The 72,089-nt window shown below is 36.8% G+C and overlaps 3 protein-coding genes across 3 annotated transcripts in view; all 3 read left to right on the top strand.

The window, feature by feature from the left end:
* The first annotated feature begins 2,849 nt into the window (after window positions 1–2,849).
* Window positions 2,850–16,778, top strand: LOC106001611 (vomeronasal type-2 receptor 116-like). Its single transcript, XM_013036658.1, has 6 exons — window positions 2,850–2,965; window positions 8,841–9,129; window positions 10,221–11,027; window positions 12,169–12,396; window positions 13,343–13,466; window positions 15,859–16,778. Exons 1-6 carry the CDS (start codon window positions 2,850–2,852, stop codon window positions 16,776–16,778), a joined length of 2,484 nt encoding a protein of 827 aa, XP_012892112.1.
* Window positions 16,779–27,638: 10,860 nt separating this feature from the next.
* Window positions 27,639–52,357, top strand: LOC106001610 (vomeronasal type-2 receptor 116-like). The gene is given in 7 exon segments (XM_013036657.1): window positions 27,639–27,754; window positions 45,687–45,981; window positions 47,041–47,847; window positions 49,220–49,307; window positions 49,310–49,446; window positions 50,376–50,499; window positions 51,396–52,357. Coding segments are annotated over 7 exon segments (2,529 nt in total).
* Window positions 52,358–64,840: 12,483 nt separating this feature from the next.
* Window positions 64,841–72,089, top strand: part of LOC106001609 (vomeronasal type-2 receptor 116-like) — a 60,479-nt gene continuing 53,230 nt past the window's right edge. The window contains exon 1 of the mRNA XM_013036656.1: window positions 64,841–65,040. Within this exon, the coding sequence (XP_012892110.1) occupies window positions 64,841–65,040 (200 nt within the window). The remainder of the gene's footprint in view (window positions 65,041–72,089) is intronic.

Raw genomic sequence — 72,089 nt, 5'->3', positions numbered from 1 at the left:
ATGGAAAGACATCCTGTGTTCATTGTCTGGAAAAATTAAGTTGAGAAAGTGGCTATATATCCAAAGTACTGTTCATTAAATATTATTTCACTGAAAATTACAGTGCATTTTTATAGAAATATAAAAATCAATTCTAAGCCAAAAAGGAATGGGAAACTCTGATAACCCAGTCTGGGAAAAAAAAAGTTTCTGGAATGTCTTGCCTGGGTGGGGTGGCAGATATCTGTGATCCCAGCTCTGTCAGAGGTAGAGATTGAGGAAATGAGAGTTCCAGGGCAATGCTATGTGGGTGATATTCACAACAGTGGTGAATGACTATAACCACAGATTTGATGGCAATGTACAAATAGGATTAAAATCCATTTTTATGCACAGCTATGAAGAGAAAGCATCACAAAAATACACAGAGGGAGCTGGATGTTGGTGACTCATGTCTGTAATACTTGGTATTTACCAAGCTGAGATCTGAGCAATGCAGTTCAAAGCCAGCCTGGACAGGAAAGATGCTGAGAAATTTAACTGTAATGAATTACTAAAAAAGATGGAAGTTGTGGGGATCCTATAGTAAAGTAGCTAGTCTCCCATATAACTAAAAGCAGAAAGGCTCAGGAAATGAGAATGGGAAGCAAAGTATCTTAGATTCAATTGACAGTTCTGGAGTGGATTTCAGGTAGGGTAAATACAACAACCATCACAAGTGTTGCATCTTCTGAATTCCTAGATTTGAACAAGCTTCAGCACAAACCCATGAAAGACTTGACCTTAGCAGAGAAGCAACGAACACACCTTCATAAAATTTGTTAGTCACTCAAGGGTGGGTGGCCTCCAGTCGCAGGGTATTGGGGTCAGCTACTTCTCTAAGCTTTCCTTTTAGCTGTGTGTGGAAACCACAGCTCAGCAGCTTCCAAGGAGGGAAGCAATGGGCAAGAGCAGTATACACTGTGAATTGATGGTTGAGTTTGGCAAAGGAGAAGACACTGGTTTGGTAAAACTATGTGAGGCTGGGGTGCTAAGGACTCACACCCCTAATACTTTCATTGAAGATTACATTAAGCTCTTATGCTGGAAGATGGGTGCTTAATAGACTCAATTTTAGAGCGCCACCTCCCAATAGCCTCCTACTAGCTTAAATATATCACTACCAAGAAATGGATGGACTAGTCGAAAACTGTGACAAATAATCACAAACATATGTTAAACCCATTCAGCAAAGTAGATAATACACCAGCAATCAACAGGCTGAAAAGTCAAGGAATCCAACAAATTCCAAATAGCATCTAATACAACTAATACAAAGTATCATAAATATCAATTAATAAATATAACCAAGGAGGTGAAAGAGATCTATAAAAAAACATTGGTTTTTCAAAATAGTATAAATCATAAGAGGAAAAATTATCCATTGGGTATATATTGGGAAAAGTACTATTGTGAAAATATATAAAACTCGAAAAATTATGTATGTATGTAGATAGAAAGACATATAGATAGGCAGACAGACAGATAGAGATAGATAGATAGATAGATAGATAGATAGATAGATAGATAGATAGATAGATATACCACATCTGGAATCTTCCCAGATGTGCTTCAATGGATAAAGGGACCAAGAATGTGGTCTACATATACAATTGTTTTTTGTTCATTCATAAGAGCTTATGATATACCATTTGTAATGAGATGTAATATTCTGGAAAAATGTATACGTTAGGCCTCAAGAAACAAAGGATGAATGTTTTCCTTTAGGTATGGAAGCTAGAATTAGTTTATATAGTAAAAGCTTATGTGATATCAAAGTGTATTCAGATGTATTAACTGAAATACCATAGATACTTGGGAGAATTCAAATAATGCAATTCCCTAGAAATTCAAAATCAACTTTCTGCAAAATAAAACACCAGGAAAGGGTGGGGGAATCAAATCAGAAGAAAGAAGAGCAGAAGAGGAGTATGCAGTTACACATCCAATATATATCATTCAAAATGAAAAGATGGAAGAGGTGGATAGGGGAGGGATGAATGAAACATTGACAGGGGTGACATTGATCAAGTAATAGATGGTATTCATAAACTGCTTTATTAAAGAGCAACTTCCCTGTGCAATGCCTTAAAAACTATTTAAATTTAAAAACTAAAAAAGTGCGGCTGGGAAGGTGGCTCAGTGGTAGAGCGCTTGCCTTGCATGCCTGAGGCCCTGGGTTCAAATCCTCAGCACCACATAAGCAAAAAGAAAAAAACCGGAACTGGTGCCTTGGCTCAAGTGGTAGAGAGTTAGCCTAGAGCTGAAGAGCTGAGGGACAGCGCCCAGGCCCAGAGTTCAGGCCCCACCATGTGGCCATTTCACCATCCACATAACATGATATCACCTCATGCAAGCCAGTTGCATCATCCCAAATGACTTTCTTGCAAGTAGTTTCTAGACAGACTTTGGACAAACTACAACCAAGATAATTCCATCTCTGGGGCCTCACTATCTGTGGTCTTGGATAAAATCACAGCACCTGCTGTGAAGAAGGCAAATTTCCAAACATGTTTTCTAACCCATGTTTTTCTTCCTGACGCAAGGCTACAAATGCAGAGCTCCTGGGAATAGTATTGCACGTTACTTCTGGGGACTCATATGAGGCTTTCATTAGAGGTGTGCTTTAGTATAGATCTCTCTCAATAAAAAGACATATGCACATATAAAAAGATATACCAATACATATAACTGAAATTGTGGGCCTTACTTCCCACCAGCATTTCTGCTTGGCAGAGGCTTCAGGAATGTGCCCTTTGACTTTCACACTCTTTCTTCTCCATCTTCCCCTCCCTGTCAGGTCCTTGGCTGGCACTAGTTGCTTTTCTACCATGAAGCACCGAGCACACATGGATGGAGATGTGATGATCACTGGGTTTTTCCCTCTGAAAACTTTGGGAATAGATCACAGTAACAGCCATGCTTCCAGGCAAGAAGAGAACAAGATGTGAGTTGTTTCATATTATATTTTCATTTACAGTTCTGAGGATGTTTGACTGGTGAGGGAACTGTGGGTGCACACATCAATGATCTCTGTCTCCTCTACACTGACCTCCATTACTATTGCATCTGTAGCAGCTCAGTTTCATTCTTTTGTCTTACATCTTCTGTTGATTGATTTTCTGTCTGTTAGCAGGAGAGGATTCTATTTCCCTCCATGTAACTTCTCTTTGTGGCATACCTGTATATCCTCAATTTCAGCTGTGGAAAATGAGGTGATGTTACTACAATAAAATGGAGTCACTGGCCTGAGTTCTGTATTAAAAGGCTGCCACTGCATTGCCTACACCAGACATCTGAGAACTTTTCTTTAGTAACACCTATATATTGAGAATATTGATAAAATTTCTTATGGTGGCTCCTGCCTGTAATCCTTACAACTCATGGAGCTGATATCTGAGGATGGACGTTTTAGGAAACCCAGAAAAGAAAATCTGTGAGACTTTTTTCTCCAATTAACCAGCCAAATGCTGAAAATGAAGTTGTGGCTCAAGTGGCAGTATGTTAGCCTTGAACCAAAAAGCTCAAGAACAGAGCTCAGGCACTGATTTCATGATATAGAACTGGTGTGCACACAGGCATGTGCACACACACAGATACACACACACACACATACACACAGAGTCACATACATACACATTGCTAGTGTACACAAGCAGTTACTGTTCCAAATTTAGCCTTGTGGCGTTGTTTTCTCTTAGAAAGGTTACCAGGCAGCTCAGTGTTATGAAAGATTCCTCACTGGGGAATTTACCCAACCAAGATGATTCTTCTTTCCTTGTGCACATCCATATTCTTATAATTCTGACTGTAATAGTCTCTCCCTAGTAAGTGGCAATACTAAAAGGAAAAAGAAAAGAAAATTGACTGCACAGAACTTCAAGGAATTGTAGCAAATCATCTAATTCCTATTGCAAAATAAAAATGTCATTGTCTCCATCATTGGCACTGCTTTTTAAGTGCTGGTATGACAACTACAGCCAGATGCAGCTGCCCACAATTGAGAGCAAAGATAGGAATTACTCTCTTCTGTGCTATAGAAGATTCATGGCTTCATTTTATATGTCCCTGATATGTTTATCTTTCTCACTTTCATACTGGTCCTGGAATATTAGGGCCTGTGGGCTGTTCCATTTTTGCTGAAGGCTAGTGCTCTAGCCCTTGAGCCACAGCTTCACTTCTGGCATTTGCTGGTGATTAAATGGAGATAAGAGACTCAGCCCTCCCTTCCCAGGCTGCCTTGAAACCATGATCCTTAGGTCTCAGCCTTATGAGTAGTTCAGAATGAAGGTGTGAGGCGCTACTGTCTAACTTCCCTTATTCTTTATATTCCACACTATATACCCATGTTTAGGTGATTTTTATTCTTTTAACTTCCCAATATATATGTGAATATTTTTGATAAGCTCTTAATAGAGACATGTTGAGAAGCATGTTTTCAGAAGTTGAATGTTTCTTTTCTATTCCCAAGTACAAAGTAAAATCTGATTTGGGTTAGTAAAATTTTATGCATGCTATTGACTACAGATAGAAATATTTATTGGCTAACTCTCCTCATAGATAAATAGAGCACTGTAGTTAGACATCAGTAGGTGTGAGATTTGACTCCTCTATGTCCACTGATGTTAGCACATGTTTGCCAATTTTGATACAATATTTTTCTTATGCCAAGTACCTAGTTCATTTTGTATTTCCATACTTTGCTTTTATTCATTCACTGTATTAGAACCATTTCTTTCATTTGTTGTTTTGTTATGTTTTTGGTTTTGGTTTTGGTTTTGGTCATGGGATTTGAACACTGGGCCTGGGTGCTGTCCCTCAACTCATCAGCTCAGGCTAGCGTCCCTACCACTTGAGCCACAACCCCACATCCGGTTGTATGAGTTGTTTATTGGAGATAAAGTCTTTCCTGCCTGGGCTGGCTTTGAACCATGATGCTCAGATCTCGCCTCCTAAGAAGCTATGATTACAGGAGTGACTCACCACACAGGCTTTTTATAACCATTTCTATATCGTGTCACACATCAGTTCTTTCTCTTTTATCTCTAATTTCTTCTACTCATTTTCACTTTTTTGACTTAGCTAGGAATAAGCCATTGATAATTAGCTTACTTTGGAATTTTGCATACATTTTTATCTCAAAGCTGGTACTTTACCACTATATCCTTACTTCAGGCTTTCTGCTGATTGACTGGAAATAAATGTGCCATGGTCTTTTCTGTGACAGCTCCTTTTGAATCAGGATCCTTTCCTTTTGATTTCTTGTTTAGCTAGGATTGCAGGTCTAAGCCACCAGTAGAGATACATTTAATTTCTTGAAGAATCTCTAAACTTCAATTTTTATGTATCATCACACAAACTTTAATTTTTCTCTGGGCTAATAAATAACTAATGGGTGCCCTGAAAAACCAAATTATTGAGTATCATTTTTCTGTTATGATTTTCTATTTCTAACTTTTAAGTGTTTTTCCTGTATACTCACGATTTTTCTAATCTAATATTTAATTTTAGAACTGGTTTCCACTACATTAGTCATCCTCTGTGAGATAAATAGGTGGCAAGATTTTTCACTGTTCATTTGCCTGTCCTGCCATTTCTTTCACTGTACTGAAGATTTAAAATTGGAGACAAGCACAGTTAATTTACATTTCCAGTGCTTGGGGTACAAGTTTTGGCCTTTTAAATGAGACAAAGGATTCTGCCATTTAATCAAACCCAGGGAATAATTATGCCACTTCTTTTATGAGCTATTGAAATTTGTTTAAGTTATCTGTGTATTTGTATTTCCCTTTATTTTCACTATTACTTACAAAGTTCATGTCTCTATAAAGAAATAATCGATTTTGAGATTAAAATACATATGGTCTAGATTGAGTGTTTCACACATGCATGCCCAGTTTCACAATGCCACTGCTTGCTAAGTCATGTTTGGACCATGTGTTATCTGACACCTTCTCCAAGAATCAGATATCTATTGTTTGCAAGTACTTTATGGTCTTATATTTCTTTGACACATGTTTCTGATTTTTTCTTTTTTGTCATTTTTCATTTGTGAAAATATCGTACAGAGGTGTTACAATTATATGGGTAATGTAATGTGTTCTTTTCTTATCAAGCAATGTTGTCTCTTCCTTTGTTTTCCCTTCCCATCCCTTCCCATCTCCCACCCCTTACCCCCACCCCCATTTGTGCAAGATGAATAAAGAACAGGCATGAGATGCTTTTGTGTTGTTCTTGTGTCTTAAAATATCTCTGGCTCATGGAAGATTTCCTTGTTCATAAAATTCAGATTTCGTTTTCTATTTCTGTAAAGGAAGTGATAGGAGTTTTGATGTAGACTGTACTGAAGGTTCTATAGTTAGTTTTTTAGTAGTACAGCTATTTTCACAATACTGCCTCTGGCATACTAAATAATGAGAGGTGTGGTTTCACATGTGTAATTTTGTTGCTTTTCCCTATTATGGTTCATGATTTTATTGCCCTATTATGGTTCATGTTTCTTGAAAATCCTCCTTATCCTTTATTGATTATTGCTAATTTTGGTAGTCTCTAATTCTTTTTCTTTTACTTGATTATTTCATTCTTTCTAGTAATTTTGGGTTTGTTTTTCTAGTTGCTTGAGATGTAGCACAGGTTCTTTAGTACAACATTTGAACTCCAGATTTCAGCAAAGGTTGTGATAGTATCATTTCATTGCTGAATTTCTATATGTACAGATTCTGATATTCTGTTTTCATTTTTATTTGTTCCAAAGATTGTTAAACTTCTTGAAATTTGCCTTGAAAGTCAAGTCATTTAATCCTGTATTAATCATTTAATTCAACTGAATAAGTAAATTAAATTTTAAAAAAATTAATTGCTTTCTTTCTGGTTTAAAAAGAACTCATTTCATTTCAATATAATGGGAATATTTTTGGTGTTTTCCTTGTTAATTTCTAGCCTTACCACAGTGGTGTTTGCACATGTGCTCAATGTATTTTAAATAATATTTTGTGTGGTTTTATTGGAAAAGTGTTGTACAAAGGTGTTACAGTTTGAGCAATGTAATGAGTACATTTCATATTGAGTATTGTTGCTTCCTCCTTTGTTTTCCCACTACCATCCCTTCCTTCCCACTCCACAAGTATGCCCCCCAAAAGTTCGTTTTCAACAGTGTTTTGTACATCTCATTGTTTCAATGGGTCAGCCTGTATACTTATGTAAGCATTTTGTTTTTTCCCTTCCCCTCCCCAAATTAGAGAATTGTATATACAAGATGCAGGGCACCAACATTAAATACAGTGACAATAGTAGTTATAAGAATACGAGTCTCATTTTTGTTATACTTTAGAGAATTATCCCTGTATATGTATTTCAGTTGTGGGAACTTCATGCTAAGACAGCTTGCTGTAGATGTCATGAACAAAATTTAGTAATCATTTCATCTTTAGGAATGTTACTTTGAGAAAATACTCTCATAAACTTTTGACAACTTTTTCCCACATCTTCATTCCTATATTTTATTCTTCCATATGTGTATGTTCAATTAAATTTTCCAAAAGCTTACTATTTTCTTCTGTTTAGAACATTTTGAATATGACAGATTTTGATTCTGATCATTTCACATATACCTATAGTATAGATTGAACAATTGATCCTTTCCCTTAGTATAGTATATCCAATATGCCTTCATTGTTTCCTTTTAAACAACACCAGTTGATTTCATTATATTAGATTCTTTAGAATATGAGAATAAGCCATGCAATCTCAGCTTGCCTGTAAATACACACAAACACAAACACAAACAGATATTCACACAAATCCTTGTTGCACATAGACAAAAAATGAAAGAAGGAAAAGTACTTTGATCCTTTCTATTTTGCTCTATTGCTTCCTTTACAAATATCTCAATCTATATATATATGGAGGAGAGTAGTGATCAACGCATTTTACCATGGATGCTTTGGAACTGGGGTATCTATACAAAGCTTACCTATAATTCTCTTCTCCATCCTCACGTCATGATTTCCAGTCTCCAAAATGAGTTCCTTGAAATTGTATGCATCCTTTTCATTGTGTTAGATAAATAAAAATAAAATCCTTGCCCCCAATAGTTCAGTTCTTTTTCTGGTTGTTATTAGTAAGAGCTATTCAGTATGTTGGTCTGTGAGCAGACCATTCATCATACAATCATTCATAAATAACATTTTGCTTCTGCATATTGCAGTTAAATTAAATATTCCTTAGTTATCCTGACATGCCTCTAAACACATAACAAACTGGGTGACTGAAAATACAAAAATTATTTTCCATACAGGTATGTCCAGTTGCCCTAATGTAAATGCAACACAACAAACATATGCTGTCTGATATAAACCAAATCCAAGACAACAGCCTTTCCTTGTAGTGCATGTCGTAAAGGAGAAAACAAGCTCTTCCTCAATTTAAATAAGTATCTGAATCTCATTCATGAGAAATGCCCTTCATGTCATTATCTAGATCTTTTTTTTTCCGGTCATGGATCTTGAACTCTGGCCATGAGTACTGTCCCTGAGCTCTTCAGCTCAATGCTAGCACTCTACCACTTGAGCCACAGTGTCACATCCAGCTTTTTCTGTTTATGTGGTGGTGAGGAATTGAACCCAAGGCAAGCACTCTAGCACTGGCCAGATTCCTAGCCCACTTTACCTAGATCTTTTTACAAGCATAAGCCACTACATTCACATTCCATTATAATTGAGGTAATATTTTAACATATTCTTTGACAACGAAGCAAGCATTTAATGTATCATAGTTCTTAAGTTTTGGAATATTCGTCCTCAAATTATTTGCTCATTATGCAGGTTTATCTTCAAGAACTATCAGAGTGTTTTGGCCTTGGCTTTTGCTATTGAGGAAATCAACAAAAATCCTGATCTTTTACATAACATGACTTTGGGATTTGATATTTATGATGTTGAATTCAGAACTTGGACAATGTTTAAGAATCCCTTCACTTGTCTCTTTGGGAATTACAAGATTCCAAACTACTCTTGCATGAGAGAAAGCAGGTCTATAGCAGTACTTACAGGACCATCAGGAATAACATCTGACCAGATTGGGACATTATTAGGACTCTACAGATTTCCACAGGTGAGGGTGTAAAGTGTGGAAGGATATAATAATGTCTAATTTTGTGGCATTTCAGATGTTAGAAGAGAATGATAGGAAGATATTCTATTTATGAACCCATCAAGTTTTGTGGTATCAAAGAGTATTTACTCAAAGATATTTGGAAATATATATTTTCACACTTTGGAAAAAGAGAGAAGATTTGAGCTGAGAAATGGATAATTTATTATTTTGAGACTTATCAATAATTTTCTTTAATACATCAGGAAATGGAAAATGGTATAGCAGTGTGAAGATATATTGGGAGGGTACTGATTGCTCACAGCAGTAATCCTAACTAATAAGGAAACATGTATCTCAATTTAAATATCAAAGGGTACATGTGAATGCATGAGTCCATTGGTCAACACAAGTCTTGAGGTAAATTGCCAAGGAAGTGCAAAAAGGCATGAGTTTGTGCCTCTGGCATTCATACACACACACACATACACACATGCATGCAGGCACACAAAACATATTATATTGAGTAAAGTAAATCATGTTCAGAATGAGAAAAGGTACATATATGAAAATTAGGTCTAAAATATGAATATGTAATATGAAATAAGTATGGAACACACATTTAGCCACTTACATATATACATGATTAATCTGACTAAATTAAGATATACACAATGGTGAATTATATGGTGTAACATTTCTGACCTATTGATAATATAAAAATGAACACCAAAAAGGTGAAGCAAATATAAAAATGAACAACAAAAAGGTGAATGGGATAGATGTTAAGGGAAAAATGCAAAGAAATATGGATTGGATGGGTGGTAAAAAGCAATATGATATACAATGGGTATATAAGAAAATGGAATTAAGAATGGGTAAGGTTAATATAGATGGGAAGAGTTGATGGAAATAGTGACAAATATCAAGACAATTACAAGTCAGTTGATATGTTGTGCAACATTTCAAAAACAGTTAAATTATTTTTTCAAAAACTAAAACAAAACCTACCCTCCACCTACTTCAATTGGTTCGTAAAAGAATTCAAGACTGAGATTATAATGCATGGAAATCTTCTCATTCATAGAGTGTCCAATTTTCTTTTACTTTAGCTTACCTTTGGGCCTTTTGATCATGCCCTGAGTGACCATAACAAGTTTCCTGCTCTCTATCAGATGGCACCAAAGGACTCATCAATAGCCACTGCCATGGTCTCCTTACTGCTTCACTTCAGCTGGAACTGGGTGGGAATATTGACTTCACAAGATGAGAATAGTGCCTGGATTCTTGCTGAATTGAAAGAAGAGATGGCCAAAAACAGAATTTGTGTAGCCTATGAGTTAATGCTCTCAACCCAAGACTTGTCATATATATTCAAACTCATGGCAGTTCATAATGAGATAAATCTATCTTCAGCAAGTGTCCTCATCATATATGGTGATAATGATTCACTGATAGCTTTAATGATATTTATCGAGCAAATTTTTATACATGGCAAAGTTTGTATTGTGAACTGTCAGTGGGATTTCACCATGAAAAGGAAATATTTCATGCTAGGCTCATTGCATGTACCTCTTATTTTTACACACCATCATGTCGAAGTTTCTGGATTCACAGATTTTGTCAAGGCAGTTAAACCTTCCAAGTACCCAGAAGACATTTTTCTTGCAAGGCTGTGGTTTCTCTCTTTTAATTGCTCAGATTCTGAGTCTGACTGTATAACATGGGAGAACTGTGTTCATGATGCCTCATTGGATTGGTTGCCTGTGCATATTTTTGAAATGACTATGTCTGGAGACAGTTACAATATATACAATGCTGTGTATGCTGTGGCCCTGGCTCTGCATGAGATGTTTCTTCATCAAAGAGAAGTTCAAACAATGGGAAATAGAAAACAAAGAGTGCCTTCCCCAGAAGAGGTAATTCTTCTATGGAGGAGTATCTATGGAAGAGAATACATTATGAGCAAGGGCACTTTCTAGAAGGGATCCTTACTGTATGAAATTAAATATTTCTGTATGTATGTCTGCTTGTTTCTTTACTTGTATATATATGACTTGTGTTTATATACACAAATATAAATATATGTTGGTATTCATATGTCATACTAATTTGCTTGTTGAAATTAATATTGCTGTATTTAAAGCAATTTTCTCAACAGTTTTGCTTTTCCGTTCTCTTATCAGAAAAATAATAGGAGTACAAATTTGAACAGATATAGACTCACATTTAAAAATTAAACATTTCATTTGCTTATCAAAACCTTATGTGATTCTTCATGTGTCCATGTAATTAAGGTAACATGTGTGGATATGCTGGTAAGAAAACAACAGGCCAATAACAAGATAAATCATATTCCACATTTCTGTAAGTTAATTTTGGCCAGTGCAGGGAGGTGAACACACTATCTGGGCTATGTCCCTGAGTGTCTATGTACTCAAGGCTAGTGCTCACCTACTTGAACACAGCATTTCTTCTTTTTTTCTGAATTGTTATTTGGAGACATGGTTCTCTCTAATTTTTCTACACAGGCTGGCCTCCATGCCTGATCCTCTTATCTGAGCCACCTGCATAGCTCAGTTTACAACCATCAGCCAACTCCTATTGGCTGAGGAATTCCTTTAGTTACTAATAACTCATCATGTTAATACCTAGTATTTTGAAAACTGCAAATTGAGCTTCTCCCTTCAGTCAAAGCAAAGGATGAACAGAATTATCCGTATTTTTCATGAGAGACCAATTTTTCTTCAACTTTTGGAATTAAACATTTAGCAACCTTAAATTATAAACATTCATAAAATAATGGTTAGGGCAAGATGGAGTAAAATGATATCTGTGGAAGAAGTCTTTCTACTCCTATTCTAAGTGACCAGTAAAGATTATTTTTCAGAGTGATTATTTTATTCTTCCCCAGATTTTTCTTCTGAGATAATTCATTGTATATCATTACTCTTTTTGAATTCAGAATCAGAGATTAAAGGCAATCAGGAGTGTTTCTTACTTCAGGTTTTTTGTCTTAACTCTGGGATGTACTTCACTATAAGATAATGTCTCTTTTAGCTGCATACTTTCCTGAGGAGCATCCAGTTTTATAATCGTACTAGAGATCAAGTGATTTGGAATGACAAAAGACAACTGGAGACAGAATATGACATTCTGAACATTTGGAACTTTCCAGAAGGTCTTGCATTTGAGGTGAAAGTAGGAAAGTTTTCTCCATATGCTCCACATGGCAATCAAATGTCTTTATCTGAAGATATGGTAGAGTGGGCCATTGGAACTACAGGGGTGAGTAGGATCTAATTCTAATAATTTTAAGGACACACATCAGTAAGAGTCACCATTAAATTTATACCTGTCTCAGTGACAGCAAATTTTTCTTATAATCCTAGCAGCTAATAGTGCTGAGATTGGAATAGCATAGATTAGAGACAGCTCACACTGGAAACTCTGTGAGACGCTTATCTCCAATTAACTAACCAAAACCTGGAAGTAGAGCTGTGACTCAGGTAGGAGAATGCTATCCTTGAGTGAAAATAGCTGAAGTCCAGTGTCAAGGCCTGAGTTCAAGTCCCAGGATCAGATACAAAAGAGTTAAATGTGTTTCTACATGTTGATTTTGAATATTATCATAGGATGTGAATTTGATTTATGTCAGTAGGTATCTAACACTGTGATAAAGTACCTGAGGATGTAATTCATGTGGTTGAAAGCTTTCTTTTGCTGCTTTCTGCGAAGGTTTATTTAATGGTTAATTGATTTGCTATTTATTCACCTTTGGTTAAGATGAATCATTGAAGGCATCTGTGATGAAAGACCCATGTCATGCCCACTGGGGAAAAAAGAGAAAGATCAGATGAACTTGGGGTTCACATAACCCTATAAAGTGGTTTCCTACTTGCTCTTTCCCATGTCACGCATTAGTAGGTTACAAAATATAATGGCATGAATTCAAGAAAGATCCATAGGTCTGTACACTTAAATTACTTTCTCAGAACAACCTTCAGTCTTTTAAAGATTCCATACCTTTCAGTGATTCAACAGGCTAGATCAAAGTTGTAGCACATAGCCTTTGGAAATCATGGAATATGAAATATAAAACAGAATTCAATTAATTGGCTGCAATTACCTGCCTAAATTATTATCCTCAAAATCACATTCCTTAAAACAATGGATTTTTGCAATGTTCTATATGAATCTGAACAGTCACTGGCACACTCCTGCCTTTCCTCAGACTCCTCAGTCTGTCTGCAGTGAGAGTTGTGGTCCTGGATTCAGAAAATCTCCTCAGGAAGAAAAAGCTGCCTGTTGCTTTGATTGTACACCTTGTTCAGAAAATGAGATTGCTAATGGGACAGGTGAGTCTGTGACTTATGAAGAAATTCTTTACCTCTCCATAGTTTTCCTCAATCCAAACAAGTCAATGCAAAAGTTGTGTATTAGGATTACAGACCTCATGCTCCTCTCCCTGTTAATAACTCAATTCTGATAAGTTGTGGTATTAATATTTGTAATATAAAGATCACAGCTTTGAATTATATATTTAATTATAGTTTCCAGGCTATTGCATGGAAAGTTATCTTCAGGAATCCTTCTTTTTTTAATTTTTTATTGCAAAAATACTGTACAGAGGGGTTACAATTAGATGGATGGGATAATGAGTACATTTCTTATCAAGCATTGTAACCTCCTCCTTTATTTCCCCTTCCCATCCCTTCCCAGGCTCCCCCTGCCCCCCTCACAATCCTTCTCCTCCCAACACCAAAATTGTAAAGTTCTTTTTCAACATGTAAAATTGTACTTCTCATTGTTGCAATGGATCGACCTGTGTTCTTATTTAAACGACTTGTTTATCCCCTCCCCTCCACAAATTATACCAACATCAAATACCGTGAAAGCAGGGGTTATACTGTGATGGAGAGACATACAAAGCAACAAAGAAATAATCTTATAAATACGTTAAAAACAAATACATGAAAGAAAAGCATTTGAATACATATGTTAGGGTTCATTTTCCTAACATCATCTTATGGGACATTTTCTGCTTGACTCAGACATAGACTAGATATTGCAAATAAGGGAAACCATGGGACCTATGTTTCTTTGGGCTTGGCTTGCTTCACTTAATATAATTTTTACCAAGCTTTCCATTTCCTTACAAATGGGACAAGGCATTCTTTCTGATGGAGACATACAATTCCATTGTGTATATATACCACATTTTCTTGATGCATTCATCTACTGAGGGGCATTTGGTTGGTTCCATATCTTAGCTATAATAAATAACGCTGCAATAAACTGGGAACCTTACTGCATTGTTGGTGTGAGTGTAAACTTGTTCAACCACTTTGGAAAGTAGTATGGAGGTTCTTGAAAAGACTCCACATAGAGCTCCCCTATGACCCAGCAATCCCACTTTTGGGCATTTACCCAAATGTTTACAAACAAGACCACACTAAAGCTACCAGGAATCTTTCTTAAAACTAATCATTAGGAAAAGTCTAAACTCTAACAGGAAGTTAAACCTAAGTCTTATTAAGGAGAGTGTTCATCTTAGAAGTAATATTTTATGCACACAGGAATCATGGATCTCACATATGTTTATTTCTCAGTGCCCAGAACTCTTCTTGGCATAGGACAAGGGCCCAGTAAGCTAAATTCAGTGTAAGAAGTGAGGATGACTATACAATATCCAAGAGAAATTAATCTGTGCCCATAGCTTCAAAGGTGAGCAGGCAAATCAAATCTAGTGAGATGAAATGAAGGATAATGTAACATAGGGTAAAATTAATGTTTTCCAGAGACATGTGAGGACACTTAAGCTGTTTAATTACAATGTAAATATGATTGAAGAACTGTTAATGAGAGTGAGCAGTGTAGAAAAATTTAATAACATGTTATAGTAGCCCAACTGTTACATTATCAATACATGTGATAGTCATTGAGTGAAAACACACTTAAGTAAAAAAGACCGATGGAAGCATAAACATCAGCCCATTTGTAAGGAAATGGAAAAACTTGGAAAAAGTATTAAGTGAAGGAAGCCAGACTCAAAGAAACATAGGCTCCATAGTATCCCTTATTTGCAATAATTAGTATATGTCTAGGATAATCATAGCAGATAAACAGAATAGCTCAATCGCTTTGATCATATGACCATATAAGGTGATGCTAAGTAAAAGGTACTTCAAGAAACAGGTAGAAGAGGTCTTTCTTTATTGTGGTCTTTTAATGTACTATGTGATTTCATGCATCTTTTGTATATTTCCCCCCTTTTAGTATACTCCTGTTGTCACTGTATTTGATTTTTGTAACCTAGAAATGTTTATCTGAATTAGGGAAGAGAAGAGAAAAACAGAATGGTGAGACAAAGGACAAAGTCGGAGCCAATACAACAGTGACATGCATGAGACAGTATGTTGGAAATGATCTGGACAAGTTGTGGGGGAAATTTTCTGGGGAAGGGAAGTAGGAGAAAAATGAGGGAAGGGGTAACATGTTTGACAAGAAAAGTACTTATTACCTTATTTATGTAACTGTAACCCCTCTGTACATTACCTTGCAATGACAAAAGTCTGAATAAAGAAGATAAAAACAGGAGGTGGTTATGGCCTGGGAAAAATACTAAAAAAGCTTTTATGATACTAATGCTGACATCTCAGTATTTCACTTAAATGAAAAATTTCCTAAAATCCTTGAAGAAAATTAGGTTCATAAAAAGAAGTAATGGTAATGTACATGTCTCAGCAGATATGGAGCAATGTGTGAAGTGTCCAGATCATCAGTATGCCAACACACAGAAGAACCAGTGCTTCTTGAGAGCTGCAAGTTTCCTGGCATTTGAAGATCCCTTGGGCATAGCTCTGGCTTGTATGGCTCTTTGCTTCTCCATGCTAACTGCTGCTGTTCTTGGGGTGTTTGTGAAATACCAAGACACTGCCATTGTCAAGGCCAATAACAGGGCTCTCAGCTACATCTTGCTCATCTCCCTCATCTTCTGTTTCCTCTGTTCCTTGCTGTTTCTTGGTCGTCCCAATGCAGTCACATGCATCCTGCAGCAGGTTACATTTGGGGTTGTGTTCACTGTGGCTGTTTCCACAGTGTTGGCCAAAACAGTGACTGTGGTTCTGGCCTTCAAGGCCACTTCCCCAGGAAGAAGGATGAGGTGGCTGCTGGTGTCAGGGGTTCCTAACTTCATCATCCCCATCTGCACCCTCATCCAGGTGACTCTCTTTGGAATCTGGTTGGGAACCTCTCCTCCCTTTGTGGACACTGATTCACACTCTGAACATGGCCATATCATCATCCTGTGCAACAAGGGCTCTCTCACTGCTTTCTACTGTGTCCTGGGATACTTGGGCTCCCTGGCCCTGGCCAGCTTCACTGTGGCTTTTCTGGCCAGGAACCTGCCTGACACCTTCAATGAGGCCAAGTTCCTGACCTTCAGCATGCTGGTTTTCTGCAGTGTGTGGCTCACCTTCCTGCCTGTCTATCACAGTGCCAAGGGGAAGGTCATGGTGGCTGTGGAGGTCTTCTCCATCTTGGCCTCCAGTGCTGGCCTACTGGGATGCATTTTTGCTCCAAAGTGTTACACCATCTTGTTAGTGCCAAATAGAAATCCTTTATATGGCTTCAGGGTGAAAGACAGTAGGAGAACCAAACATTCTTAACATTAAGCACATAGGTTTGATTCATATAGACAAGGTCTGATGTAAGTCTACAGAAATTATGCCTTTTGTTTTAGTTTATATCATGGAATTTATATTTCAAAGACTAAGGATCTAGTGTTTATTTTCCTAGCAGTGGTAGTCAACAAGTGATGGTGATCACAATTTAAACTGAAGTTTTTCTTCCGTATTTTTGGTTCCTCCTTTTTAATGTGCACTTAATTCTATTATCTCCTCTTTATAATGTCTTTTCACTCTTGTTTTTCTCAATAACTCTTCTAAATTTTTCAGCTTATTAACTTTCTGTCTGCACACCACCATGTTGCAGAGCCCTCCAAACTATTTCATTAATATTTTCTTCTTCACAAATTTACATCCTTTAATGTTGTACTTAGAGTTTGTTTTATTCAATACTTGTATATTTCCATTCACACATTCACCTTTTGAAATTATCCTGAGTCTCAATTATGGGACCTTTCTCTCTGTCCCAGCCTTTCTTTTTGATTCACTCCATCTCCTTCTTCGTCTTCCTCTTCCTTTGTACACTATTTTCGTTATATAACTTAGGAATGAAATGTATATATTGCAAAACTTAAGCCTCTTTTGAAGATTAAAATGTGTAAGATGTTTTGCATTTTCTCCTAATATTAAAGTCCATTATTCCTAATAGTAATGCCCTTCTTGCCTGGAATATCATTTATATTTTATGGTTGATCCATCACTATGCATTAGTTTGATACAAAGAATTTTGAATATTAATTATATAAGATTATCTCTTAACATCTTTCTTACAATCTCTTCAACATGAAAAATTTTATTTGTCATATTTCAAAACTCCTAATTCGATAAGAAAAGCATCACTTATTGGTTCAAATGGGTTGACCTAGTCCATTCCATATAATTTTTACAAAATCACATGTTTAAGTGAAATAGACACAATTGCACTCATTTCTTGTCTCTCCTAGTGTTAGTTACATGTTTCTTTTCATATTAATTCAATTCATTTATGCATATGTGTAGTCAGGGCCTATATTGTCCTTTAACTCTTTCATTCAATCCTTCTTTACCATTTGACTCACAACTCCACTTTTAGCTGTTTGTCTCTTATTGGAAATCAGAGTCTGAAACATATTCTTCCCCAGTTTGACTTCAAACGAATTTTTATTTTTACATTTCTAATACGTAAATGTATATGTAGTGTACTATAACTTTGTATAATTTAAAATTTTAGTTTACAATATAACAATATTTGACAAAATATTGTGTGTATTTTTTTGTTCAGGGCATAATGTTTAACAAATGAAAATGTAATTAATTTTCAAGTTCCTCAGTATGGTAATCAAGATATCAAAATATTCAAGTTTTCACTGATACATTTTTTACTATATCACTTGTTAATTTAAGGCATTTCATTAATAGAATTGAGTTTATATTATTGAGTAAAATACTGAATACTCATTGTATGATGTGCAATTATTGCGAGAATATGTGGTTTCATTGAATTTGCATAACATTTTGTAGCCTTTGCTAATTTTTTCATAGGATTTCTGTAATCTTACACAACATTTTTCTATTAAATGGAGAAATGAAAGAATATACACATGGATGGGTTGATGTGTTGAAGTAAGATTGGATGACTGGGAGATAAGGAGAAAGTAAATGCATGTAAAGGAAAAATTCATAGATAAATAGGTAGAAGAACATAGGTAAAAAGGGAACAAGGAAAATGTAGCCATATGTGCTATGTTTATTTGTGTTACAATAAAACTTTATTCATAAGAAACGGGCTGGATTTGGTCCTTGAGTCATGGTTTACCTATCTTCAGTGTTGTGTGTGTTTGTGTCTGTGTCTCTGTCTGTGTGTGTGGTATTGAGAAACAAATTTCATATCTTTTTATCTGATTTTTGTTGCTTTAAAACAGGTTACATATATTATATCACACATTGGAAATTTCATATGAATGGAGCAGAATATAACAATGAAGGCCATTAGGATGATTTAAAATTTTTAGAGGAAATAAAATGTAATACATATAGGACATTTAGAAGAAAAGACTTTATATGCTCACATAAAACTAACATAATGAAATTAATTTTATCTATACACCCTAGTAAAACCTCAAAGTAATACAAAAAATAATACTTAAAGACAATCTACTTAGAGTTGGAAAAATAACATCTCCTTTTGTCAATTAGGACTAAACTTCATGTATACCCTTAAATGGTGACTTCCCAAAACAATTTCCAAGGACTCTCCAACTAAGAAAAGATCTGTAATGACTCCTACAATGTAAAGGAAAGCTATGATATAAGAATGAATAAGAAAATGAAAAGACGATCTTAATCCTTCCAATCCAGGAGCACGGGAGGTTTTGCCACTTTCTAAGTTCTATTTGATTACCTTATTCAGGTTTTTAAAGTTTTCATCACAAACGACCTTCACTTCTTTGGTTAAGTTAATGCTTAGGTATTTTATTTTTTGTGAGGCTATTATGAATGGAGTTGCTCTCCTGATGACAGCCATGCTATTCTCATTGTTGGCATACAGAAAAGCCATTTATTTTTTTATTGTGAAAATACTGTACAGAGGAGTTGCAATTACATGCGCAAGATAATGAGTACATTTCTTATCAAGTATTGTACCCTCTTCCTTTGTTTCCCCTTCCCATGCCTTCCCATCCACCCCTGTCCTGCACCCAATCTGCCACATCCTTCCAACCCCCCGCACGAAAGTTATAAAGTTAATTTTTTACTTAATGACTTGTACATCTCATCGTTGCAATGGGTCCACCTGTATCCCTATTTAAAAGATTTGTTCTTCTCTTTCCCTTCTACAAATTATAACCAAATCAAATACAGTGAAAGCAGGAGTTATACTGTGGGGGAGGGACATACAAAGTAACAAAGAAAAAATCTTATAAATGCATTACAAACAATCTCATGACAGAAAAAAAGAACATTTGAATACATATCTTAGGGTTCATTTCCCTAACATCACCTTATGTGACATTTTCTGCTTGACTCAGACATGTACTAGATATTGCAAATAAGGGAAACCATGGGACCTATGTTCCTTTGGGCCTAGCTTACTTCACTTAATATAATTTTTTCTAAGTCTTTCCAATTCCTAACAAATGGGGCAATGCCATTCTTTCTGATGGAGGCATAGAATTCCATTGTGTATAAATACAACATTTTCTTGATCCATTCATCTACTGAGGGGCATCTGGGTTGGTTCCATACCTAACCTATAGTAAATAATGCTGCAATAAATGAAGTGGTACTGGTAGCTTTAGTGTGGTCTTGTTTGTAAATGTTTGGATAAAGGCCCAAAAGTGGGATTGCTGGGTCATAGGGGAGCTCTATGTGGATTCTTTTGAGGAACCTCCATACTGCTTTCCAAAGTGCTTGAACAAGTTTACACTTCCACCAACAATGCAGTGAGGTTCCCTCTGTCCACATCCTCTCCAGCATCTGTTGTTAATAGAGTTCTAGCCAGTCTAACTGGAGTGAGGTGGTTATCTCAATGTTGGTTTCATGGCTAGGGAGGTTGAGCATTTCTTCATGTGTCTATTAGCCATCCTTCTTTCCTCTTCAGAGAAGTTTCTCTTTAAGTCTTTAGACCACTTATTTATTGGGCAGTTGTTTCTAAGTAGGAGGGTATAAAATTAACCCTCAAAAATCAATGGCTTTTCTGTATACCAACAATGAGAAAAGTGTGGCTGAAATTAAGAAAGCAACTCCATTTGAAATAGTCCACGAAAAATAAAATACATAGGAATTAACATAAACAAATAAGTGAAGGTCCTCTATGATGAAAACTTTAAAAACTTGAGAAAGGAAATCAAAAGAGAACTTAGAAAGTGGCAAAACCTCCCATGCTCCTGGATTGGAAAGATCAACATCCTGAAAATGGCAATACTTCCCAAGGCTATCTACAAATTCAATGTGATACCTACCAAAATTTCAACCTTATTCTTCAAGGAAATAGAAGAGGCAATCCAAAAATTCATATGGAACAATAAAAGACCCCGAATAGTAAAAACGATCCTCAATAGAAAGAACACTGCTAGAGGAATATCAATACCATATTTCAAACTGTATTATAAAGCCATACTAATCAAAACAGCTTGGTAGTGACACTAGAACAGACCTCAGGACCGATGGAATAGGAATGAAAACCCAGAAATGAACCTACCGACCTAATCTTCGATAAGGGAACTAAAAAAATAGAATGGAATAAAGACAGCCTCTTCAGTAAATGGTGCTGGCAAAATTGGTTAACTACTTGTAGAAAACTAAAGCTAGATCCTTATATATTACCCTGCACCAGAATTAACTCCAAATGGATCAAAGACCTTGGAGTCAAAGCAGACACTCTGAAAACATTACAGGATCAAATAGGAGAAAACCCTAGGTCTCCTTGGCGCAGGCCGAAATTTCCTTAATAGAGACCCAGAAACACAACCAATGAAAGAAATGTTGCACAAACGGGATTGCATGAAATTGCAGAGCTTCTGCATGGCAAAGGACATAGCTAGCAAGATCAATAGAAAGCCCAAGGACTGTTAGAAGATCTTCACTAGCCATACGATGGACAAGGGTCTCATATCTAAAATATACTTGGAACTCAAAAAATTAAATCCCCCAACAACAAAAACCACTGATTTTTGAGGGTTAATCTTATACCCTGCTACTTTGCAAAAGTTTTGAATCAGCTTGAGTAATTTGGGAGTGGAGTCTGTGGGATTCCTTAAATACAAGATCATGTCATCTGCAAAGAGGGAGAGTTTTACTTCATCTTTCCCTATTTGGATCCCTTTTATGTTTGCATCTTGTCTTATTGCTGTAGCTAGGCATTCTAATCCTAGATTGATGTGAAGTGGAGAGAATGAGCATCCTTTTCTCCTTCCTGAGTTAAAAGGAAAAGGCTTTAGTTTTTCACCATTAAGTATAATGCTGACTTTAGGTTTGTCATATACAGCCTTTATTGTATTGAGGAATGTTCCATGGATTCCTAATTTTTCCAGAACCTTCATCATAAAGGTGTGTTGGATCTTGTCAAATGCCTTTTCTGCATCTATTCAGATAACCATGTGGTTCTTATCCTTGCTCTTGTTGATGTGATGGATTATATTGATTTGTGTATATTGAACCAGCTTTGCATCTCTGAAGTGAATCCTGTTTGATCTTGGTGTATGATTGTTTGGAGGAATTATTGAAGTCAATTGGCCAAAATTTTGTTGATAAGTTTTGCAACAACAGATACTGCAGGGGTATGGGCAGAAGGGAACTTTACTGCATTGTTGGTGGGAGTGTCAACTTGTTCAAACACTTTGGAAAGTACTATGCAGGTTCCTCAAAAGACTCCACATAGAGCTCCTCTGTACCCCAGAAATCCCGCTTTTGAGGTATTTATCCAAATGATCACATACAAGACCATAGTAAAGCTACCAGCACAACTATGTTTATTGCAGCATTATTTACCATAGCTAAGATATGGAACCAACCCAGATGCCCCTCAGTAGATGAATGGATCAAGAAAATGTGCTATATATAATCAATGGAATTCTATGCCTCCATCAGAAAGAATATCATTGCCCTATTTGTTAGGAAACGGAAAAACTTGTCAAAAATTATATTAAGTGAAAAAAGCCAGGGCCAAAAAACGTAAGTCCCATGGTTTCCCTTATTTTAAATCACTAGTATATGTCTGAGACAAGCAGAAACTGTCAGAAAAGTTGATGTTAGGCGACATGAACCCCAAGATAAGGACTCAAATATTTTTTCTTTCTTGCGATTGTTTCTAACACATGTATAAGATGATTTCTTTGTTGCCTTGTATGTCCCTCTCCCATGATATATTCCCTGTTTTCACTGTATTTAATGTTGGTGTACTTTGTAGAGGTGAAGAAATTGTTTAAATAGGGATACAGGTGGACCCATTACAACAATGAGATGTACAAGTCGTTATGTTGAAAAACGACTTTTCAACTTTGGCCGGGGCAAAGATGGAAAGAGATGGGAAGGGTAAACAAAGGAGGAGGCAACAATCCTTGATACATACTTATTATCTTGCCCATGTAATTGTAATTCCTTTATACTGCATTTTCACAATAAAAAAAGAAAATGAAAAGACATCCTGCATTCAGAGTTTGGCTGAATTAAAATTGTGAAAGTGACTATATTCCCCAAAGCTACCATTCTTTTATTGATCCACTGAAAATTCCCGTGCATTTTGCAGGGATATAAAAATCAATACTAAGCAAAAACAACCAGTCGGAAAATCTGATAACCCTAGTTGAGAGTAAGAAGATTCTTCTCTGAATCCGGGCTGGGAAAAAAGGTTGTGGGCTGTCTTACCTGGGTGGTGAGGGAGATATCTGTGATCCCAACTCTGTCAGAGGTGAAGATTGAGGAAATGAGAGTTCCAGGGCAGTCCTATGTTGATGTTAGTCACAACAGCGGTGCATGCCTATAATCACAGCTGTGATGGAAGTGTTAAAATTATTGAAGATAATTTGTGTGTACAACTATGAAGAGAAAACATCACAAAAATACACAGAGTGAACTGGGTATTGGTGACTCATGTCTGTAATACTTGGTATTCACCAAGATGAGATCTGAGCAATGCAGTTCAATGCAGAAAAGACATTGAGCAGCTTATCTATAATTAAAAACCAAAAAAGCTGGAAATTGTGGGAATCCTGTAGTAAAATACCCGGTCTCACACATGACTTAAAGCAGAAGGGCTACAAAAAGGGGGGCTAGAATCAAAGTATCTTGTATTTAATCAGTATTCCCGGAATGGATTTCACCAACCATTACAGTTGTTGCATCCTCTGAAATCCCAGATATGAACAAGCATCAGCACAAATCCTTAGCAGAAAAACAATGAACACATCTACAAAAAATGTTAATCAAATGGGAGTGAGAGGCCTCAGGAGGGCATGACATTGGGGCCAGCTACAATTCTAAGCTTTCCTTTTAGCTGTGGGTGGAACCACAGTTCAGCAGCTTCCAATGGACAAGAGCAGAATAACAGTTAATTGATGGTTGATTTGGGCAAAGGAAAAGACACAGGCTTGGTAAGAACTATGTGAGACTGGAGGTCCTAGGGCTCAGACCCATAATGCTTTAATTGAATATTATATTGAGCTCCCATGCTGGAAAAGAGGGGTTTAATAGACTCAATTCTAGACTGACACTCTCAAGTAATGGACTGAGAACAGTGACAAAGAATCACAAATATACATTGACCCCTTTCAGCAAAGTAGTCAATAGTCAATACACCAGCCATCACCAGACTGAGAAGTGAAGGAACCCATCAAATTCCAAATAGTACCTAATACAACTAATACAATGTATCTTAAATATCAAGGAATAAGGGGCTGGGGGTTTAGCCCAGCGGAAGGGTGCCCGCCTGGAGCGCACAAGGCCCTGGGTTCGATTCTCAGCCCTGGTAAAAAAAAAATATCAAGGAATAAATATAACCAAGAAAGTGAAAGAGATCTACAAAGAAAAACACTGGTTTTTCAAAAAAGTAGAAGACATAAGAAGAAAAATTATTTATTGTGTATAGTTTGGGGAAATGACTATTGTGATAATATCTGCATCACTCAAAATTATATATATATATATATATATATATTCATCTACATCTGTATCTATCAATCAATCAATCTATCTGTCTATATATATTTGAATTCCAGAATCTTTCCAAGTGCACTTCAATGGATAAAGGGACCAAGAATGTGTTCTACACACACAATAGGTTTTTGTCATTCATAAGAATATATGTTGTACCATTTGTAATGGGATGAAATAACTGGAAATATGTATACTAGGTGACATAACTCAAGCCTAGAGAAACAAAAGATGAATGTTTTCTTTATGTGTGGAAGCTAGAATTAGTTTATAAAGCAAAAGCTTAGGTGATATGTAAGTGTATTCATATGTGTTAACTGAAATACATTAGATTCATGGGAGAATTCAAACAATGCAATTCCCTACAAAGTCAAAGTCAACTTTCTGCAAAATAAAACATCAGGAAACAGGTACTCCAAAGGTGTGGGATCAAATCACGGTAAAGTGGTGGAAAAATGAAGACTAGAAGAGGAGAATACTGTCATATTTCCAATATACATCCTACAAAATGAAAAGATGGAAGAGGTGGATAGGGAGGGATGAGTGAAATGTTGAAAGGGTGACATTGATCAAGTTATGTACAGTATTCGTAAACTGCTTTATTAAAAGGCAACTCTATTATACAATGACTTTAAGATAATTTAAATTTCAAAACTAAAACTAAAAAGTAAAGATTTTTAAAAATTATTTTGATATTCCCATGTGTTTATATAATGTACTCTTTTTGGAAACATAACAAATAGTATCTATCAGTACCATCCCTTTAAAAAGATTTCTACAGAGCTCATTATCCCATATTCATAAATGTATATAAAGTACGTTGATCATGTGAAAGCTATTACAACTCCATTGACCTTCTGCCTCCACCACAAGCCATGACCTTTATTTCATTCCCAACATTCATTTTTGTTGATCATATTTGGCCAGTATTATGGCTTAAACTCAGAGCCTGAGTAATTTCCCTTAGCTTTTTTGTGGACTGTACAGATACTTTCATTCTGACACACACCCACTTGTTAATGCTTTCTTAAGGACCATGATAGGCAAGTATTGTAGAATGAGCCATATTTCCAGCCCTTCGTTGCACTGAGTATTTTTTGATAGCATCTTGCTTTTGGTATATGCCCATGCCTGGTCTCTAGTCTTTCTAGTGATAGGTGCTGCCACAGCTGCAATGACAGGCATATGCCTCAATATCTAGCTTCTTCTATTTACGCAGAATCTCAGTGCAATTTTTTAGCCTGGGCTGGCTTGGAATCAATCCTCCTGATTTCAGCCCTCCTTTTCAGCATACACACAAAAATAGCTTGAATACCAAGCATGTAGCATCACACCCAGCTCTTCATTCAGAGGGTCTAATGAAAGTTGTGCCTAGGCTGTCTGAGAACTGTGATACCATTCTCAGCCATGTGAGCATGTTGCACTACAGTCAGGAGCTCATTTCTTTAATATGCTGGATATGAACCCCGGATCTAAAATTGAGCCACAGACCAGGCAGTATTCATTGTTTTCCTCTCCTTTCTTAAGCTATTGCAGTACTACTTAGAAAATCATTACCTCTGTCTGTTGCTTCAAGTGTTTCCCTTATATATCTGGTAGTTTCATATTTCAAGCTCTTAAGTTGAAGATTGTAATGAAATGCCACGGAACTATTTCCAGTCTTCTACAAGTAGAAATGCAGTTTTACAAACAAAATTTGTTACAGAAGCAATCTTGTATCCACTATATATAACTCACAATGTGGTAACAATCAGTTGACTAGCTCTATTTGATTGTTCTGGATCATCTATTGTGTTAACTAGTTTCCATATGTTTTTGCACCAGTGTCAATGGGACTTTGTTTCAGTGGTTTTGGAGTATAGTTTGAAATCATTGCCATGTTTCCAGCAGTGTGCATTTTCCTTGTGGTTTTAGTCTTTCATGGTGTGAATCCAAACAAATTTGAAGAGATTTTTTTTGTCAAGGACGACATTGGAATTTTTAAAATTTTTATTATGAAAATACCGTGCAGAGAGGTTACAATTACATGGGCAAGGTAATGAGTACATTTCTTATCAAGCATTGTTTCCTCCTCCTTTGTTTCCCCTTCCCATCCCTTCCCGTTCCCCCTCTTTCCCCTGCCAAAGTTGTAAAGTTTGTTTTTCAACATATCGACTTACTACTTGTACATCTCATTGTTGCAATGGATCCACTTGTATCCATATTTATATGGTTTGTTTTTGCCCTTCCCCTCCACAAATTATACTAACATCAAATACAATGATGTCCCTCCCCAACATTGGAATTTTGAAGGAAAATTAATCCTAGAGTTTTTTTTGTAAATTGGACATTTCAACAATATCCATGTTCATTCATAGAAATGGGAGGTGCTTCCTGTTCTATTCTCTTCTCTGATTCTTTCTTTGTGCTTCTCTGGTATTCAAGATTGCTAGAGGACTTTGATGCCTTAGGATGAATTTCCCTATGGCATCTTTAGGGGCTGTGGCAGACAGGTGGGTACAGAGGTGTATATTTTTATCAGTGAGTTTGGTTTGTTTTAAAGCCTTCTGCTGGCAGCTTTATGTCCTTGAAACTATGAGATATGATTTGAAAAGAGAGGATGTTTGCCTGGATATAGTGTATGTGAATTGATCCTCTAAGTACAATGCCCTCATAACTTCAGTTGACCACTCAGAAGCATAAACATTTTCTAGCCATTTCACCATTCACATGACCTGCCATAGTCTTATGCAATCCAGTTGCATCATTTCAAATGACTTTCATGCACATAGTTTCTAGACACAGAGTTTGGAAAAACTTTAACCAAGATAACTCCACCTCTAGGAACTCACTATCTGTGGTCTTGGAGGAAACAGTAGCACCTGTGGTGAAGAAGGCAAATCTGCAAACATGTTTTCTAACTCATGTTTTTCTCCTTGATGCAAGGCTACAAATGTAGATCCCTTGGAAATAATCTTACACATTACTTCTGAGGTCTCACAAGGGACTTTGACTAAAAGGGAGCTATAGTGTAGATCTGCCAATAAAAAGACACATATGAATATGTACATAGGTATAAGAATATACATAGCTGAAACTGTGAGCCTCACTTGCATCCATTGCTAAGCATTCTGCTTAGCAGATGCTTCAGGCATGTGCCCTTTCATTTTAATACTCCTCCTTCTCTACCTCCCCCTCCCTGTCAGGTCCTTGGCTGGTACTAGTTGCTTTTCTACAATGAAGCATCGAGCACACATGGATGGAGATGTGATGATCACTGGGTTTTTCCCTCTCTACACTTTGGGAATAGATCACAGTAACAGTCATGCTTCCAGACAAGAAGAGAACAAGATGTAAGTAATTTGATATTTTATTTCAGTTACAGTTTTATTCTGAGAATGTTCTATGTGTGACGGAACTCTCGGTGTACACATCAATGTTCTCTGTCTCCTCTACACTGATCTCCATCCCTATTGCACCAGGCACAGCTCAGTTTCATTATTGTCTTACATTTTCTGTTGATTGATTTTCTGCCTGCTAACAGGAGAGGGCTCCATTTCCTTCCATGGATCTTCTCCTTTCAGATCTGTAAGTTCTTTACTTTTTTCCAGCTTGCCTGTATCTCCTCCATTTCATGTGTCACTGTAGAAAATGCAGTGAGGTTATTTTAATCAACCTGAGTCACTGGCATGAGTTGTGTATTAAAAGGCTGCCCCTACATTTCCTTACCAAGAGGCAAATAGAAACACCTATATTTTGAGAATGTTGATAAAATTGCTTATAATGGCTCATGCCTGTAATCCTAACTACACATGGGGCTATAATATCTGAGAAAGGAGGTTTGAAGCCAGACCAGGAAGGAAAACTTGTGATAATTTTATCGCTAACTGGCCAGAAGCTAGAAATGAAGTAACCAGGTACTACCTCGGCCAAAAAGCACAATAACAGTGCCCAGACACTGATTTCATGCCTTAGAACTGGCGCGCACACACACACACACACACACACACACACACACAAGTTCATGTGCACTCACACACTCACATATTCTTAGTGTACACAAGCAGTTGCTATTCCAAACTATGCTTTGTGGTATTGTTACATGTCTGATATGCTCCATGACCCAGGTGTTACCAGGCAGCTCAGCATTATGAAATATTCCTTGTGGGAGAATTTTATGTTCCCAAGATGAATTCTTTATTTGTGCATATGCATATTTTTAAAGATTTTTGTCTGTAACTCAGAGTCTCACTAATAAGTGGTATACTAAAAGAAAAAGAGAAGAATAGAAAAAAGACTGCACAGACCTTCAAGAAATTCTAGAAACCTATCTGATTCTTTTTTATATTTTTTTATTGTAAAAATAGTTTATAGAGGGTTTAGAGTTACATGATTAAGGTAATGAGTACATATCTTATGGAGCAGTATTACCTCCTCCCTTGTTTTTCCCATACCATCCCTTCCTTCCATACCTCCCCAAATCCTCCCCAGCCCCCCTGCCCAAGTTGTAAATTTTGTTTTCTACATAGTTTCTTGTACATCTCATTATTACAATGGGTCAACCTGTATCCTTGTTTCAGCATTTTGTTATTTCCCATCCCCTCCCCAAATTAGAAAAATGTATATATTGCAAAAAATATCATTATCTTTATCATCTGCACTGCTTTTTAAGTGCTGGCATGACAACTATAGCCAGAGGCAGCTGCCCACAATTGAGAGTGGAGATGCCAGGATAGGAATTACTCTCTTCTGTGCTATAAAGGATACGTGGTTTCGTTTTATATGTCACTGATATGTTTATAATTCTTACTTTCATGTTGGTCCTGGGATATTAGGTCCTGGGTGCTCTCCTTGAACATTTAAAAAAAATTGTATGGGCAGTTATATGGGCAAGGTAATGTGTACATTTCCTACTGAGCATTGTTGCCTCCACACTTTTTGCTGAAGGATAGTGTTCTAGGATTTGAGCCACAGCTCTACTTCTGGCAATTTTTGGTAGCTAAATGGAGATACGAGACTCACAGACATCCCTGCCCAGGCTGCCTTGAAAACATGATACTCAGGTCTCAGCCTTATGAATAGTGAAGAATAAAGGCATGAAGCATTAATATCTGGCTTAGCTTATTCTTTATATCCAACACTATTTACCCATGTTCTGCTGAGTTTCATTGTTTTAATTTTCCAAAATACATGTAAGTACTTTTGTTAATGTACTCTCATAGACACATTGAGTAGTATGGTTTCAAGCCAATGGAGTTTCTTGACTAACCCCAGATACAAAGTAAAGTCTGGTTTGGGGTAGTAAAAGTTTATATATCCTGTTGACTACAGGTAGAGATATTTATTGACTAAGGTTTTCCTGTAGACAAATAGAGCACTGCAGTTAGACATCAGTAGATGAGAGATTTGATTCATGTCTACGCTCACTGAGGTTCGCTGATGTTTCCCAATTTTGATGCAATATGGTGTTTGTGCCAAGTATCTGGTCCAGGTTGTAGTTCCACACTGCACCCCACACACTTTGATTATATTCACTCACTTATGTGTAAGTATTTTCATATCGTGTCACACATCATTTTTTCCTCCCATATCCCTAATTTCTTCTACTCATTTTCACTTAACTGAGGTAGCTAAGAATAAGCCATTAGTTATTGGCTCACTTTGGACTGTTGCATGCATTTTTATCTCAAAGGTGATACTCTACCACTTGAGCTATACCTCCATTTCAAGCTTTCTGTTGGTTGGATGGAGATAAAATATGCCATGGACTTTTCTGTGATAGCTTGCTTTGATTCAGGATCCTTAGCTGTCAGCTTCTTTCTTAGCTAGGATTGCAGCTATAAGCTACCAGTAGAGGTAGTTTTAACCTTGAAGAATCTCCAAACATTAATTTTTATATGCCATTATCAAAACTTCAATTTTTTCTGGGTTAATGAATAGTTAATGGGTGTCCTGATTGGTCAAATGATTGAATACTCTTCCTCTGTTGTTATTTTCTATTCTAAATTTTAAGTGTCTGTTCCATGAGTGGATTTTTTTCTGTTCTAATACATACTTTTTAGAATTGTTTTCCACTATGCTATTCTTCCTCTGTGAGATGTATAGCTAGCAAGACGTTTAACTATTCATTTGCCTATCCCACCATTTCTTTCATTGTACTGAAGCTTTTCAATTGGATACAAGCACAGTTACTTTACATTTCCAGTGTTTGGGGTGGAAGTTATGGCCTTGTAAGTAAAACAAAGGATTCTGCCATTTAATCAAACCCAGAGAAGAATTATTCATAATCTTTTATGATCTAATGACTTTTGTTATGTTACCTCAGTGTTTATATTTTTCCTCATTTTCACTATCATTTGCAAAGTTCAATTCTCTATTATGAACTAATCAATTTTTTGTCAGTCCTATGGCCTGAACTCTGGGCGTGGGTTCTGTCCCTCAGCTCTTCAGCTCAAGGCTAGTGCCCCTACCACTAGAGCCACAGCACCACTTCTGGCTTTATCTGCTTATGTTGTGGTGAGGAATCAAACCCAGGGCTTCATGCATACTAGGCAAGGACTCTAACCACTGAGCAACCTTCCCAGTCCTGAACTAATCAATTTTGGGATTAAAAAATATATGGTCTACATTAAGTGTTTCACACATGAATTCTCAATTTCACAATGCCACCTCTTGTTACGTGTGTCATGTTCAGGCATGTATTATTTGACACTTTCTCCAAGAATCAGATATCTATTGATTACATTTACTTTTTGGTCATCTATTTCTTTGATCCATGTGTCTGTTTTTATCAGGATGTTTTTTTTCTCTAATGGCTTTTTAGTATAAGTAAAAACCGGTGTAGGGATGTTTTTGAGTTGTTTTTATGTCTTAAGATAGCCCTGGCTAATGGAGAGTTTCCTTTTCATAAAATTCAGTTTTGCCTTTTTTTATTTCTGTGAAGGAAGTAATAGGAATTTTCATTAATTTTTACTAGTCCTAGAATATATATATATATATATATATATATTATTGTCAAGGTGATGGGCATAGCAGTTTTAGTTACATAAATAAGGGAATGCACACATTTCTTGTCAACCTCGTTGTCCCTTCCCTCAATTTTCTCCCATTTTTCCCTTTCCCCAGTGTACCAATCATTTCCAACATTGTCTCATGAACACTGCTGTTACATTTGTTCTCTCCCAGCAATTATTATATAGACTGTGCTGCATCTTCTGTACATGGCTTTGCACTAGTACAGGTATTTTCACCATACTGACTTTGGAATCCAGAATAATGGGAGGTGTGCATTGATACGTGGAATTTTGTTGCTTTACTTCAGTTTTATCACCCTGTTGTTCTTGTAGAACCTCCTTTTGGCTTTATTGTTTCTATTGTGTTTTTATCTCTAATTCTTTTTCTTCTACTTGATTATTTGATTCCTTCTACTCATTTTGGGTTTATTTTTTTAGTTCCTTGAGATGCAGCATATGTTCTTTAGTATAGCATCTCTACTCCTGATTTCAGCAAAGGTTGTTACAATTTCATTTCACTGCTCTTTTTCCATATGTATAGATTCTGGTATTGCTTTCATTTCTGTTTGTTCCAAAGATTGGTAAACTTCTGGAAATTTGCCTTGAAAAACAAGTTATTTAATCATGTATTAATCACTTAATTAAATTTAATGCTGTCAGTTAAATGCTTTATTTTTGATTGAGAGATAATTCATTTCATTTTGATATTATAGGCATATTTTCAGTGTTTTCCATGTTAATTTCTAGCCTTACCACAGTGTAGTTTGCAGGTGTGTTCATTGTACTTTCCATACTTTTAAAATCTGGTTGTTTTTTGTCCTATCCCACAATTTCTCTTGGAGAACACTCAATATGTTGATGAGAGATCGATTATTCAGACATTGGGTGAAATGTTCTATAGGTGTATGTGAGGCTCATCTCATCAAGGGTGAAATTTAATTCTGATACATCCTTGTTGACTTGGTCTCGAGGGTCTCTCCAGGAAATCTAGAGGAATTATTGTATTGAGCAGTATTTCAAAAGTCTCCCTACATAGAGTTAAGGGTTTTGATCTTGTGTTAATATACATTTACAATTGTTATGCCATCTTGTTGATCTGATTGCTTCATCACTGCATTACAAACACTGCACTTTTAATTGCTTTGATTAAGCTTTATATGATGTGATAGATTATGGATACTGTTGCTTTCTTTCCCTTTGATTTGCTTGGATTGTCCTATTCATGCCTTTTATTCCTGTTCATGTATTTTTATTGCTATTGTAAAGATGATGTACAGAGGTTACAGTTACATGTGCAAGATGAAGTGAATATTTCTTTTCCAATAATGTCACCTCTTCCCTCACTGTATTTCCTTCCTATCCTTACCAACTAGGTCTATAGTTTATTTTCAAGATAGTGTCTAGTGAGTAGCACTGCTGCATTTGTTCACTCTTTGTTCCACCTATTCTGTGACTCCATGCTCACAAAAATAGCAACAAAGAAAACAACCCTCTTGTTCCCATTTCTTGGAGTTCTTTTTAACAAATATTATTTTATATGATCATATGCACATAGGTATTACGTCTTTGTGTTGTGTTCCTCTCCTGAGTATGTTCTCCTTTGTTCTCACCGTGTAGAATGTCTAGAGACCTGTATAATTTATGACATACAAGGATTTCATTGAGGTTTCGGATCCAGTTAGAATTGATGTTGGTGAAAGGTGATGTATAAATATCTAGTTTAAATTTTCTGCACATGGATGTTCACTTTTGCCAGCATCATTCTTTCAGCCTATATTTTTGGTTCTTTTATGAAATATTAGATAGCTGTAGGTCTTTGTGTTCATTTCAGTGTTCAGTTCTTTTTTCCTGTACCATGTTGTTTTATAACTATGGCTCTCTAATAGTGCTTGAAGTTCAGTATTGTTATTCATACAACACTGTTCTGACCACTAAAAATTACTTGGCTTTCACAGTTTTTACTTTCACAGTCTTTTCTTGTTCTCTATGAGTTTCTGGATTGGTATCTCTATCGCTTTGAATAATTTTGTTTGGATTTTAATGGATATTGCATTGAATTTTTAGTTGTTTTGGGTAGTCTTTCCATTTTCACAATGCTAATATTTCCAGCCCAGGAACACAGAATATTTTTCTATCTTCTTAAGTCCTCCTTGCTTTCCTTTTTCAAATTATTGAAGTTTTCACTACAGTGGTCTTTTACCTATTGGTTAATTCCCAGGTATTTTATATTTTTGGTTGCAAATGGGGTTGCTTTTCTAATTTCAGCCTTGATTTCCTGTAAGTGGCATAAAGAAAAATAATTAATTTATGTGGGTAGATTTTGTCAAAGTTCACGATCAATTTTAGTAGCTACAGAAGAGGAAATTTTGGGATTGCTTAAGTACATGACCATGTCATTTGTAAAAAAGGATAATTTTACTCTCCCTTCCCTATTTGGTTCACCTAAATGCTTTTCCCCTGCATATTTCTCTTGCAAGAAATTCCAATATTATATTGAAGAGGAGTGGAGAGAGTGGATATCCTAGTTTTGTTTCTGAATTTAGGGGAAACGTCTTTAGATGTTCATTGGCTGTAGAATTCCAGATACAGTTTTTACTGAGGAATGTTCCAAAGATTCCTAGCTTCTCCAGACCTTTTATCATAAAGGTGTATGGACATCGTCAAAAGCTTTTCTCTGTATCAATTGAGTAATTCATGTAGATTTTGGCCTTGCTTCTGCTGATGTGCTATAGTGTGTTAATTGACATAGATATGTTAAACCACATTTGCATCCCTGATATGAATCCCCTTTGATCATATTGTATGATTTTCTGGATCAGTTGTTGGATTCTGTTTGCCAGTATTTTGTTGAGAGTTATTGCTTCAATGTTCATTGAGGAGAAAACAGAGTTGTCTTTTCTCTGTGTGGCCCTCTCTTGTTTGGAAATGAGTGTAATGCTGGCTTCATAGAATGAGTTATGTTCCTTCCCTTTCTATTTCATTGAAAACTTTGAGTTGCACTGATGAAAATTTTCCTTTAAAGATCTTTTAGAATTTAGCTGTAAAGCCATCAGGTGCTTGGCATTTCTGGGGAGGGACGTCTGTTATTGTCAATGCAATTTCATTGCTTGTGAAGGGCTTATTTTTTTAATTATGGGTTTTTAATTCATTTATTATTTCTAATTTTTATTTTAGAGTTGATATACAGTGGGGTTACAATTACTTGAGTTGGATAATAAGTGATGAGTACAATTCTTTTTGAATCATATCTGTTCTTTTATCACTCTCTCCCTTTCTTTCCCTCCTATCCTCACCCATACCATATCCAGTTCATTTTCTACAGTGTCTAGTGAATATCACTGTTGAGTTTGTTCATTAGTTCCACCTTTCATGTGTTCTCCCTTACCCTCCCAAATACAGACTAACAAACTGAAAGAGGTAAAGAGAACAAAAACAGCAACAATTGCAAATAAAAATAACCTTTGTTTCCTTTTGTTGGAGTTCATTTCATAGAATACTATTTTCAATAGTCATCTTTACATACCCATTGAGCCTTTTCTCACCACTCCTCTGCATATCCTCCTTTTGTCTCTGTATGTTAATATCTAGGATCTTATATAAATTATCATGTCCCATAATCTGTGTGGAAATACATACAATATTTACTTGTTGTAGTCAGTCAGTTTGCTTACTTATAGATTTATAGGGACATTCAGTTACCACAAAGAAGGAAACAATGCAGCTTATACTTCTTACTTTGTGTAATATAATTTTTCCAAGGTTTTTCATTTCCTTAAAAAAGTTAAAGTATCATTCTTCCTGAAAGATAAGTATTTTACCATTGTGTGTGTGTGTGTGTGTGTGTGTGTGTGTGTGTACATAGATACATACCATATTTTCTTGTTTTCTTGTTCATTCATCCACCGAGAGATAACTGGGATGACTACCTTCTTGACTTGCTAAACAATGCTGCCATAAACATGTTTTTTCTTGGGGCTTTAGTGTGGACTTTTTTGTGACTGTTGAATAAATGCCAACAAATGGAATTGCTGGGTCATATGGAAGCTCTATAATTAGTCTTTTAAGGAACTTCCATACTGCTTTCCAGAGCGATTGAACAATATTACATTCCCACCAAAAGTATAATTGAGTTCCCCTGGGGCCACATCCCTGCCAGCATTTGTTATTGTTAATTTTCCTGATAATGGCCACTGTAACTGGACTAGTTAGAATCCTAATAATTTTGAATTGCATTTTTCTTTTTAAATATTATTTTATTGTAAAAGTGATGCAAAGAAGGGATACAGGTATATATGTAAGGTATAGAGTATATTTCCTTTTAAACAGTCCTACCCTATCCCTGGTTTCCCCACTTTCCCTCCCCTAACATCCCTTCTCCCCAAGTTGAAAGTTCTATTTCCAACATAGTGTCTAATGAGTATTGCTGTTGCAATAGTTTACTCAGACCCTCTTTTTCTCTGATTCCCATTCTCTTCACAATCAGATCAACTTATATATAAGAAAAAGGGTACAGAAATCAGTAACTGTGACCACAAATGAAAGAAAAAGGCATTGTTTCCTAAGGTATTGAACACACTTCATCATCTATCGATTGACCATTTTTTCTTTCTCTGAGAAGTCTCTCTTTAAGGTCTTTTGCATTTTTATGGTTGGGTTGTTGAGTTTTGTAGTTTTGTTTTGTGGTGTGACTTTTTAACTCTAGGTATATGTTAGATGTAACCTCTTTGTTGAAAAGCTAGCCAATGTTTTCTCCCATTCTGTGGTCTGTTCATATATCTTCCTAGCTATGTCCCTTACCATTCAGAATCTCTTCAGTTTAATACTGTCCCAATTTTTCCAGTCTTTCTTTAATTTTTTGTGATTCTGCATCTTTGTTTAGAATGTTTTACCCTGTGGGTAAAAGGCTTAGATGTTACCTGAGCGCTTCTTGTAGAATTTACACAGTATTTGGCATTAATTGAGGTCTTTGATCCATTTAGTGTTGATGCTAGCTTAATGTGATATATAGGTATATAGCTTCTGTTTTCAGCATGTAGATAGCCAATTTTGCCACCACTGTTTGTGTAAGAGTCTATCTTTCTTGGAAACTGTGTTTTTGATTCCCTTACCAAATATTAGTTGATTATATGTTTGTGAGATTGTTTCTGTGTCTACTATTCTGTTTGATTGGGATTCAGGCTTATTCTTGTACCAGTACAGAGAAGTTTTTATTACTATGGCATTGTAATAAAGATCTTTATTATTCCATATAAATGTTTGATTTCTCTATTCCTTTGAAGAAAGTTACTGGAATTTTTATTTGTATTGCAGTGAATTTGTACATTGCTCTGGGAAGAATTGCCATTTTCATGATAATTCTTTTTTATTGTAAAAATGTTGTACAGAGGGGTTACAGTTACATCAGTAGGGTAATGAGAACATTTCATAGAGAGCATTGTTACCTCCTCTTTATTTTCCCCCTACCATCACTTCGCTCCCCACCCTCCTAACTCATCCTGCTCCTCCACTCTGACATTGTAATGTTTGTTCTCAATATAGTGTCCTGTACATCTCGTCATCACAATGAATCAGCCTGCACCCCCATTTAAGCATTCTGCAATGTCCCTTCCCTTCCCCAAATTACATACAAAGTGTAGAAATATATGTACATACAAATGTAAATACAAAGTGTAGAACACTGGCTCAAATCCAGTGAAAACCAGGAGCAAAACCATGGGATGATTTTACTTTTCTTTAGGTCAGTTCCAATGTCTTAATAAGAGTTTTTATATCCCACTCATGATAATCAGGGGACAGAACAGATAATGAATAATCCAGAGGAGATTTCCCAAATAGCTCTACAAACACTGCTGGCAAACATGGTAAATGAAAAGTTCAAAAACATAAAAAGGACTCTGTATGAGCATGATAGGGAGAGAGAGGAGGCAAACCAAAGGCTAATACAGGAAAAGGTTGAAAACATACTAAGGACTCTGTATTAGCGTGATAGGAAGAGAGAGGAGGCAAACCAAAGGTTAACACAGGAAAATCATGAGCGTGAGGAAGCTACTCAAAAACTGATACAGGAATTGCATGAGCAGCTTGAGATCACTCAAAGAGAAAGGTAGGAATGGCGTGAGCAGGCTGAGAACACTCAAAGAGAACTACAGGAATGGAGTGAATGTGAGGAAGCTAAGCAAAGAGTAATACAGGAATTGAGAGCAGGATGAGAATACAGAAAGATCACTAAAGGCATTCATGGAACCCACAAACAGAGAGCTGAAGGAAGTCAGGGAGACCTCAAAGGAATTGCTGAATAGACCCGGGCAGAAGGAATGGGAGTCCAAGGAAACCATAACCAATCAACTAAGTGATTTGAGAATAAACACTGAACACCAAATTAAGGAAGTAAAGAAGTTCATACAAGATCTAAAACAAAGCTTCAATAAAGAATTAGAAGCCATCAAAGCTGACCAATTGGAAGGAAAAGAAATAAAAAACAAAGTAGAAAGTCTTGACTCCAGGTTAGACCATGCAGAATATCGAATCTTGGTGATTGAAGACAGCCTAGATATTATAGAGAAAGAACATAAACCATCCAAGGCAAGTCCAAGAAATATGATAGATCTATTCAACACTTAGAAGACACCATCAGAAGGCCTAATCTAAGGATAATGGGTATAGAGGAGCACCTAGAAACAGAAGTTAATGGTCTAGAAAATTTGTTTAACAGGATCCTAGCAGAGAACTTCACAAACACGCAAAAAGATAGGCCTATTCAGATACAAGAAGCTTTTAGAACTCCAAATAGACCAGACCAGAACAGGACATCCCACCATCACATTATAATCCACACAGGATCAATTCAGAACAAGGAAAAGATCCTTAAAGCTGTCAAGGAGAAGGGATCAATCACCTATAAAGAGAAACCAATTCGAATCACCTCAGATTTCTCAGCAGAGACAATCAAAGCAAGAAGAGCCTGGAATGATGCCCTAAAGACAAACAACTATCAACCAAGAATACTCAGCTAAACTCTCCTTCATAACTGAAGGCCAAATAAAAACCTTCCGTAGCAAAGAAAAATTGAAACAATACATCTCCACCAAACCAGCCCTACAAAAGATTCATAAAGATGTCCTACACATAGAAAACCAACAAAACCACAATAAAGGCCAAGAAATTACACCCAAACTGAGAATCCAAGAACCATAGGAAGAACCCAGTTTTTGAAGCCCTCAAGAAGGTGGATAACATGGCAGGAACTCCTAAATACCTCTCAGTCCTATCTCTCAACATTAACAGACTTAATTCTCCAATTAAGCAACATAGACTGTCTAGTTGGATTAAAAAGCAAGATTCTTTTATCTGCTGCCTTCAGGAGTCACATCTTTCCCATAAAAGCAAATACATTTTCAATGTTAAAGGCTGGAGCAAAATCTACCAAGCAAACAGCCCCATAAACAGGCAGGAGTTGCAATCCTAATATCAGATAAAATAGACTTCAAATTAAAATTCATGAGAAAAGATAAAGAAGGTCGCTACATACTAATTAAGGATCTTTCCTTCAGGAGGATATTACAATTCTAAATATCTATTTGCCAAACAACTGAGCACCCAAATTTATCCAAGAAACACTACTTTCCCTCAAATCCCATATAGACCAAAGACATTAATTGTTGGTGATTTTATCACACCACTTTACCCACTAGATAGATCAACTTAGCAAAAACTCAACAGAGAAACTGCAGATCTAAACAACTGCATAGATCAACTAGATTTAACAGATATCAACTGAATATTTCACCCAGCAGCATCAGAATACACGTTTCTCTGTGCAGCACATGGAACATTTTCCAAAATAGACCACATTTTAGGCCACAAAGCAACTTGTCCAAATTCAAAAACATTGAAGTTATACCTTGCATTCTCTTAGACTGCAAGGGAATAAAATTAGAACTCAACACCAAAAGCCACCAAAGAAAGTCTGGTACCACTTGGAGGCTGAACAACACACTGCTGAATCATGAGTGGGTCATAGAAGAGATTAGATAGGAAATTCAAATGTTCATGCTATTCAACAAAAATGAGCACACAAATTACCAGCTCCTCTGGGACACAGCAAAGGCAGTACTCAGAGGCAAGTTTATTGCTCTGAGTTCCTACATCAACAAATTGGACAGATCTGAAACCAACAATTTAATGAGACATCTGAACCTCCTTGAAAAAGAGCAGCAAGATAAACCCCAATCCTGTAGATGGAAAGAATAATTAAAATTAAATCAGAATTAAATGAATTAGAATCCAAAAAATCTATAGAAAGAATCAACAACACAAAGAGTTAGTTCTTTGAAAAAATTAACAAAATTGGCAGACCCTTAGCAAATCTCATCAGAAAACGAAGAGAACACACCCAAATAAATAAACTCAGAGATGAGAATGGAAACATCACCGCAGAAGCAACTAAGATTCTTAACATTATAAGGGAATACTTCTCAAAACTTTATGCTAATAAGTTTGAGAACTTGGCAGAAATGGACCTTTTCCTAGCAAGTATTGACATGCCAAAACTAAACCAAGATGAGTTAAACCAGCTTAACAGGCCCATAACAAGCATTGAAATAGAAACAGCAATAAGAGACTTCTCATCTAATAAAAGTCCAGGACCAGATGGTTTTACAGCAGAATTCTACAAGGCCCTCAAAGCAGAGCTAACTCCAATACTACTTCAACTCTACAATGATATTGAAAGAGAAAGTTCACTACCAAACACATTCTATGAAGCCATCATAACCCTCATCCCAAAACCAGGCAGGGACTCATCAAAGAAAGAGAACTATAGACCCATTTCCTTGATGAATATTGATGCAAAACTTCTCAACAAAATTTTGACCAATCGACTTCAACAATTCATCAAAAAAATCATACACCAAGATCAAACAAGATTCATTTCAGGGATGCAAAGCTGGTTCAATATATGCAAATCAATTAATATAATTCATCACATCAACAGGAACAAGGATAAGAACCACATGGTTATCTCAATAGATGCAGAAAAAGCATTCAACAAGGTCCAACACCCCTTTATCATGAAGGTTCTGGAAAAATTAGGAATCCATGGGACATTCCTCAATACAATAAGGGCTGTATTTGACAAACCTACAGCCAGTATTATACTTAATGGGAAAAACTAAAGCGTTTTCCTCTTAACTCAGGAACCAGACAAGGATGTCCACTCACTCCACTTCTCTTCAGTCTAGTATTAGAATGCCTAGCTACAGCAGTAAGACAAGATGCAAACATAAAGGGGATTCAAATAGGGAAAGATGAAGTAAAACTCTCCCTCTTTGCAGATGACATGATCTTGTATTTATAGAATCCCATAGACTCCACTCCCAAAATACTCAAGCTGATTCAAAACTTTTGCAAAGTAGCAGGGTATAAAATTAGCCCTCAAAAATCAATGACTTTTCTGTATGCCAAGACTGAGAAAAGTGTGGCTGAAATTAGGAAAGCAACTCCTTCAGGAAATTAGGAAAGCTAGGTCCTTATATATCACCCTGCACCAGAATCAACTCCAAATGGATCAAAGACCTCGGAGTCAAAGCAGACACTTTGAAAACATTGCTGGATGGAATAGGAGAAACCCTAGGTCTCCTTGGCACAGGCCAAAATTTTCTTAATAGGGACCCAGAAACACAAGAAATCAAAGAACGGTTGGACAAATGGGGTTGCATGAAATTGCAGAGAATGCTACAAACCACACTAAAGCTGTCAGCATGACTATATTTATTGCAGCATTATTTACTATAGCTAAGATATGGAACCAACCCAGATGCCCCTCAGTAGATGAATGTATCAAGGAAATGTGGTATATATATATACACAGTGGAATTCTATGCCTCCATCAAAAAGAATGACATTGCCCCATTTGTTAGGAAATGGAAAGGCTTGGAAAAAAATTATATGAAGTGAAGTAAGCCAGGTCCAAAGAAACATAGGTCCCATGGTGTCCCTTATTTGCAATATCTAGTATATGTCTGAGTCAAGCAGAAAAGGTCAGATAAGTTGATGTTAGGGAAATGAACCCTAAGATATGTATTCAAATGTTTTTTTCTTCCATGTGATTGTTTTTTTAACACATTTATAAGATCATTTCTTTGTTGCTTTGTATGTCCCTCCCCCACAGTATTACCCCTGCTTTCGCTGTATTTCATGTCAGTATAATTTGTGGAGGGGAAGGGGAAAAACAAATCGTTTAAATAGGGATATAGGTGGACCCATTGCAACAATGAGATGTACAAGTCGTTATGTGGAAAATGAACTTTACAACTTTCGTTCGGGGGGGGAGGATTGGGTGGGGGGAGCGATGGATGGATGGGAAGGGATGGGAAGGAGAAGCAAAGGAGGAGGCTACAATGCTTGATAAGAAATGTACTCATTATCTTGCCCATGTAATTGTAACCCTTCTGTACAGTATTTTCACAATAAAAAAAACAAAAAAAGTGTTTTCATAAATTTTCACAATATAGATCCTTCCCATCTTTTTTTATTTTCATTTTAATTTTTTGTGAATGTACTGTACAGAGGGGTTACAATTACATGGGCAAGATAATGCGTACATTTCTTATCAAGCATTGCAGCCTCCTCATTTGTTTACCCTTCACATCCTTTCCCAGCCTCCACCCCCACACCCAATCCTCCCTCACCCCCTTGCACCAAAGTTGTAAAGTTCGTGATCCTTCCCATCTTTGCTTAAGTATTTTGTGAGGCTAATACAAAGGTGTTGTTTGCTTTATTACAGTATCACTCTTCACATTGTTGGAACACACGGTGCTGCTGAGTTTTGTGGTTTGATTTCATACCTCTCTCCTTTGCCAGTTTATATCAACTCAAGTAGCTTGGGGTGAGGAATTCTACAGGATTCTTTAAATACAGGATCATACTACCCACCAAGAGGGATATCTTTACTACTTATTTCTCTTGCTAGGTATTCCAGCAGTATGTTCAATAGGAATGAAGAGATAGGCATCCTTGTGTTGTTTATAATTTAGAGGGAATGGTTTTTCCCATGAAGTATAATGCTGGCTCTAGGTTTGTCGTAGATAGTCTTTATTATATTGAGGAACTTTCCATGGATTCATAACTTCTCTAGAGATTTTATCATAAATGGATGTTGAATCTTGTCAAATAATTTTTCTGAATATATTGAAAAGAAAGATCATGTGGTTCTTATCTTTGCTTCTGCTGATGTGTTGTACTACAGTAATTGACTCATGTATATCAAACCAGGTTTGCAATCCTGGAATGAATCCAATTTGAACATAATGTATGGGTTTTTTTTCCCGGTTACTTGTTGAATTTGGTTGGCTCGAATTTTGTTGAGAAGTTTTCCATCAATGTCCATCACAAAAATGGGTCTATAGTTCTCTTTTATTGATGAGTTTCTATCTGGTTTGGGGATAAGTGTTATGTTGGTTTCATAGAATGACTTTGATAGTGATCTTTCCCTTTCTGTTTCATTGAAGAGTTTGAGGAATATAGAGTGAGTTCCGATTTGAAGACATTATAGATTTCTGCTGTGCATCCATCTGGTCCTTTATTGCCATTTCAATTGCATTAATTGTTATGGGCAATTTAGATTACCACCTGGAAATAGTCCTCCAAGGAAGAAGTCTGTGACAAGGTACAGACAGATTCTGGAGCCAGTTTTGAGCTGGCCAGCAGGAATCTTCTTGAGGGGCCTCTGTGTCTAGATCTAGCAGTCCCAAAGTCCTCTTCCTGTTTCCCCCTACCATGGTCCTATGGTGTCTCTCCTCCTTTGTGTTGTGTGGCAGCAGCAGCAGCCTCTCTATAGGGGTCCCCAAGCTGATTCAGATGTTTGTCATTCTTTCCCTCCTTGTGTTTCTAGGGTTAAGGCAGCCTGGTGTGATTTTGTCAGTATTACACTGTATTCTGTTTAAGGGTGATTGGTCGTACTTTAGGCATGTCCTTCTGCATCTGCCTGGGCTGTCTGGTGAGGCTAGATGCAGAGGCTGTAGCCCCTCAGCAGTGGTCTGCATACTGTCTTGTTATCTTCTGCTCCCGTGTTTCTGCTGTGAGATTTCTTCTGTATTTGAATGAATCCCTACAGGTTTAAAGTTTGATTGGTGTGGATCTCTTGAGGTGAAGTGGATGCAGGGAATTTAAATAGCTGTTTTGCCAGACACATCTAAAGAGTTTACATGTGACAATGCCATGATCTTCCCACAAGTGTCAGGTCAGACTTAGAGGTGCACCATTAAGTTATTGACTTGGGATTTTTCTAAATGGTTGATGCAAGCACTTATAGACATGAACTGTCCTCTGAGAACCGCCCTTGGTGTGTGCCAAAAGAGTTGATATGTTATGTGTTCTTTCACATTGAATCCCAGAAATGATTAAATTTCCATTGTTATTTATCTCTTCAAAGAACTCATAAATGAATTGCTCAGTTTCCATGAGTTTGAGTATTTTGTTGTGATTCATTTGCTGTTGTACTCAAGTTTCATTGTGTTCATAGGAGACATGAAACATTCTTGTATATTTTTCTTGTTTATGAATGTTTCGGTTTTGTGGTCTGAAAAACTTACAGTATTACATGTAGGAATTGTCCAGTGGAGATACATTCTCTTAACTGTCCTTCTCTGGGAGCAACTTTATCCTTAATTTCTACAGGATAGCTTTGCTAGGTACAATACTCTTGGTGGATAACTTAGATGTTTTTTATTTTCAGTACTCTAAAAGTCTCTTGCCATGTTCTCTTGACTTACACAGATTCTATTGAGGAATCAGATGTTATGGAAATGGGTATACACCTATGGCATTTGGGTTCCATTTCTGTTATACTTTAGAGAATCATCCCCATATATTTAACTGGTGAGTGCTTCATGCTAAGACAGCTTATTTTAGATGTTATGCTCAAAAATTTGAATATTCTTGGCTGGGATGGTGGCTCAGTGGTAGCATGTTTGCCTCACATGCATGAGGCCCTGGGTTTGATTCCTTTTCACCACATAAGCAGAAAAGATGGAAGTTGTTCTGTGGCTCAAGTTATAGAGCACTAGAATTGAGCTGAAGAACTAAGGGACAGTGCCCCGGTCCAGATTTTAAGCCCCACAACTGATTAATAAAAGGATTATCCTTTCATGTTAAGGCCTTTTATTTTGTATGTGTACCTACATCTGCTTTATTGAAAATACTTTCCTCAGCTTTTGACAAACCTTTTTCACACATCTTCATTCCTCCTACATTTATATGTTCAATTAGATTTTCCTCAAGCTCACTATTTTATTCTGTTTAGAACTTTTCATAAAATGATAGGCTTTCATTGTGAATATTTCACATATACCTACAGTATATATTGAACAAGTTGATCATTTCATTAGTATTTCCAACATGATTTCATTGTTTCCTTTTAGACAATACCACTTGATTTCATTATATAAATTTATTTAGAATATGCACTCTCACAAGCATGCATGTACACACACACACACACACACACACACACACACACACACACACACACCTTGGCGCACAGACAAGCCACCAAGAACGAAAGAGGAAAAGTACTTTGATCCTCTTTACCTCACTGTATTGGTTCCTTTTCAATATCTCAATCTAAACATATTGGAAAGAGAGTAGTGATCAGTGCATTTTACTATGGTGGCATTAAAACTGGGATTTCTATGCAAAGCTTACCTACAATTCTCTCCTCAGCCCTTATGTCAGGTGTTTCTCTCTCCAAAAAGAGTTCCTTGAAATTGGATGCATCCTTTTTGTTTTGTTACATAAAGAAAAATAAAATTCCTTCCACTGATAGTTCTGCTCTTTTCCTGGTTTTTATCAGTAAGAGCTATTCAGTATTTTGAGTCTGTGAGCAGACCTTGCTTCTGGATATTGCTCTTAAATTAAAATTTCCTTATGTTATAAACACATAACATAAACTTGGTGACTCAAAACACCAGAATTATTTTCTACAGAGGTGTAGCTAGTTGTCCTAATGTAAAGGCAACACAACATTTGCTGTCTCATGAAAATCTAATCCAACAGACAACAGTCTTTTGCTGTGGTAATATGGTAATGAGGAAAACAAGCTCTCCCTCAACTTAAATAAATATCTGTATTCTAGATGTAAGCATAAGAGAATACATTTGCATTCCATTTTAATTGGGGTAATATTTTAACTTATTCCTTGACAAAAAATCAAGCCGTTCATGTGAATTCTTAAATTTTGAAATACTCCTCCTCAATTTCTTTGCTCATTATGCAGGTTAAACTTCAAGAACTATCAGTCTGTTTTGGCCTTGACTTTTGCTATTGAGGAGATCAACAAAAACCCTGATCTTCTATATAACCTGACTCTGGGATATGATATCTATGATGTTCACTTCAGAGGTTGCACAATGTTTAAGAATCTCTTCACTTTTCTCTTTGGGAAGTACAAGATTCCAAACTACTCCTGCATGAGAGAGAACAGGTCTATAGCAGTGCTTACAGGACCATCAGGAATAATATCTGACCAGATTGGGACATTGTTGGGACTCTACAGATTTCCACAGGTGAGGGTAGGTGGTGTGAAAGGATAAAAAAATGTCTAATTTCCTGCCATTTCAGGTTTTAGAATGATAGGAAGAGACTGGATTCATGAACAAATCAAATTTGTGATATCAAAGTGTAATTACTTCAAGGTAGTCAGAAATATATTTTTGCACATTTTGAAAAAAGAGAAGATTTGAACATATAAAAATTTTATAGTTCATTGTTTCAGTGCTTATGAATGATTTTCTTTAATAAATCAGGAAATGGAAAATGACTTTGCTGTGAGAAGCTATGTTGAGCAGGGTACTGATGACTCACACCAGTAATCCTAGCTAATCATGAAACTTGAATCTCCAATTAACCTGCAAGGAGCACAAACTGAATGTGTGACTCCATCAGTACAGCACAAGTCTTGAGGGAAATTGTCAAGGAAGTGCAAAAGGGTATGAGTTTGTGCCCCTCTACTGGCATTCATGTGTACACACACACAAACACACACACACACAGAAGATAATATTTTGAATAAAGTAAATCAGGCTCAGAACAAGAAAGGGTAAAATGTCCTCTCAAATGTGAAAGTTAGATGTAAAATATGAACATGTATATGGAACATGCACATAGCCACTTACATATACACATGATCAATCTGACTAAAGTATGGTATACATAGATGTGGAACTTCATGGTATAACTTTTCTGGTCTATTCACAGTATAAAAAATGAACACCTAAAAGGCGATGCATAGCTTGTCTCAGTGGGATAGGTACTAAGGGAAAAACACAAAGGAATAGGGAATGGATGGGTGGGGAAAAGCATCATGGTATTCAATACGAATGCATCAAACAGAATTAGGAATGTCAGGGAATGGGTGGAATTAATACAAATGGGAAGTCTTAATGGAACTAATGATTTTTACAAGTAAATTTATATATTGTATAACTATTCAAAAACAAATTATTTTCCAAAAACTAAGATAAAACCTACATTCCATCTGCTTCAACTGGTTCTTATCAGACTTCACATCTGAGATTGTGATGCATGACAATCTTCTCATTCATGGAGTGTCCAATTTTCTTTCTCTTTAGTTTACCTTTGGGCCTTTTGATCATGCCCTGAGTGACCATAACAAGTTTCCTGCTCTCTATCAGATGGCCCCAAAGGACACATCAATAGCCACTGCCATGGTCTCGTTACTGCTTCACTTCAGCTGGAACTGGGTAGGACTGTTAACTACACAAGATGAGCATGGTACATGGGTTCTTGCTGAATTGAAGGAAGAGATGGCTAAGAATAGAGTTTGTGTAGCCTATGAGCTAATGATTTCAACCCAAGATGCATCACATATATTCAAACTCATGGCAGTTCATAATGAAATAAATCTACCTTCAGCAAGTGTCCTCATCATATATGGTGATAATGATTCACTGATATTTTTAATGGCATTTATTGAGCAAATTTTTATGCATGGCAAAGTTTGTGTCATGAACTCACAGTGGGATTTCACCCTGAAAAGGAAATATTTCATGATAGGCTCATTGCATGTGACTCTTATTTTTACACACCACCATGTAGGTGTTTTTGGATTCACAGATTTTGTCAAGACAGTTAAGCCTTCCAAATACCCAGAAGACATTTTTCTTGCCAGGCTGTGGTTTCTGTCATTTAATTGCTCTGATTCTGAATCTGACTGTGTGACATGGGACAATTGTCCTCATAGTGCCTCTTTAGATTGGTTGCCTGGACATATTTTTGACATGACTATGTCTGGAGACAGTTACAATATATACAACGTGGTGTATGCTGTGGCCCAGGCTCTCCATGAGATGCTTCTTCATCAAAAAGAAGTTCAATCAGTGGGAAATAGAAAAGGATCACTGCCTTCCTCTGCTCAGGTAATTTCTTCCATGTTGGAGTACACAAAACATGAGCAAAGTCACTTGCTAGATGCATTTCTTACTGTATAAAATTTAATATTTCTGTATGTGTGCATGTGTTTATATGATCATATATATGGTATAGATAATGTGTATATATACATACATATACACATATCATATATATTTGTATCCCTATGTCATATATATCTTGTTTGCTGATATTAACCAGTATATTTTGCAGTATTTGAATGGATTGTCTCAACTCTTAAGCTCTTTCTTTTCTATTATGAGAAAATATTTTAAGTACAAAATTGAAAAATATATAGTCATATTTAAGATATTAAATATTTCAGGTGCTTTTCACACCTCTATACAATTCTTTATATTTCGATGTCTTTAAGGTATTTTTTCTGTTGGTCGTGGGGCCTGAACTCTGGGCCTAGGCTCTGTGCCTGAGCTCTTCAGCTGAAGGCTAGTACTCTACCACTTGAGCCACAGCATCACTTCTGGCCTTTTCTGTTTATGTGGTGCTGAGGAATGGAACCCAGGGCCTTGCCCATGCAAGGCAAGCACTCTCCCACTGAACCACTTGCCCAGCCCCTCTCTAAGGTATTCTAAACATGTGTGAATATGATCTGAAGAAAACAACAGCCCAGTAACAAGGATAAAATATATTCCATCTTTGTATAAATTAATTTTGGCCAGTGCAAGAGCTTGAACACAGTACCTAGGCTATGTCCCTGAGTCTGTGTTAAAGGCTAGCACATAACCACTTCAGCAAAGCACAACTTGCGACTTTTTCTGAGAACTTTATTGGCTACAAAGTTCTCACTGACTTTTCTGCCCCAGTTTGCTTTGAAGCATTATCCTCTGATCTGAACCTCCTGATTAGCTGGGATTACATCCTTGAGCCCCCAGCATCCTGTTTATGAAACCATTAGTTACCAATATCAGCAACATGTTTGTAGCTAGTGTTTTGAAAACTGTCAATTCAGTTTCTCCCTATGAGTTTCTTCAGTCATAGCAAAGGATGACTTGCCATAAACAATTATCAATGTTTTTCATAAGTGACCGAGTTTCATTCAACATTGGGTGTTAAATATTTAGCAAGCACAAACTATAGACATTCACAAGAGTGATTGTGGCAAGCTATAGCAAAATGATTTTTCTGAAAAATCATCCTCTTTTTCTGAGTGACCAGGAAAGATAATTTTTCACTATGATCATTTTGATCCCTCCATGGATTTTCTCCTAAAATACTTCACTAGGTGTTTCTATTATTCTTGAATTCAGAATCAGAGTTTAAAGACCATCAGGAGCTTTTAATATTTCACTTTCTATTGTAACTCTTGGATGTACTTAACCATAAGATGATGTCTTCTTTTAGCTGCACACTTTTCTGAAGAACATCCAGTTTTACAGTCCTATTGGAGATCATGTGATTTGGGACAGGAAAAGGAAATTGGAGCCAGATCATGCATTCTGAATATTTGGAATTTTCCAGAGGGTCTTCAACTTGAGGTGAAAGTAGGAAGGTTTTCTCCATATGCTCCACATGGCAATCAACTGTCCTTATCTGAAGATATGGTAGAATGGGCTATTGGAACTACAGAGGTGATTTAATGTTAAGGACACACAAATCAGCAAAAGTCATCTTTAAATTCTGTAGGTAGCTGAGTTCCAGCAACTTTCTCCTATAATCCTAGAGTCTAATATACCTAAGAGGGGAATATCAGAGTTTAGAATCAGCTCAAACAGGAAACTCTGTAGGACTCATTGCCAATTTACCTTCAAAAGTCTGGAGGTAGAGTTGTGATTAAGGTAGTAGAGTGCTATCCTTGAGCAAAATAGTTCAGGTCCAGTGCCCAGTCCTTAGTTCAAGCCTCAGGTTCAGAACCAAAAGAGAAAAAGCATTTCTACATATTTTTTAATATTTTCATGAGATGTAAATTATATTTTTCTCAGTGAAATTCTAACAATGTGATAAAGGCTCTAAAGAGTTAATTTATGTGGTTTAATGGTTCCTTTTGCTCCTTTCTGTGGAGAGTCATAATAGTTAATTGATCTGCTACTTAAGTATGTTTGGGTAGAGAAATCATTCAAGCCAGCTGTGAGAAGATTCTCACCTCGTGATCACTGTAAAATAAAGTGAAAAAACAGCGGTCCTAGGACTCACATAACATTATAAAGTGGGAGGTCTCCCCCTTGTTCTTTCCCATGTCACAGATGAGTAGGAGAAAGCATATAATGACATGAATTCAAGGAAATCCCATAAGGTTATACACTAGAAATTACTTTCTCACTACTAATTTCTACCTTTTAAAAATCCTATACTTTTCAATAATTCAACAGGCTAGAAATCAAGACTGAAGCACATAGCCTTTGGGAATCATGGAATATGGAATCTATAAAAGAATTCAATAAATCGACTGCACTTACCTGCTTAAAGCATTATACTTAAACATCCCATTTGAAAGGAATGGATTTTTGTAATATTTGGTAAAAGTCTGAACAGTTACTGACACATCCCTGCCTTTCCTCAGACTCCTCACTCTGTTTGCAGTGAGAGCTGTGGTCCTGGATTCAGGAAATCCCCTCAGGAGGGAAAGGCTGCCTGTTGCTTTGATTGTACACCTTGCCAAGAAAATGAGATTGCTAATGGGACAGGTGAGTCCATGACATACAAAGAAATCCTTTATCTATATCTAGTTATCCTCAATCCAAACAAATAAATGGAAAAATATGTATTAAGATTACAGAGTCCATTCACCTTCTCTCTCTTAATAACTAAATTCAGACAAGTGGTGGGATATGATAGAACATGGCTTTGAATTACATATTGAGAAAGATTTTGCAGTCTACTGCAGACAAAATTATGTCCAGGAATTCTTCTTATAACTAATCCTTAGGACCAGTCTAAACTCTAACATAAAATTAAAAATAAGTCCTATAAGGCTAGTAGTCATCGTAAGACTTACATTTTACTCACAGAAAACATGGATCTTGCTTATCTTTATTTCCCAGTGTCCAGAGCTCTTCCTGGCACAGGGCAAGATGTCAGCAAGCTAGACTCAGTTTAAGAAGTGAGCATGACTATAGAGGGTCCAAAAATGATCAATCCATTCCTACAACCTCACAGGTAAGCAGGCAAGGCAAGCATAATGAGATGAAATCAAGGATAATATCCCATAAGGTAAAATTAATGTCTTACAGAAACATATAGGGCAATATAAGCTGTATAATTCCAATTTTAATACGATTGCAGGACTCTTAATCAGCATGACAAAAAGTCAAAAATTAATATGATATTGCAATAGCCCAACTATTCCATTATCAATACATGGGATAGGCATTGAGCAAAAAAATATTGGATAAAAAGCCTGAATAAAGAAGAAGATAAAAATGGGAGGTTGTATGACATGGGGAAAAAAATAAAAAAAAAACACTTCCATGATAGTAAAGGCTGACATCTGACGATTTCAGCTTACTGAAAATTTTCCTAAATTCTCTGAAGAATATGATGTTAATAAAAAGGAGTAATGGTAATATACATGTCTCACCAGTTATGGAGCAATGTGTGAAGTGTCCAGATCATCAGTATGCCAACATACAGAGGACTCAGTGCTTGTTGAGAGCTGCAAGTTTCCTGGCTTTTGGAGATCCCTTGGGCATGTGTCTGGCCTGCATGGCTCTTTGCTTTTCCATGCTAACTGCTGTTGTTCTTGGGATGTTTGTGAAACACCAAGACACTGCCATTGTCAAGGCCAATAACAGGGCTCTCAGCTACATCTTGCTCATCTCCCTCATCTTCTGTTTCCTCTCTTCCTTGCTGTTTCTTGGTCATCCCAATGCAGTCACATGCATCCTGCAGCAGATCACATTTGGGGTTGTGTTCACTGTGGCTATTTCCACAGTGTTGGCCAAAACAGTGACTGTGGTTCTGGCATTCAAAGCCACTTCCCCAGGAAGAAGGATGAGGTGGCTGCTGGTATCAGGGGCTTCTAACTTCATCATCCCCATCTGCTCCCTCATCCAGGTGACTCTCTGTGGACTCTGGCTGGGAACCTCTCCTCCCTTTGTGGACACAGATGCACACTCTGAACATGGCCACATCATCATCCTGCGCAACAAGGGCTCCCTCGCTGCTTTCTACTGTGTCCTAGGATACCTGGGCTTTCTGGCTCTGGCCAGCTTCACTATGGCTTTTCTGGCCAGGAACCTGCCTGACATCTTTAATGAAGCCAAGTTCCTGACCTTCAGTATGCTGGTGTTCTGCAGTGTGTGGTTCACCTTCCTGCCTGTCCACCACAGTGCCAAGGGGAAGGTCATGGTGGCTGTGGAAGTCTTCTCCATTTTGGCCTCTAGTGCAGGACGTTTAGGCTGTATTTTTGCCACAAAGTGTTATATCATGTTGTTAATGCCAAATAGAAATTCTCTGCATGGCTTTAGGAAAAAAGTCATAGTTAGACAAATAAACATTCTCAAAATTAAACATATAGGGTTGATCAATATACAGAAGTTCTGATCTAAAGCTACAGTAATTATCTCTTCTTGTTATAGTTTATATTATAGAATTTGGATATCAAAGACTAAGGATCCTAGTGTGAATTTTCCAAGCATTAGTAGTCACAAATGATGGTGATGACAATTTAAACTGGAATTTTGCTTCTACATTTTTGGTTGCTCTTATTTAATCTGTGCTTAATTCTTTCATCCCCTCTTCCTAAGGTCTTTTCAGTGTTGTCTTTCTCAATAACTCTTCTAAATGTTACAGTATATTAACGTCCTCTCTGCACACCAGCATGTTGCAGACTCCTCAAATCCATTTTATTAATATTAAATATTTCCTCTGCACATATTTATATCTTTTAATACTGTTCTTAGATATTGCTTTGTTCAATACTTGTTTATTTCTTTTTTATGTTTTTTAACTGAAATACATAGTATACAGAGGGGTTACAGTTACATGAGTAAGGTAATGTGTGGGTTTATTGTTTCTCTTGTATGTTCTTCCCCGATGGTATAAACCCTGTTTTCACTGTATTTGACGTCGGTGCCCTGCATCTTGTATATATATATTTCTAATTTGGGGAAAGGAGAGGAAATACTTGTATATTTCAACTCACACATTCACCTCTTGAAGTTATCTTGAGTCACTTTTGTGGGACTTTTTTCTCTGTCCTGGTCTCTCTTTTGCTTTTTCTCTCTCCATCTCCTTTTTAGTCTTCCTGGTTTTTTTTTTCTTTCCTCTTTCTCCTCTTTCCTCATATACCTTAGGAATGACTTGTGTGTGTTAGAAGAAATAAATTTTTACTTAAGACTTCAATGTATAAGATTTTTGGAGTTTCTTCCTATGATTAAACTATACCATGTATAATAGTAAACCCATTATGACCTGGATATGCTTTTTATTTTATCGTTTATTAATCATTATATTTTAATTTCACATTAAAATTTTGAATATTAAATACATATAAAGATATTTCTTGTAATATCATCACTTCTAACAATCTGTTCAAATAAGAAAATTTTTACTTGCCACATTTCAGGACTCTTGTTAAGGACAGATTTACTTATTGTTCAAATAGATTGATTTAGTGGGCTCTATAATATGTTTACAGAATCAGATATTTAAGAGATATGGACACAATTGCACTCACTTGTCTGTTCAAGAGTTTCATGTTTCTTCTGATATTAATTCAATTGATTTATGTATACTTGTACTCAAGGCACATACTGTCCTTTACCTTTTTCACTCAAGGTTTCTTTACCACTTGAACCACAGCTCCATTTCTAGCTGTTTGGTCTCTTATTTGGAATAAGCATTGCCAGGCATCTGTGTTTCACTCCTGTAAACCTATCTCCTTGGGAGGCTGGGCTCTGAGGATCGCAGTTCAAAGCCAATCCAGGCAGGTAAGGCCGTGGGACTCTTATCTCCAAATAACCAACAGAAGCCCAGAAGTGGTGTTGTAGCTCAAGTGGTAAAGTGCTAGTCTTGAGCTGAAGAGCTGAGGAACAGTGCCCAGGCCCAGAGTTCAAGCCCCATGATCCCCCCCCCCCAAATAGGGTCTCGTATATTTATATTTTCTTCTCCTGGAGGATTTCAAACCTCTTGTCACATTTACATTTGTAATAAATAAATGGCTGTTACTTACCATAACTTTCTATAAATTGAAATTTTAGTTGACAATACAACAATTTTGACAAAAAATTTTGTGTGCTTGTTCTTTTGTTGAGGGAATGATGTTTAACAAATGAAAATGTAATTAATTATCAACTTCCTCAGTATGAAAATCAAGATATAATCAAAATACCCTTCAGTTTCTATTGAGTTTTTTACTATCTTCTCTATTCAAGCAATCTCATTATTAGAGTTGAGTTTATATTACTGAGAAAAATCATAATCCTCATTGTGTAATATGAAATTGTTAAGAAAATATGTGCTTTCAGTGATTTTTTGCATGGTATTTTGTAGCCCTGGATATTTTTTCTGAGTTAGGATTTCAGTAGTCTTACAAAACATTTTTCCTCTTAAATGAAGAAATGAAAAGAATGTACAAATGGATGGATTGATGTGTTGAAGTATGTTTAGGTAGATGAAAGCCAAGGAGAAAGCAAATGCATGTAAAGGAAAAATACATAAATAAATAGATAAAAGAACAGAGGTAAGAAGGGAGCAAGCAAAAAAAAGTCATATGAAAGTTTTTTGGTTTTGTTACAATGAAACTTTATTCATAAGAAGCAGGCTGGATTTGGCCCTTGAGTCATGGTTTATCTATCTTCTGTGTGTGTGTGTGTGTGTGTGTGTGTGTGTGTATGCCCGTGCACACGTGTGTGAATGTGTGTGCGGTATTGAAAATCAAATGCCATATGTTTTTTATCTGACTTTTTGTTGCTTTAAAACAGTTACACATATTCTAACAAACATTGGAAATTTCATAGGAATGAAAGAGAATAAAGTAATGAAAGTTATTAGGATGATTTAAATTTTTAGAGGAAATAAATTTTAATCCATAAGGGGCATTTGGACAAAGGATTTTATGTGCCCATTTAAAAGTAACATAATGAATGCCAACAATGAGAAAAGCATGGCAGAAATCAGGAAAGCAACTCCATTCATAATAGCCCCACAAAAAATAAAATACCTAAGAATTAACTTAACCAAAGTAAAGGATCTCTATGATAAAAACCTTAAGAACCTGAAAAAGGAAATCAAAACAGACCTTAGAAAGTGGAAAAACCTCTCATGCTCCTGGATTGGAAGGATCATCATCATGAAAATGGCAATACTTCCCAAGGCTATCTACAAATTCAGTGTGATACATATCAATATTCCAACCTCATTATTCAAGGAAATAGAAGAGGCAATCCAAAAATTCATATGGAACAATAAAAGACTCCGAATAGCAAAAACAATCCTTAACAGAAAGAACAGTTCTGGAGGAATGTCAATACCAAATTTCAAGCTCTACTACAAAGCCATAGTAATCAAAACAGCTTGCACAAAAACAGATTTCAGGACCAATGGAATACAATTGAAAATCCAGAAATGAACCCACAGACATTTAGCCCTATAATCTTTGATAAGGGAGGTAAAAAAAATAGAATGGAAGAAAGACAGTTTCTTCAGTAAATGGTGCTGGCAAAATTGGTTAATCACTTGTAGAAAACTAAAGCTAGATCCTTATATATCACCATGTACCAGAATAAACTCCAAATAGATCAAAGACCTCAGAGACAAAACAGACATTCTGAAAAAATAGGAAAAACACTAGGTCTCCTTGGCGCAGGCTGAAATTTTCTTAATAGAGACCCAGAAACACAACAAATCAAAGAAAGGTTGGACAAATTGTATTGCATGAAATTGCAGAGCTTCTGCATGACAAAGGATACAGTTAGCAAGATTAATAGAAAGCCCACAGATTGGGAGAAGAACTTCACTAGCCATACAACGGACAATGGTCTCATAGCTAATATATACCTGGAACTCAAACAATTAAACCTCCCAACAACAAATTCTCAAAGAAACAACTGCCCAATAAATAAGTGGGCTACAGAGTTATAGAGAAACTTCTCCGAAGTCGAAAGAAGGATGGCCAATAGACACATGGAGAAATGCTCAACCTCTCTAGCCATAAAAGAAATGCAAATCAAAACAACATTGAGATACCACCTCACCCCAGTTAGAATGGCTATAATCAAGGACTCCAATAACAACAGATGCTGAAGGGGATGTGGACAGAAGGGAACTTTACTGCATTGTTGGTGGGAATGTCAACTTGTTCAAACACTTTGGAAAGTACTATGCAGGTTCCTCAAAAGACTCCACATAGAGCTCCCCTATGACCTAGCAATCCCACTTTTGGGCATTTACCTGAATGATCACAAACAAGACCATACTAAAACTCCCAGCACAACTATGCTTATTGCAGCATTATTTACCATAGCTATGATATGGAACCAACCCAGATGCCCTTCAGTAGAGGAATGGATCAAGACAATGTGGTATATATACACAATGGAATTCTATGCCTCCATCAGAAAGAATAAGATTGTCCCATTTGTTAGGAAATGTTGCGACCGCCTCGACCCGCAAGGATGACGCGACAACAGGTCCTTCTTTCAGACGGTTTATTCAGGACCTTATTTACAGCTTCTTTTCTCCTACTTCTCTCCTGCCCGCTTCTTCCTGTTTCTCCTGCTTCTCCTTGTTTCTCCTTCCCTCCTACTTCTCTCCTGCCCGCTTCTTCCTGTTTCTCCTCCCCATCTGCCCCGCGCTCCGGTTATAAGCCTCCTGGATGGCCAATCCTGAAGCGCCATGTGGCATATACTGATAGGGCTGCAAACACGGAAGCAAACTAGGAGCCAGGTCATAGCCATATAAGGAGTTGTTTTTTACAGAGAGCACTCGTCACGAGGAAGACGGAAGGCGGGAGCCCGCGCCATCTTAGGTCGCAGCCGCACCACGCGGCCCTGCCATTTTTGCTTTTGCAGCCTCTTTGGTCGCGGCTCCGGCAGCTCTCCACAAGGAAATGGAAAGACTTGGAAAATATATTAAGTGAAATAAGCTAGGCCCAAAGAAACATAAGACCCATGGTTTCCCTTATTTGCAATTACTAGTATATGTCTGAGATAAGCAGAAACTGTCAGACAAGTTGATGTTAGGTGACATGAACCCCAAGATAAGGATTCAAATTTTTTTCTTTCTTGTGATTGTTTCTAACACATTTATAAGATGATTTCTTTGTTGCTTTGTATGTCCCTCTCCCAGGATATATCCCCTGTTTTCACTGTATCTGATGTTGGTGTACTTTGTAGAGGTGAAGAAATTGTTTAAATAGGGATACAGGTGGACCCATTGCAACAATGAGATGTACAAGTCGTTATGTCAAAAAACGAACTTTACAACTTTGAAGGAGAGTTTAGGTGGGTACAGTATTTTTGGTTGTTAGTTCTTTTTCTTTTGGGGCATGGCATACATCATTCCATGCTCTTCTTGTTTTAATTGTCTCTGCTGAGAAATCTGAGGTGATTCGAATTGGTTTCCCCTTATAGGTGACTGATCTCTTCTCCTTGACAGCTTTAAGGATCCTTTCCTTGGTCTGAATTGATCCTGTGTGGGTTATAATGTGACAGTGGTATGTCCTGTTCTGATCTGTTCTATTTGAGGTTGTAAAAGCTTCTTGTATCTGAATAGGCCTATCTTTTTGCATGTTTGGGATGTTCTCTGCTAGGATCCTATGAAATAAATTTCCCAGACCATTAACTTCTGTCTCTAGGTGCTCCTCTCCACCCAATTTCCTCAGATTAGGCCTTCTGATGATGGCTTCTAATTGTTAAATACATTTATCATATTTCTTGGATTTGTCTTGAATAGTCATCTGTTCTTTCTCTATAATATCTAGGCTGTCTTCACTCCCCGAGATTCGATCTGCTGCATGGTCTAACCTAATGTCAAGACTTTCTTCTTCGTTTTTTATTTCCTTTCCTTCTAAATGGTTGGATTTGATGGCTTCAAATTCTTTGTTGGAGCTTTGTTTTAGATCTTGTATGGACTTCTTTATTTCCTTAATTTGTTGTTCAGTGTTTATTCTCAAATCCCTTAGTTGATTGGTTATGGTTTCGTTGGACTCCCTTTCCTTCCATTGGTCTCCATTCAGCATTCCCTTTGTGATCTCCCTGGATTCTTTCAGCTGTCTGTTTGTGGATTTCATGAATGCCTCCATTGATCTTTGTTATTCCCATCCCACTCACACAATTCTCTGTTAATCTTTCATTAGCTTCTTCATGCTCAGTGCTCACAAAATTCCTGTGTTAATTTTTGGTTAGTCTCCTTTTGCTCCCTCTCATGCTCACACAGATCTCTTTGCAGGCTTAAAATTTTTCATTCAGTTTGTTCACCAGTAGAGTTTGTAGAGAATTTTGGGAACTCTCCTCTGGATTATTAATTATCTGATCTTTCACCTGATTATCATGAGTGGGAGTTTAGATACCTGGATTTGCCATTTTTCTTGTGTTCTCCAGCTTGTTCTGCCCATTTGGTATGAAAGCAAAACTAATTTTGTGCTAGAACTCTATTTTAAGGCAAGCACCAACCAGAATCCTGTAGGTGACACAGATTTATTGATGCAGTAAAAGTGAGTACATATACAATCTGGTAAAAATGTATACAATCTAATTCAACATCAAACAACTATGGATTAATGGACTAAAAATGTCAAAGACAAAAAATGTCAGCAGACAAGAAATTAATAGGTTTAGGGAGAATTGAGGGGAGAAAATAAGATTAGAGGAATGTGAAGAGGTAAAAGGAAAAAAGCCCTAATTTTAGAAAGGAAATGATAGACTGAAGGGAGAGATAAAAAAAAAAAGGAAAAAATGAAAAAATAAAAATTTAAATTAAAAAATGAAACACTTAAAAATTATATAAATATACAGAAATAATACTGATAGAAGAAAAGGATAAGACAGGAGGAGAGATAAAAAGGAAAAAATAAAAAATTTAACAATGGAACACTTAAAAATTTTATAAGTATGAAGCAATACTACTACTATTAAAGGAGTTGAGCCTAAGAGGTTGTGAATTGAGTAATCAATTTCTGAATTAAGTATGCATACAATGAAGGATAAGATCAAATAATCGACTATGGATATATATCTGGGATTGAACAGAACAGCAATTAAGTCTTGCAAAAAAAAAGGGGGAGTTAAAATAATTTTTAAAAACACACACCTACAATAAAAATTATGAAAAAAGAAATAGAAAACAATCTTTTTAAAAAGATTAAAAAGATAGGTAGAGATAAAGATTCTTTGATTATTTTTGTGGGAGAGAAGGTCTTGTGCCACGCCTACTCCGGTGGAGTCTGCTTAGCATAGAACACCTGCTTTCAGACCTGAGAATGGGGCTTCACAGAAGCCTATCTCTGAGAAGGGGACTTCACCAAAGTCTACCTCAGAGAATGGGGCTTCAAAGAGGCCTACCTCCTGGAAAGGCTGGCAAGCCCCTGGAAAAGATGTGTTTCTGTTCCTGTTTTTCTTTTCTTCACTGTACAGGAGTGCCTATTAATCTTTTACTGTTCCTGCTGCTTGTTCTACTTACTCATGCTCAACGTTCCCTTATTCAAGGCTCTTTCTTGGAAGTGTTGACGACTCCAACATCTGATGAGTATCTTGAGAATATGACTAACTCACCAGAGTTAAGTGCTACCCTGAAAGCCCCTCTTATGGAGGCTAGTAGACAAGTCATAAATAAATATAAAAGTATTGGGGGTTTCATGACATCACTTCAGCAGAAGGAATTGTTTGTGAGAGATTTACAAGAAGCTGTAGGCATGGCTAGAGCTATTGGAGACTTCCCTTTAATCCTGAAGCATATACAATAGACTCATATAGATACCCTGTAGATAAGAAAGATGTAGAGGAATATTTAGACCAAAAGCTAAATAAGATTCCTAAAAAGTTGGTAGATGAAAGGTGGCAATGGCTTATCAGAGGAAAATGGTGGGATCCTCCATTATCTAGAGAACCCCAAAGACTTCCCCCAGATCCATAGCCTTTTACAGGTGTGTATGATAAGGATGGCAACCGTTGGGTAAACTACTTAGGAGAAAGAATTTCCTATTACTCTCTTCCATTTACTGAGAGACTTGATAGGTCTAGGCCTCCTTGGTGCTTACTATCAAAGAAGGAACAAGAAAGATCTTATGAGACATTTAAGGCTTCTATGGAGAAGAGTAAATGATTATGTGAACGGGTTACAGAAAAGACCCTCTAAAGAATGGCAAAGAAGCACAATTGCTTAGAAAAGATTTGAAATGTATAAAGTACAAAACTAAACAAAAGTAACTATGAAGTACTAGAGTTCATGCCTTTCTGTTCAGCACCTTGCCCATATGCCCTGGTTAATGGTTAATAGGTGATAAACATCGAAACCAATTGTATTTCTTAAAAATAGAGGTAAAGCTGAAAACAAGTGCCTATCGTCATAACTCGTCATCCAAAAAAACAAGATCAGGAGACCAGCTGGTGACCACCCAAGAACGAAGCTTTGCAGCAAGATTGTGTAACCTTTTGCCCTTTCTCATGGAGACTTTTGCTATAAAAGCTTGTTATCCTCTGCAATAAATCACACTCAGCATTCACTCCTCGTGTGTGTGAGTTGTCTGTTTGCCATCTCCCCACCTATTCCAGTTCCTCCACTAGGTGTCCTCCCACGTCCCGACAGAGCAGGTAAGCGGCAGTCTTGTATCTCTCCTGTGTCTGTAACCAGTCTCTTGGTAGAGTTTCTGGTTTGCTTGTGGTGTTTGGTTTTCCTGTGGCTTGACTGGTTTCTTAAGTCAGTTTGTTTGATCAGTCAGACAGAAGCTCTGGTGTATCCAGGACTTTATGATCCTCCTCCCAGTCTACTTCAGTGGGAGGGAGATCTGCTTACAGTATCACAACAGGGGGAGATGGCTGTTTCCTCTAACTTGGAGTTGCTATGATGAGACAAAGTTATGGGTAAGGTTGAAGACTATCAGTAATCAGTGGCTTTTCCCTGAGGGATGATCTCCTGAGACACAGAGCCCAGCCTGGAGCCATTCTCAGAGTTTATGTTTATTGACTTTCAATTTTTTTCTCTTTCTCTCTTTTTTTTTTTGCAAATTCTTTATTGTGATTAAGTGATTACATAATTTCCCAAATTTCACAGTATTGTGGGATAGTGATGCTTAGTTAAAGTCACAACATATTCTAACTTTCAGGGGGCAAATTGTCTATCATGGTCTATGAAATTTATGAGTTCTATGAGCTTTGATAATAGTTATTTCTTCCACATCGGGTGATTTGTATATTTCTATACTTTTGCATAGTGTCAGCTGTTTCCTCTTTCCCACTCGTTCCCCCCCTCCCATCACTGTCATTGAGTTGTTTAGTTCGATATGATCAATGTCCAGTGCAGCTGATGGGTCCCACTGTTGTATATTTTCCCTGGAACCCCTCTAGTTCTCCTCCTAGTTTCCCTCCAGTGCACATATATACCCATATATGTGATCAGCAACATAGGGTTACTTAGTAGTGACATGACCAGATGAGTGGAGGTTCTTTGTTTCTCAAGTCTTGTTAACCTTGTTGTATCATCTTACATTTTGGATTTAACATTCACTTATCAGGTAGGCCATGTGCCTTTTGTCTCCTTGCTCTTGGATTACCTCACTCAACATGATTTCTCCTAGTTCCATCCATTTCCCTGCAAATGCCATTTATTTTGTCATTTCTAATGGCTGCATATATTCCATTGTGTATAGATACCACAATATTTTTATTCATTCATCTGTGTTGGGGCATCTGGGTTGTTTCCATATTCTGGCTATTGTGAACAGTGCTGCAATAAACATGGAGGTGCATGTGTCCTTGTATCCTGGTTCCTGTTGTTCAAGAGAGATGCTTAGGTGTGGTATGGCTGGGTCTAGGGGAGGTCAATATTTAGCTTTCTGAGGACCCTCCAGACTACTTTGCAAAGTGGTTGTATTAGTGTACATTCCCACCAGGAGTGTAATAGTGTTTCTTTTTCTCCCCATCCCCTCCAGCATTTGTCATTGGTTGACTTTAGGATGTGGGCCATTCTGACTGGGGTAAGGTGGTATCTCAGGGTTGTCTTTATTTGCATTTCCTTCACCACCAGGGATGGTGAACATTTCCTCATGTGTTTCTTTGCCATTTCTATCTCTTCTTCTGAGAAGTCTCTCTTTAGTTCCCTTGCCCATTTAGGAATTGGTTTGTTGGGTTTGGGAGGGATTAGTTTCTTGAGTTCCCTGTATATACTGGATATTAACCCCTTGTCTGATATATTGCTGGTAAATATTTTTCCAAGTTAGTTTGTTGTCTTTCTACCTTGTTTGCTATGACTTTAGCTGTGCAGAAACTTTTTATTTTAAGGTGATCCCATTTGTTGAGACTCTCTCCAATTTCTTGTGAAGTTCCTGCCTGTGCCTATAAGTTCAAGTGTCTCTCCTACTCTGTCCTGCAGTAGTTTCAGAGTTTCAGGTTTGATGTTAAGGTCTTTAATCCATTTTGAGTTGATGTTAGTACATGGTGACAGGATGGTATCCACTTTTATTTTTCTGTGTGTGGCTGCCCAGCACCAGTAGTTGAAGAGGCGGTGCTTCTTCCACTGTAGGTCTTTGGCTAGTTTGTCAAATATCAGCTGACTGTAGGCATGTGGTTTTATTTCTGGATTTTCTATTCTATTCCATTGATCTTCAGGTCTGTTTTAGTGCCAGTACCAGGCTGTCTTTGATGTTATGGCTCTATACTAGAGTTTGAAGTCCGGCATCAAGATTCCTCCCATGTTGTCTTTTTTTCTTTTACCTCTCCTGGTTCTGGGTCTGCTGCCTAGGCTGCAAGAGGGTGGGGCAGCCTCTGGCTCTGTTTACCCAGTGAAGAAAGTCAGTTTTCAGGGCGCTGAGATTCCTATGTCTGGGAAGGGAAACTGCCCACTGGATGGAGCTGAGCCAGGCAGCTTAGGTTCCTGTGACCTGTTGAATGGCTCCTTTTGTCTTCTTCCAAGGCCTGAGTTTGGAACTAGCTGCTCTAACCGGGCCTTTTTCAGTATCAAAGATGGAGTTCTTCACCAGTGGTGGGAGGGGGATATCTCCCACCACTGCTCTGTGAGAAGAAGTGAGGATGCCTTGGGTACTCACACCAATCCCCAATCCCTTAGTTTTTGGGCCGTTAATGGTCTGCCAGTCTCTGTAATCAGCAGGATGAAGATTTGTGCTCCTTGTCAGTGCTTCCTGGTGCTGAGTAGAATCTGCTTTGGAGCCTTTGTCCTGGGCTCTCTCTGTTGATATGGCAACCACTGCAGCAGGCACCGCCACTGCTGCAGACACCAGCAAGCCCTCAGAACTGTCCTTAACCAAACTGCCTGAATTTTTCCTCTCTGACCTCTCTCTATTATGACGGCACACTTGGTGTGACTCTCAAGCCTAGGACTTTTCACTGGAACACTAAAATTGCTTGCTATGTGAAAGCTTGTTTAGCCTCCAGCTTCTCTGCTGCCATCTTCCTCCCAACATTGTCAATGCTTTCTTGAGGACCATGATAGGCAGGTACTGTATAATGAGCCATATCTCCAGCCCTTCTTTGTACTGAGTATTTTTGTGATAGCATCTTGCTTTTCTATATGCCCATGCTTGGGTTATAGTCTTTCTATTGATGCTTGTGCCATAGTTGGAATGAAAGGCATATGAGTCAATATCCAGCATTACTCCTGTCTATTGCTTCAAGTGTTTCCCTTATTTATCTATGTGTAGTTTCATGCTTGAAGCTCTTAAGTTGAAGACTCTGATGGAATGACAGGAAACCATTTCCAATATTCAACAAGTGGCAATATAGCTTTATGAACAAAATTTGTTACAGAAGCAATCTTGTGTCCACTGTATATAATTCACCATATTGTAAACAATCAGTTGACTGTAGCTATGTGGGAATTTTCTGGATCATCTGTTATGTTTACCGGTTCCCAGTTATTCTTGGCACCATGGTCAATGTGACTTTGTTTCAGTGGTTGTAATATAGTTTGTAATCAGGTCTACCATGTTTCCAGCAGGGTGCTTTTTTCTCATGGTTTTGTTCTTTCATTGTGTGAATCCAAATGAATTTTAAGAGATTTTTTTTTCAAGGACAACATTGGAATTTTGAAGAAAACGAATCTGTGAGTTTCTTTGTTGGGCATTTCAACAATATTCATGATCATCCATAAAATGGGAGGTACGTCCTGTTCTCTTCTCTTCTCTGATACTTTCTTCTGCATCCTCTGATTTTCAAGATTGATAGACAACTTTGATGCCTTAGGTAGAATTTCCCTTAGACATCTTTTGATACTGTGGCAAATGGATTGTTACAGGAGTATCTTTCTTCATCAGTGAGTTTGTGTTGGTGTAAAGACTTCTGCTGTCATCTTTATGGTGTTGAAACATGAGATATCATTTGCAGAGAGAGATGTTTGCCTGGATATGGTGTGTATGAATTGACCCTCTGTGTACGAGGTCCTCATAACTTTAGTTGACAACTCAGAGGCATAGACTTTTTCTGGTCATTTCACCATTCATATGACATGGCATCATCTCATGTAATCCAGTTGCATCATCTCAAATAAGTTTCATGCAAAGAGTTTCTAGACACAGACTTTTGCTAAACTCCAACCAACATAACTCCATCTTTGGGGCTTCACTATCTGTGGTCTTGGATGAAATCACAGCACCTGGGGTGAAGAAAGCAAATCTGAAAATATGTTTTCTAACTCATGTTTTTCTTCCTGAGGCAAGGCTACAAATGCAAAGCCCCTGGGAATAGTCTTACACATTACTTCTGGGAACTCACAAGTGTCTTTGATTAGGGGTGAGCGATAATGTCGATCTCTGTCAATAAAAAGCACATATGCCCATATACAAAGATATACAAATATACATAGCTCAAATTGGGCCTCACTTCCTGCCAGGATTTCTGTTTGGCACATGCTTCAAGGATGTGCCCTTTCGCTTTCACACTCCTCCTTCTCCATCTTCCACTCACTGTCAGGTCCTTGGGTGGCACTAGCTGCTTTTCTACAATGAAGCACCGAGCACACATGGATGGAGATTTGATGATCACTGGGTTTTTCCCTCTCTACACTTTGGGAATAGATCACAGTAACAGCCATGCTTCCAAGCAAGAAGAGAACAAGATGTAAGTAATTCAATACTTAACTTCCATTACTGTTTATTCTGAGGACGTTCAATAGGTGGGGAAACTCTGTGTGCACGCATCACGATCTCTGTCTCATCTACACTGAACTCCATCCCTATTGATCCAGGAGCAGCTCAGTTTCATTATTTTGTCTTACATGTACTGTTGAGTGATTTTCTTCCAGCCAGCAGGAGAGGACACTATTTCCTTCCATGTAGTTTCACCTTTACAGGTCTTTAAGTTCTTTACTTTTCTGCAGCATGCCTGTATCTCCCCCATTTCAGCTGGTACTGTGGGAAATGAAGTGATGTTACTACAATTAACCCGAGTCACTGTCATGAGTTCTGTAGTAAAAGGCTGCCACTTCATTTCTTTATCCCCTATACCAGAAGTCTAACTTTTCTTTAGTCACACGAATATTTTCTGAATGTTTATAAAATTTCTTATGGGGGCTCATGCATGTAATCCTAACTAGTCATGGGGCTGATATTTGAGTATGGAGGTTTGGAGCCAACCCGGGCATGAAAATCTATGAAACCTTTTTCTTCAATTAACCAGCCAAATGCTGGAAATGATGATGTAGCTCAAGTGACAGTGTGTTAGCCTTAAGCCAATAAGCTAAAGAACAGTGCCTGGTGTGCACACGTGCACTTTGCACACACACACACACACACAAACATACACTTTCTGAGTGTACACCAGCAGTTACTGTTCCAAATTAAGTCTTGTGTCATTGTTTCATGTCAGATAGGCTCCACAACCCACGTGTTACCAGGAAACTCAGTGTTATGAAAGACTCCTTGGGGGCAATTTACCTGCACAAGATGAGTTCTTTATTTGTGCACATGCATATTCTTGAAGTATTGTCTATAACACTGTCTCTCACTAAAAGTGGCTATACTGAAAAAAAAAGAAAAGAAAGAAAAATGACTGCACAGAACTTCAAAGAAATTCTAGCAAACTATGTGATTCCTTTTGCAAAAAAAAAAGTAATTATCTCCCTCACTGGCACAGGTTTTTAAGTGCTAGTATGACAACTGTAGCTAGAGGCTGCTGCCCACTATTGAGAGCAAAGATCCCAGGTTAGGAATTACTCTCTTTTGTGCTATAGAAGATCCATGGCTTCATTTTATATGTCACTGATATATTTATCTTTCTTACTTTCATCCTGGTCCTGGAATATTAGGGCTTGTGAGCTGTTCCTGAACATTTTTGCTGAAGACTAATGCTCTAGCAGATGAGCCTCCTCTACTTCTGGCATTCTTTGTTTGTTACATGTTGATAAGAGACTCACAGCCATCCCTGCCCAGGCTGCCGTGAAAACAAGATCCTCAGGTCTCAGCCTTACGAGTAGTTAGAAATAAGGTGTGAGGCACTACTGTCGAACTTCATTTATTCTTTATATTCTACACTATATAATTATGTTTAGATGATTTTTATTATTTTAATTTCTCAATATATATTTGAATATTTTTGTGAAGCTGTTAATATAGACACATTGTATAGTATGTTTTCAGCAGGTGGATATTATTTTGCTACTCCAAATACAAAGTAAATTCTGATCTGGGTTAATAAAATTTCATGCATACTATTGACTACAGATAGAAATAGTTATTGACTAAGTTTTTCTTGTAGATAAATAGAGCATTGCAGTTAGACATCAATAGGTGACAGATTTGACTCTCGTCTATGCCTACTGATATTAGCTTATTTTTGCCAATTTTGATACAACATTGTCCTTATGCCAAGTGACTGGTTCATGTTTCAGTTCCACACTGCATGTCACATACTTTGAGTTTATTCACTCACTGTTTTATAACCATTTCTATATCCTGTCACAGATAATTTTTCTCTCCCATATCTGTTATTTATTCTACTGTTTTTCACTTTTCTAAGTTAGCTTGGATTAAGCCAATGGTAAATGGTTTTATTTGGGCTCTTACATGTATTTTTATCTCAAAGCTGATACTCTACCACTACCACTATACCTCTACTTTTAACTAACGTTGGTTGACTGGAGATAAAATGTGCCACGGACTTTTCTGTGACAGCTTGCTTTGACTCAGGATCCTTAGCTGTCGGCTTATTGTTTAGCATGGATTGCAGGTCTAAGCCACTCGTTGAGATAAATTGGATTTCTTGAATATTATCCAAACTTTAATTTTATATACCATTACCAAGACTGTAATTTTTCTCTGGGTTAATGAATAAATAATGGGTATCCTGAATACTCAAATGATTGAATATCATATTTTCTGTTGTGATTTTCTATTTCTAATTTTTTTTTGGGGGGGGTTTGGATCTGGTCATGGGGCCTGAACTCTGGGCCTGGGTGCTGACCCTCAGCTCTTCAGCTCAAGGTGAGTGCTCTACCTCTATTTCTAATTTTTAAGTGTCTGTTGCTTGATTGGATTTTTTCTATTCTAGTATTTAATTTTTAGAATTGTCTTCCAATACATTATTCATCCTCTGTGAGATGTATAGCTAGCAAGACCTGTCCCACCATTTCTTTCATTGTGCTGAAACTTTTCAATTGGATACAAGCACAATTACTTTATATTTCCAGTGCTTGGGTTGGAAGTTGTGACTTTTCCAGTAAGGAAAAGGATTCTACCATTTAATCACACCAGAGCATAATTATTCCTATAGCTTTATGAACTATTGACTTTTATGTTACCTGCATATTTATATTTCCTCTCATTTTCACGATTACTTGCAAAGTTCAAGTCTCTATTAAGAACTAATCAACGTTGAGATTAAAAAATATATTGTCTAGTTTGAGTGTTTCACACATGCATGCCCAACTTCACAATGCTAAGGGTGTCATGTTTGAGCCATATGTTATTTGACATCTTCTCCAAGAATCAGATATCTATTGTTTGCAATTACTTTGACCCATGTGTCTGTTTTTATCAGAATATTTTCTGCTATTATGGTTATGCAGTATAAGTAAAGAACAGATATATGGATGTTTTTGTGCTGTTCTTGTGTTAAAATAGCTCTGGCTAATGAAGGATTTCCTTTTTCATAAAATTCAGTTTTGCCTTTTCTATTTCTATGAAGGAAATAATAGGTATTTTTGTATACACTGGACTGAATCTTCTATAGATAGTTTTTCAGTAATACAGCTATTTTCACCATACTGTTTCTGGCATACAGAATAATGTGAGGTGTGGGTTCATATGGGAAATTTAATGTTTTAAACACTTTATATTTAATGATTTTCCTTCAGTTTTACCACCCTATTGTTTTTTAAGAACATCCTTTTTCTTTTATTGATTATTGCTATTGTGTTTTTAGTCTCTACTTCTTTTTTTCTACTTGATTATTTCATTCCTTCTACTAATTTTGTTTTTTTTTCTAATTCCTTGAGCAGCAGCATATGTTCTTTAATACAGCATCTCTATTCCTGATTTCAGAAAAGGTTGTCACAGTTTCATTTCATTGATCTTTTTCTATATGTATAGATTCTGATATTCTGTTTTCATTTATATTTGTTCCAAAAATCAGTAAACTTCTTGAAATTTTCCTTGAGAAATAAGTCATTTAATCATGCATTAATCATTTAATTATATTAAATAATTTGAATTAAGTGAAATTAAATATTAATTAAATTAAAGGCTTTATTTCTGATTGAAAAAGAATTCATTTCATTTCAATGTTATGGGAATATTTTTTATAATTTCCTTGTTAATTTCCAGCCTTACCACAGTTTGATTTGCAGGTGTTCCCAATGTACTTTCCATAATGTTAAAATCTGGTTGTTTTGTGTCCTATCTATCCCATAATCTCTCCTGGAAAATGGTCAATATGTTGATGATATATGGTTTATTCAGACATTGGGTGAAAAGTTCTGTAGGTGTATATGAGGTTCATCTAATTATGGGTGAAATTTAATTCTGATACCTCCATGTTGACTTGGTCAGGAGGGTCTCTCCAGAAAATCTGCGGCTTTTAGTGTGTTGGGAACTACATCAATGTCTGCTTACATAGGGTTAAGTGTTTTGATCATGTGTTAGTATACATTTACAATTGTTATGTCATTTTGTTGATCATTGCTTCATCATTGCATTACAAAGTTGGCACATGTAATTGCTTTAATTAAGATCTATTTGATATGATGTTATGGATATTTTTGCTTTCTTTTCTCTTTAATTTGCTTGGATTGCCCTATTTCATTCATTTTTCCCCCTGTTGATGTACATGTATTGCTATTATAGGGATGATGTACAGAAAGTAAGATGAAGAGAACATTTCTTTTCTAACAATGTCACCCCTTCCCTCACTATATTTCCCTCTCATCTGCACCCACTAGGTCTATAGTTTATTTTCAACATTGTGCCTAGTGAGTAGCACTGCTCCATTGTTCAACATCTGTTCGACCAATTCTGTGACTCTATGCTCACAAAACAGCAACAAAGAATATAACCCTCTTGTTCCATTTTCCATTAGTTCTTTTTACCAAATATTATTTTATATTATCAGATGCACACAGGTATTACACTTTTGTGTTCCTCTCTTGAGTATATTCTCCTTTGTTCTCACTGGGGGGAGATGCCTAGAGACCTGTATAATTTATCATGTACAAGTGTTGATTTTTGTTGTTTTGTTTTTACCATTTGGTTTGTTTACTTGTAGATTTATTGCTACATTCTAGCTACTATACTCAGAGAAAACATGCAACTTGTATTTCTCTGGGTCTGCTTACATTCCTTGCTTACGCTCATTGAAGATCACTGATAGTGAATTGGCTTTTTCTGGAATCAAATTATCCTTTGGCCTGAGGGTTTTAGTCATTCAGGCATTTAAACTCTTATTTGAAGAGTTTGCATTCCCAGTCAATATTTATAGATCACTTCTCAACATTGCCATTATGCACCTTATTCTCCTGGTTTATTGAAACTTCTTCTTTCCTTCATCTCCTTTAGAGACTTCGGTGTGAGTTCAATAGTAGTGAGTTTTGACATGTGGATTATGAGTTTTCATTTGTCTTCTACATATTTTGTGGTACTTATGGGGCTTAAAATAGATTACAAGAAGCTATTTTGGAATGATGACAAATATCTGTGATGATGAGGAGTAAAAAAAAAAAAAGAAAACCTATACACACATATAGTAGAGGGCTCTGATCAAATCCATAAGTGAATGTAAAGACATGTTATAATGAAATCTTTTCCTTTAACTTTTAATGAAACTTTTCTTTAATATTATACGGTCAGATAAGTTGATGTTAGGCAAAATGAACCCCAAGATAAGGACTCAAATGTTTTTTCTTTCTTGCTTTTGTTTCTAACATATTTATAAGATATTTCTTTGTTGCTTTGTATGCCCCTCCCCCATGGCATAACCCTTGTTTTCACTGTATTTGATGTCGGTATAATTTGTGGAGGGGAAGGTGGACCCATTGCAACAATGAGATATACAAGACGTTATGTCAAAAAATGTTTATAACTTTGGCGTGGAGTGGAGGGCTGGGGGGGAGCGGGGGAGAGAAATGGGAAGGGGAAACAAAGGAGGAGGCAGCAATGCTTGATAAGAAATGTACTCATTACCTTGCCCATGTAATTGTAACCCCTCTGTACGGTATTTTCACAATAAAAAATACAAAATAAAAAAAAGATAAGATGGGGTCACAATTTTTCCAAGAAATGTACTTACTTTCTTACTAATGTAACTGTACTCCCTCTGTACATCACCTTGGCAATAAAATGAATATAAAAATCATTTTCAGATAAAATATTAAAGCCATACAAATGAAAATGGCAACTACATTTTATTCCTCCCATCATTTGTAAATTAATGATTCAATTTTACATTGTTCTATGGCAATTTCTAGATATGTTAATAATTTTCCCTTGCAGAGCACCAGTGGCTCACTCCTGTAATCCTAGCTACTCAGGAGGCTGAGATCTGAAGATTGCAGTTCAAATCTAGCCCAGGCAGGAAATGTCTATAAGACTCTTATCTCCAATAAACCACTCATAAAATTGGAAGTGGCATATTTTGGGCTATAGTAAATAAAGCTGCAATAAACATGGCTGTGGTGGTAGATTTATTCTATCCTTGTTCATACACTATTGGATATATGTTCAGAAAGGAGTTGTTTTGTCATAAGTTAGTTCTATGTTTGGTGTTTTAAGGACTCTCTGCTTTCCAGACAGGGTGAACAAATTTTGAGTCCCACAACCAATATAATAGAGTTCCCTTTTGGACAGTTCCTTGCCAGCATTTCTTTTTGTTTCCTTGATAATGGCCATTCTAAATGGGTTGAGGCACACTCCCAATTTGGTTTTGATTTGTGTTTCTTTTATGACAAGATACATTGACTATTTTTTCATGTGCCTATTGGTCATTTTTATCTCTTGTTCTGAGATGTTTCTCTCGAGTCATTAGCTCACTTAGTAGTTGGGATGTTGAATTTTAGAAGAATCAGCATTTTGAGCCCTTCGTATATTTGGATATGGGGCCTTTCTCTGATTGATACTGGGTAAAAATCCCCTCTTCTGTGCTTTTTCTATTTAGCTTGTTACCTATGTGGTTTGCAGTGTGGAAAAAAAAATTAAGTTTGGAGTAGTCTCATTTATCATTTATTTTTTAGGATTCAGGAATTTTATTTAGAAAGTTTTTAATGTGTTCCAAGGAGCCCTCACCTTCCCTTACCCCTCCCTGTAAATGTTTCATGTTTTCTGGCTTTACATTGAGGTCTTGGATTCAGTTTAATTTGATGTTGGTGCAAGGTGACGTATAGATATCTAGTTTAAATTTTCTGCAAATGGATGTCCAGTTTTGCCAGCACCATTCTTTCTGCCTATATTTTTGAGCCCTTTAGCAAATAGTAGATGGATATTTGTTTATTTGTTTATTACATAGTCGTCTGTTACATTCATTTTCTGGCTTCACTTTCTGCTAATACCATGCTGATTTCATTACTATGCCTCTAAAAAAGAGCTTGAAGTTCAGTATTGCCATTCATCCAATATTGTTCTGACCACTGAGGATTACTTTGCTTTTCACCTTTTTTTCTAATTCTTTATGAGTTGGGATTTTTT

This window comes from Dipodomys ordii, unplaced genomic scaffold, assembly GCF_000151885.1.
Source record: "Dipodomys ordii isolate 6190 unplaced genomic scaffold, Dord_2.0 Scaffold332, whole genome shotgun sequence".
Taxonomy (NCBI): Eukaryota; Metazoa; Chordata; class Mammalia; order Rodentia; family Heteromyidae; genus Dipodomys; species Dipodomys ordii.
This window is presented reverse-complemented; position numbering and strand designations above follow the sequence as displayed.

Bases quoted from the DNA above. Each gene is read 5' to 3' on its own strand.
- LOC106001611 (XM_013036658.1), top strand. From the start codon at position 2,850: ATGAAGCACCGAGCACACATGGATGGAGATGTGATGATCACTGGGTTT. The intron at 2,966-8,840 runs GTGAGTTGTTTC...CTCATTATGCAG, and splicing joins AGGCAAGAAGAGAACAAGAT to GTTTATCTTCAAGAACTATC. The intron at 13,467-15,858 runs GTGAGTCTGTGA...ATGTCTCAGCAG, and splicing joins TGAGATTGCTAATGGGACAG to ATATGGAGCAATGTGTGAAG.